The 58208-nt window shown below is 37.2% G+C and overlaps 2 protein-coding genes across 2 annotated transcripts in view; both read right to left on the bottom strand.

The window, feature by feature from the left end:
* Positions 1–1364: 1364 nt before the first annotated feature.
* LOC139718062 (glycogen phosphorylase, brain form-like) lies at positions 1365–35630 on the bottom strand. The gene is made up of 20 exons (XM_071629557.1): positions 35262–35630; positions 26646–26747; positions 22049–22127; positions 19426–19529; positions 16622–16753; positions 15479–15590; positions 14590–14672; positions 13885–14028; positions 13161–13253; positions 12404–12550; positions 11324–11487; positions 10684–10798; positions 10088–10189; positions 8441–8588; positions 7766–7966; positions 6698–6777; positions 5043–5167; positions 4118–4252; positions 3689–3755; positions 1365–3271 (listed from the first exon to the last, which is right to left on the bottom strand). The coding sequence occupies exons 1-20, from the start codon at positions 35496–35498 to the stop codon at positions 3110–3112; spliced, it is 2532 nt and encodes an 843-aa protein (XP_071485658.1). The 5' UTR covers positions 35499–35630; the 3' UTR covers positions 1365–3109.
* Positions 35631–55508: 19878 nt separating this feature from the next.
* The window catches only part of LOC139718047 (cytosolic beta-glucosidase-like), a 4778-nt gene continuing 2078 nt past the window's right edge, over positions 55509–58208 (bottom strand). Inside the window, exons 2-4 of the mRNA XM_071629535.1 lie at positions 57233–57707; positions 56381–56945; positions 55509–55963 (exon numbers count right to left, since the gene is read on the bottom strand). Of these exons, the coding sequence (XP_071485636.1) occupies positions 55509–55963; positions 56381–56945; positions 57233–57707 (1495 nt within the window). The remainder of the gene's footprint in view (positions 55964–56380; positions 56946–57232; positions 57708–58208) is intronic.

Below are 58208 nucleotides of genomic sequence, written 5' to 3'. Positions count from 1 at the left end.
AAACTCCTGCCTAAAGTCACTTTGCAATGATTTGTTCACCAACTCCATGTTGGTTTCTTAGTTCTGTATTTCCTGCATGATCTATTGATGTTGGGTATCAGAGTGCATAAAGTAAGAGGAAAAAAGTGTTGTTGGTTTTTTTTTTAACCTAGTCAGATGAAGGATTATAGAAATTCACACTCTGTCTATAAAACCTCACAGAAAACGACAAAACAAACAAAAATGAGAAAATGCTAGCACTAGGGAACTTTTTCTGTTTGAAAACCAGTGTCACCTTTGAATCCCCTCCAAGAAATGACTCGAAACTCTTTTCTGTCTAGTTACCATGTGCTTTAATTATTCTCTCTTCGTACACACTTCACAACTAGCCAACAGGGCAAATTTACTCTGAATTCCTTTAATATAATTGTTCTGCATGTTGGGACACAGTCAAGTACTGGATAATGAAATAGACATGATTTTCCATGCATATCAATAAAATAAAATTCAACATCAAATGCATGATTTTGACATTTGAAGCTTCTGTCAGAAAAACATGCGCTGTCAACAATGCATCTAAATAAAATTGTTCATCATAATTTCTATTCTGAAAGCAAATATCCACCAAAACTCCATGTAATTTAAAAAAAAATCATGAAAATACAAACATCAAATGCAGTCTCTACTGAAATAAATTGTAACATTCCTTTGCAGACATTGCTTTCATTAACCCATCTACCCCCACAGCACCACTGATCACATATCGTTGGTGATGAAACCCTCATTCAAAAGGAGGGGGAATACATTTAATTACATCAGCCTTCATTAGTATACACGTGAGCGAGTTCAAAACAGATATCAACTACACAAAAGTTTTCTAGCTACATTTACCCCATTGTATACTTTGAGTGTTGATTGGCACAAAACACTCCACAGCATTATACACACTGCCCAAAGTTCCTAGCATAGAAAGGGGTATTGTATATTAACTTCAACAAATGGTGATCATGAGAAAATTTTCTACTGGAGTGACGTAAGATGCTGCAAAGTAGCCTGCCTCACGTCAACTCAACACAGCTAGACTGGCGAGTGTTGGAGATGATGCTACCTTTGCAAAGCTCTTTGGCATTAGTGGCATTCTGACTGGCTGGCTTTCTATCTCTCTACATAGAAGAAATTTATGAGCTCCATTGCCAGCTATCTAAAACTAATGAATCCCCTCCTCCCCCCCCCCCAAAAAAAAAACAAAACAAAACAAAACACAACAACAACAACCAGCAGTTCAATGCTGGCATACCTAAAAACTGTGCTATCATTGACTTACATCTGCAGTAGAAAATGTCTTGGAAGCACATGCAGGTTAGTTTAGATTCATAGAGACCATATACTGGAGCATTGTTGGCTTACTATTCATTTAGACAAAATAGTAGTATTTTTCTCTTTTTTTTTCATTGCCATGGTAATAAAAATCAAATACATGCTGTCTGATATGCTGTGTTACACACAATCAGAATCATCCTCACCAACTTGCAGCAGCTTTGGCAACACCACATAAGATCTATGCATTTAACACATATAAAGCACACAGTCATCTTACTATCATTCTCTTACAAATGTATATCAACTAGCATTGAAAATATTGACTACTCTCACAAAATATTTCATTTCTCCTAAAGCTGTTTACTGAGAGGCAGATTCACTCAGACTAAACCACAAACAACATCAGAAAGACTCACTAAGTTGTGAAGAAATTCTGAATGAACAGACACAGCATAAAAACATTGCTTGGCACACAGAGGTCTTATAGAAGGAAGAAAAAGAAATCAATAATACCTATCATGTTTAAGAACTTCAGACGTTAGCAACATTTAATTCTTGTAAATATCTATTTCAATAGAAATTACACAAAACCATTCATCTATTTAAAGCAGGATACTGCATGTGCTAACTATTTCAGGCACAACCAGTATCAAGGAAAATTATTTTTAACAGAAAGGTGCTCAAAAGCAAAGTGTGGATAATCACAACAAGAGATCAGTGAAAGTCTCCATAAAGGTACAGCAGTCTAGATGTGTTCTAAACATGTTTTAACATTATCTATGCATCTCAAAACTGGCTCTACTGAGCATCGTGTCAAATGACATGTTGATATTCAAGTGGTCCTCACTCGTCCAATGACACTATATTTTCTCTCATCCATCTCTTTGTCTTGCAGGTTCCTACAAAATAATTTCCCTTCAAGTTTGCTCTTCTTTGTACAAAAACATGCTCTCTTCTATCAATCAGGTCAAAGGTCAACTTGTATCATCTACACACATTATTTTCTAATGATACATGTCAGTGTGTCAGCCTTTTCTGCTTTTATGAGTCAAAATGTGCAGAGTTTGACAGTGGCAGTGTATTGGCTTCACATTAAGGAGTACCTGCTTTAGTCACATGGGGTTACAAAGCTTCAACATGTCCACTGATTGAACTCATATTCTAAAGATGCCCCACAACGCTTCATAATATCAAGAAAAACCTACTACAATGTTCCCCACTGATATCATACCTGTGAGAAGACACACACCTGCATGCAAGCATATTCAATATCAAATGACTACTGAGCTCCACTGCGTGTAGTAAGCCGTACACATATGTGCCTTTACATCATGGTTGATTATACAGCTCTGCCTGAGCATTACCTTTTTTAGAGATATTGGTTATATGAGTACAAGGGGTCACAGTTACAAGCCACAGTGCCATCAATTTTGTACTCACACAGTTTTTCTAATAGTTGGCAGAACCTACTGATTTGTACCTACTCTTGTATACCAAGGTATATATCTTATTCTTCTATTAGTTAGTAATACCAAGGTTTATATCTTATTCTTCTATTAGTTAGTAATGCTTTAAGATGTACACAGACAATGTGAGGTGTTATGGATTCTCTGAAATAAATACCATTTATATCACTAACATGATTACTGAATCACACTGAATATAAGATATCACTTCCAGGAAGGCATGGATAAAATAAAAGAAAACAGATTCAAGTCTATGTGATGTTGAGTCTGATGACCCTTGTGGATGTTAATCAAGTGAGTTGTGGAGATTGCCGTGAGTGTAAGCCGTCTCTGGGTTCACCAAGCTACTCGCGTCCCACAGGGGGCTCGTGTGGGTCTGGGAGCTTGATGGAGTTGGGCTCCACGCCCCAGATTTCCCGAGCGTACTCACTGATGGTACGGTCGCTGGAAAACTTGCCCGAGGCGGCGATGTTCCGCACACACTTGATTGCCCACTCCTTGGGTTTCTGGTGACAAAACAAAAGAAAGAAAGGTCAGAATTAAGGACACAAAATAATTCAAACAAAAAGGACTGTTGTAGAACAGCTCAAGTTTCAAAATGTACCTTTCCAGTACATTTAGTAGAGCAATGTCATGAAGGGACAATCAGTTTGTTGGGGGAAGAAACAACTAGAATCCACTGCTTTTACTCTCTGGTTGCATCATCTAAGACTTGTTTGTGTAACAACATTCAGGCTTTCTTTTTATTAGACATCACTTTCACTGCCATCAATACAGAGACTACTTTAACTGTTTATCTTAAAGATTGAGAGAAAACTAAAGATGGCAGGGGGTGAAGTGATTCTTGTGGTGAGAAGAAAGATCTGCTCTACTAAAACAATGTTTGCATTATAAAGACTGACATGAAGGCATTGTACACTCACCAAGAACAGTTCACTGACCCTCTCCTGGGCAGCGATATAAGACTCGTAGTCGGCCAGGAGCATGTACCTGGAAAACAGACAATTCATACAGAAATCAGATAGGAAGGCTACATCGCTAGTAGCTATTGCTGTAGTGCCATGTGTGTGTGTGTGTGGGGGGGGGGGGGGAGACGGATTGTCCATAATTAAATGCAACATGTTACTCTCATCATCATCTTACAAATTTTCAACAGAAAAAGAACATGGTCTAATGCTTGGAAAAGGACTATTCACTTTTAAATCAAGCACCAAAGTGAGTGAGTCCATTACTCTCATAATATCAATATTCAAAGACAAATTTCCCTGACAGAAATCAGTTTTCTGAGCAGTAGCATCATCACAGTTCTTGTAATTTTCCACAATGACAGCAAGATGGTTCATCTGACTTACGTGTCGTGGTGAAGCAGGGAGTTGACAATGTCTTGGAAGGTGCCTGGGTTGTTGGGCGAGAAGAAGTTGCCCTGGATCTGGTCAATGGCCTGCTTCAGCTCAGCATTCTTCTCATAGTACTCACGTGGGTTGTACCTACAACCAGAGAGAGTTTTAGTCTACTACATGCAGTACGGCACATACACAGGTATGCTAAAATGTCATATATTGGCAAAATGCCAATCAACTGATTAATGATTACAGAGAAGGCATAAAAAAAATTAACATTTACATTCTTGAATGATGCTAAGTTTAGTATTCAGTTGACTTGGGCTTTTCATTTTTTGCCCTTACCCAACACATTCACTTAATGTTATGTGAAATACATTATACCTACCAAACACACTCTGCTTTTGGTCTTTTGTCTTCAACTTTTGAGGTCACTCTAATCTCACGACTTTACTTCTGCTGAATTAAAGCTACAAGTCAGGGACAGTTTTGGACAAGATTTACACTCCTCCCATCCTAATGACAAAGATTTCAGTTTCATTTACATTACAAATACCAAGGGGTAAAATGGGGCTTTGTTTGAAAAGCTTTGTGCAACTGCAAACCTGGGCCCCATTTCATAAAAAAAGTTGATATGATAACAACTCTTGCTGGAACGACGATTGTCATGGTAATGACAAGAATCCAGCTTCCTGATTGGCTGTTGCTATGGGAAGTTGCCATTCCAGCAAGAGAGTTGCTATCCTAGTATATTTTATGAAATGGGGCCTTGGACTTCTACAGCCCATTAAATGCTGTAAATACATTTCAAGAAAAAGTGGAAGAGGCAAACATCCCTCAGGACCATTAGATGTTGCATACCACACATGAGTGACTTATCTCATCTTGCTCCCATGTTCTTCACTGACTAATGTTAAAAGCTTGAGACTATTCTCACCCTGGTCTTCTCTGAGTCACCTCATCCACCGTCATCCCAAAGATGAAGATGTTATCATCCCCCATCTCCTCCCTCATCTCCACATTAGCTCCATCCAGGGTACCGATCGTCAGAGCTCCATTCAACTGCATAATTAAGGTTTCAAAGAGACAGTTACATCCTTAATACTGTATACGCCAAATATTTCGCGAGGTTTTTATTTTTGCGAATTTCGCGAGTCAGGTGCTAAACGCGAAATTAAAGACATGGGAAAAGATTGACTCTGATCCTAATATGAGTGTGAGGTGCACATGTACATTTCTCCGTACAGTACTGTACTCCAATTGCGAAATCATCAGGAAGTCCCCATTCGTGAAAAGTTAGACTTGCTACATATGGCGTATACAGTAGTCATCAACAATATCATGCAATGCTTTATGTTCTTTCTAAGTGTTTTATGCTCTTACAAAGCGAGTTTTCATTATCGAAACTGTACCATATTCATGTTAGCTCTGTTTCGTTTCTGATTGTGCGCACATTGTACAGTATATTGACACAGGGCTCCCTTGTAAAGCAGGCTTTTGTGGCTCTGAATGGCATTACCCAGCTTTAAAAGAAGACTGAATAAATAGAAAAATAACTAAATGAATAACAACTTTTCTGACAGATGATGAAAACAAGTAGTAATATTTTTCCTATGTTGCTTTAAAATATAATGCACATTTCTGTGATTTTGATGTATTCTTAAAGGACAAGTTCACCTTCATAAACATAAGAATTGAGAAAATGCAACAATATTAGTAGAACACATCAGTGAAAGTTTGAGGAAAATTGGACAATCGATGCAAAAGTTATGAATTTTTTAAATTTTTGTGTTGGAACCGCTGGATGAGGAGACTACGACAGCTTGTGAGTCATATGCGTACAACAGTATAAAGAAAATGTAAAAGAAAATTCAACATATTTTCACTTTTTTCGCATAATAAAAGAGCACTTGACTTGCCTCTTTCTAAAGGCAGGGGGAATAATATTACCCATAACATGTGTCGGTAAGGAGTCAGGGGAATGTGTACTTTTTTCAAAAGATGGAATTTTGTGAAATTCTCTTTATATTTTCCTTATATTGTTGTACGCATGTGACATCTAAGTTATTCATACACAGCAGTAGTCTTCTCATCCAGCGGGTACTGCACAAAAACTTCAAAAATTCATAACTTTTGAACGGATTGTCTGATTTTCCTCAAACTTTCAATGATGTGTTCTACTAATATTGCTACATTCTCTCAATCCTTATGTTTATGAAGGTGAACTTGTCCTTTAACCTCTCAATAGGAAAGCAGAAATAGCAGCTTCATATGCTCAGCTAGAGTTGATACAAAATCAAATTTCTACACCTATACTACCACAAGGATGTTGCTTGTACTTGCATGTCAATAATTCAGATGCTTCTTCCACAGGAAAACATCACAACACAGTAATCTTGTGTAGAAATGCAGACAATCATTGGTACAATATCACACTTGCCTATAAATATCACACTCTTCCATACCATACACAGTGAAGGCAGAGAACAAAAGTCATATGCACTTTCTAACATGTGCAAATTTGAAGTCATCTTCTTTTGCTGTCTGTTCTGATCATTATGAAGCAGAAACGTGAAACTCTGTGAATCTTACCATGAACTTCATATTGCCAGTACCCGAAGCCTCAGTGCCTGCCAGAGAGATCTGCTCAGACAGGTCACAGGCAGGAATCACTGCAGGGAGAACAGGGGGAGACAGAGGAGGGAGGAGGGGGGGGGGGGGGGGAGGGAGGAGGTGTCGGGGGGAGGAGGGAGGGAGGGGAGAAGGAAGAGACGACATGTGGGAGAAAGGGGACAGAGGGAAGGATGGATCACAGAAAACAATGGATGGAGAAGATAAGATGGAGGGAAGCGGGAGAAAGGAGGAGGAGGGAGAGGTAGGAGCAGGAAGAGAAGGGTACATGAAAGATGGATTGATTGATAGAAGGGAAGACAGGACAGATGAGGAGGAAGAGGGTGGAGGAAGAAACGGGTACATGATGAATGGAATGAATGATAGAAGCGAAGAAAGGACAAACAAGAAGGGAGAGGAAAGAGAAGTGTATATGAAGGATGGATTGATGGATGGAAGGGAAGGGAGGATAGATGAGAGAAGGACGGTGAAGGATGCAGAAAATGGGGAAGGAGGGAAGGAAAGTGGTATGATTTGATAAGTGGATGAAAGAATGAATAGTAACAGGAATACCCCTATCTTTCAATCTAAGTATATTTTTCAGCACATTTACTTGGGCCTTGTAAAACTCATGCATCATGTCTGCTTACTGCACAAGTCAATATCATTAGAGAAACATATAAACAAATACCACAAAAGAATGTCCTCCTTCCAATGATATATTGCTTTGAGTTGCTGCCTGTCTGTATGTCAGTTATTTCACTGGCAAAACCTAACTGGGCAGTCACAGATAAAGGTATGTTCATTCTGATATCTCATTATCTCAATCTCCTCTAACATTTCTGATCCAAATGAAACATCAGTAGCCATCAATTAGAGCCCATTTCCCTTAACCTGTTGAGGACAGTCTTGAGTATACTTGGGCAACTGTCTATGGCAAATGCGTGTTGTAGCAAAATAAGCCCTTCCTCAACGGGTTGAAACTATCATTGACAATAACTTTTGATTCTCCCCTACAAATCTTCCTCATCCTTCATCCATCTCACTCACCCTTCTCTGCCAGTGACACGCGGTAGTTCTCCAAGAAGACCACCTTGAGTTTGTCTCCCACGATGGGATCGCTGTTGATGACGCGGCCAATGCTGGTGATGAGGTGGATGATGAGTTTGGCTATGTAGTATCCCGGGGCTGCCTTGCCTCCAATCATGATGGTGCGAGGGACAAAATTGGCACTTGGGTCCCTCTTGATCCCTGGAGTGTACAATGAAAGATAGTCCTAAATATCATCACCAGTCATCATAAAATTTCAATTTTTATATTCTACATTTAGTGAGTAAAACAGAGCAACTTCACAAACACTGCACTGCTTTAATACCAGGCTGGTTCTCTGACAAATTAGCACTGTGTAAGAACTTTCAGTTGCAAAGCACTTATAAGATTGATTTCACACTAATCACTCTGCAACTTGCATCCATGCAGAGCTTAATAAAACCAGAGATTATGTAATAAGCAGCGAAGGTTAATCATTTAGAAATTAAAAACTTGTCTGGAAAGTATTATCCTTAATAGCAAAAGTCTAAATATAGCATAAACCAACTTCATTTAATTGTCACAGAATTATTTACATAGGTACGATATGAAAGATTGCTGTAACCAGCAATCTGTATGGATACAACAGGCATGGAAGAGCTATATGTTTGAGAGAAGAAGGTCCTGCTGACTTACTGTTGTACAGTGTAATCATGTGCAGAGCATTGAGCAGTTGGCGTTTGTACTCATGGATACGCTTCACCTGCACATCAAACATGGAGTTGACGTTGATCCGGATTCCATTCTGCTTCTCCAAGTATTGGGCAAGTTTCATCTTGTTCTCCTGTTAAAAGGACAAGAAAATTGAGCCATGAAACTCTGTTTCCCCCTTTGTATCATTTTAAAAAGACCAAAAAAACAAAAAAAACAAATATATAAACACAACAAGAAGTCCACAACATCACTTCACTGTGCTTCATGAAAATATAGTACTGAGAAACATTTGCACTGCACTCTTTCTTAATCTACTAAACATACGAACTTTGTCAAGGTCTCTTGATATCAAATTTCAGTCCTTTGTCTGTGACGTCTTCTGCCGCTGTGAACAGGTCTTCATATCACAAATTCAGGAATTGTTTTGCTGAAATACATATAAAATGTTCTAAATCATTTAAGGTTTCATTTTTGTCTGCACCCACTAAAGGCCCATCCCTCAATTATCTGTCTTTTGTGATGTCATCAATAACGAGACAGTTAGCTGAAAGAAGCATAACAACACCTCATGGTATGCACCTTGCTATCAACACGTATATCTACTCATAATAGCGAGACAGGTTTATAAAATACGATTCCAATCTTTTCTTACCATACCCTCTATCCTGGAAGATTTTCCTCAAAGCAATAACCATCATACTGTCTGAGTTGTAGTACAACAAGACCTGTCTAGCTGTTGTGGGTTTGTGCACTAGTCAAGTTAAGGTGTGTAACATTAGGTACTGTGATGTTTGAGGGATTCCAGTTGACTTTACTGTTGAAGACATCATGAAAGACAAAAGACTTTTGGGGGGTTTTTTAGGGGTGGAGCTTAATGGTTGCAAAACAACAAAAAATGAAAAATAAAATGATTACATATTTGTGATATATATTTCAATTTGTGATGCATTTGTAGACCTATTCACATCAGTCAGAGATCACATGTAATAGATATCACGGGACCTTTAAGGTGTGCTTCCTTTCTTGTTGGTAATGACAAAGCAGATAACAGTAATGATGGCAGTGCTTTAAAAAAAAATGTAACAAAAACTAATTTTTTTTTTTTGAACATGCAAGGATCTTGTGTGGCATTGCAAAGACAATTCTATATCTAAACTGATTACATGTTCTACACAACATTTAAATATCAAACCATATTGGCATTTATGGGAAAAAAAAAACAATAAGCAACATATCATTGCATAAGCTCACTGAGTAAACTGACTAAAATGCTTTCAAAGACTTCAGATCTAGACTGTAGCTCCTTGGGGATGTTTCACAAAGAATTTAAGTCGAACTTAAATGTTAAGATCAACTTAAAATTATGGTAGGCCATTGGTTTCTCGTTTCAATCTACCTAATGTTTTCAGAATCCACTTCAAATTGTTATCAAAATTTACAGAAAAATAGATTGTCCCTTACTTTCTTTTGTTAATTAATACCTGTATGAAAAAGTCTCCAAAATTTTCATTTGTATATCAAAGTCAGAATATTAATTCACATCACACACAGCCTACCATAAGTTTAAGTTGATCTTCAAATTTAGGATTGATTTAAATTTTTTGTGAAACACTGAATGATGAAACTCACCTGCTTGACTTGCTGCACAGACATGAGGAAAGCTCTGTCTGCTACGTACTGCTCCAGTTTCCTCAGCTGGAACAAGTCCGTCGTCCACTTCTCACCAATTTTCTGCGGTTGAGACAGGAAGCCGAGTATCATCGTCTCATCATCAATGACTTCAAACACCAGCTCCATAATGATAGCATGCTTACTTAGTTGTGTCTTATCATAATTTGTATTAAACAATTACAATAATTTATGACCAAGTCAGGCCTGTTTTTTAACACAGAGTAATCATTATGATCCAACTTAAATCAGACGAGACTGTTTACCCAAATCTTTAAAGATGAAATGATGCTCTTGATAACTTGTCGGTTACAAACTCAATAAATATGCAACCATTATGAGCATCAACAAGATCAGATCTGCACCTTACTGCTAATTAAATAACTGAAGTATGAAATAAAATCTTGGAAGAAAAGGGGATTTTTCTCTGCCACTACCAACAGCAAATATCCTATATAAAATATCAAAAGTACTTCTAGTAGTGATCCTCGCATAGCAGATAACAGTAATGTGACATGTGATGGTAGTTAGTGAAAAGAGATGTTTTGTTGACTCACGTCAGCGATGGCATCAGACAGGCCAGGATTGCACAGCAGCAGCCAGCGACGTGGGGTGATGCCATTTGTCTTGTTCTGAAACTTATCGGGCATCATCTCATAGAAGTCCTTGAAGCTTCATACCAAACAAATCAAATTGACTGTCATCATCATCATCATCCTCATCATTTATCACCATCACCACCATCATCACCAAAATCACATCCATCATCTTCATCATCATCATCATAATCATTCCAAGAGAATGTAAAATTGCCATCAATGGAGGAAATTGGCACATCATAAAAAGCCATGTTTGTCATCAGCATAGTGGCCCAGCACATGACCACTCACTGTAAGTGGTATCAAATTCACATACTTCCCTCACTACTTAATTGAAACTTACATTAAAATAGCAGACTATCCAAGAACATTACAAACATTTCAATCTGCCTGCAATGAGTAACACATCTACAAAAAAGTTTCATTGCATCTACAGACAAGAAATTTGGATTGAAAACTTTCACAAACTGAAAGTTTATCTGGAAGTGCAGTTTTACTGCTACATATAAGAAGTACAATATCAAAACTTCCCAGTCTTACACTACTTGATCTTAGAAGGTGTACTTTCTAGGTGAAAGCAAAAGGAAGCTCATCTTACACGCTGGTTGTGAGAAGGTTGGAGTGAATGGCAGCCACACCATTGACAGCATGAGAACCCACAATAGAAAGGTGGGCCATGTTGATACGCTTGTGGTCACCCTCCTCAACGATAGACATGCGGCGCAAACGATCCGGGTCACCCGGGTAAAGCCGTTTAACTTCCTGCAAGAGACATATTTATCAATTATCAATGTGGACACTTTCAAACATTATCATCCAAGGTGTTCATTACCTCTGCCAAGGGAGGTTATGTTTGGTTTGTTTGGTTTGTTTGTCCGTGTGCAAAATAACTCAAAAAGTTGGGAACGGATTAAGGTGAAACTTGCAGGAAAGGTTGAAAATGACACAAGGAACAAATGATTAAATTTTGGGTGTGATCCGGATACTTTTATGGATTTTATGAAGGATTTTTGATATTTTGGCAGGTAGGGTCAATGAACTTGGGAGTTCAAGCTGCGCATTTTTAAGGTTTTTTATACGCGCACTAAAGTGCATGCTCTCGTTTCTGGTCCAGGGCAAGGCGCGCCGCACAGCTGGTATTGATGACGTAACAAAAGGTTTCTATGATTTGGAAATCGGACGATTTTCAGCATGCGTATGTATGGGTAGAAATCACTTATCTCTACAGAAGAACAAGATCAGCGGTGGAAATGAGCTGCTTGGCGGAGGTCTGTGCTCTCAGAGTGCTTCTTTAGTTGAGCTTAATATCTTAATGATGAAAAACAACTAATTCTAAGAATTCTTACCTTGCTTGGTAAGTAACATAACTGTCAATATGTGCATTTTCATATTCATCATCAATAATTTGCGTATTTAAGAGCTAAATATTCTGACGATTGCGACAACTTCTACCCAAAAAATGCAAAGTTACTACTTTACATGTCTTTTTAGTATAAAAAAAGTTTTGTTACATATGCCTGAATACTAAAAGCAACTGAGTTTACAGTCTACAGACTGAATTTCTGTTCAGTTTTCCTGTAATTTCAGGATAGAATCTCTTTATACAGCAAATGAAAAGTCAGTTGACCATTAAGATCCCAAAGAAAGCCACACATCACTATCTTTGTATGGGACTGACCTCCAGATGGTGCATGTTGATCTCATAGATGATCTGTAGATGGCGAGGAAGGACATACTCCAGCAGACCCACTGGCCATCTCTCTAGGGCTTCTGGCAGGATGGTGTGGTTGGTGTAGGCAAATGTCTTCACCACAATGGGCCAGGCCTGGGGGTGAGAAGGTGATATACTAGTACAGAATGAGTAGGCCCCTTCTACCATCAACATTCATCACAAAAGGAGTCTGGTACACAGTGCCCCACATATCATTCAAAGACTTATTGTTGATGGAGATTCTATACCAAGAATCATATCTGAATATACCTGGCCAGGTGTCAACAAAACTGTGAAATTTTTGTGGATCAGTCACTGACTGATTCTATTCTTAAGGGAATTCAATATTAAACTGATAACTACAACAGTAAATCTAACACTGTAGTAGATGAAAAGTGGAAAAAATATTGCTGGAAACAATCAATATTGATATCTATCAACTGCTGCAATTATCCCACAGTGCAGTTTCTCATACGAAATCATCTGCTTAGAAGATCAAAGGCAAAATAGTGCTGATCAAGTCCAACAGTTTCTCTTACATTCTTAAAACTTTCTTTTGATGGCAAAGATTTTATTTCAATTCACGATGCATACATTTTACAACCTCATGAATATCATCCACGGAATTTCATCTATAACAGACTTGTGTTCCCTATGATGGATCTACTTCTGTTCTCTGACCTGTAATTGAGTGTACTCCAAGATTCAACCTGTCATTTCTTACCTTCTCCCATGGAAGTCCCTCAATGTCGAGCAAAATCCTCATCAGCTCTGGGATGGCCAGGCCAGGGTGGGTATCATTCAGCTGGATGGCCACCTAGCAAGGACACAGTGGGCATACATCAGATGCTGGATATAATACTGACCATTAACCAGACTTCAACAGGGTGTGTTATATGTTACGTGACTCTAGGCAGCATAACTAGGCACATTACAGTAATCGCAATACTATATTTTATATCAATATAGCTGAGAGCTATTAAGAGCATCACACGCCACTGAAAAAAGCCGAACTTCCTTAGAAGCTGCCGCCCACATGTGACGATGGCAATGTACATTGTACCAATGATCGACAAGGCCAATGATTTTGGTTTGTGCTAACAGATATCAGACTCAACACATGAGGAACCAAGCTAACATTATCTCTTAGCATGCAGCAGAATATAGCTTCTTGTTGAAATAATTCACAGACATACACATACAAATAAATACACACATACACACATACATACGTACATTGTACATACACACATACATTAGTGCAAACACACATATCATATGCAGTATAGAACTATAGAACAAGCTTACACTATTTGCTATGGGAAGCTGAGATGACAGATTAGTATACACCAACAGAGAGACATTAGAATCTTCAATATAAATGCTGACCACTTCATCAAAGAAGCATATCTATGGTCATTTGATGGGGATAAATTGTCTGAACACACCTTCTCTGGGAAGCTGTCAAAGGAAGTTCGGACTGGGTCTCTGCAGCCAAACTTGGAGGATTTGAAGCGTCGGATGATGTCTTGGAGAGACGCAGTCACCATGAAGTACTCCTGCTTCAGACGAAGCTCCTTACCCTCAACAACCTTAGGCACAGACAGAGAGCAAATTATGTCAACCACTATCTTTTACTCTTGCTTCGCAAGAATCCATCTGTTTTGATGATGTAACTTTGACGGAGAAGTGTCTGTAGAGCCATAATTATGTTCATACATCACATCAACTTATCAAAATACCAACTACAAATGAAACAATAAATCATTTACAATGTAAAACGTTACTTTTTCTGGTGGTAAGAATGTAAAGTGTTTATAGAAAAAGTCTAGTATTTCTTTTTCCAATACCAGCATCTATGTTCAAACTGATAGAATGTACAGTTAGGGGTGAACTTATTTCATTTATCTCAAGGCGATGCAGAGATGATAATACATTATTAATTTCAAGGAAGTTTATGCAGTTAGAAATACATTTATAATTATAAGACTCACAATTATGAAAAGAGTATTGATAACAAGCCTGGGTGGACTTTTAACTTTCTCTTTTTTAATTCATTTATTTATTTTTTTTTAACTGCAAGAAAAATCACTCTGTAAACTCTTGTCTACTGGTTCTAGTGTAGATAAAAGAGAGAATTCATGAATACTTACATTGTCGTTGGGGTACAGCACCCTTGTGATGTTCTCTGCAGTGTTCCTATCCAACACAGCTTGTACATAGTCTCCATCATTGACTGTAAAATTAGAATCATGTAAATGTCTGGGCATGAAATTTGGGGAAATAATACAATTCTGATGCTTCAGTCCATACAATTCAATATCATGTCACTATCTTAATATTTACTTAAATTCTCTCTTAAAGGTACTGTTTACCATTGGGAGCAGTGATTTAAAAATGTTCAAGATACCATATCTGATGCATATGTGTAGGTCAGTTGTATCACAAAACACCCGACAGTGCAAAAATTTTGCAATAGAGCCTAAGATATAAGGAGATATCACTATTTTTCTCAATAAACCATACAAATGTAACTGTAGACGGTTTAGTCTAGGACCATTTTTATTATTACTTGGTATATGTGAACTATTGTTCACATTTTGTATATGTATCAATACTTAACATTAATTATACTGATTCAAATTTCTAAATTGGTTGTTTCTATCCCTAACTCACATTTTAGAACTAGTTTGAAGTATGGGAGCTGGGTTTTTGTTTCAACTGCAAATGGTAAATTATGCCTTTAAGGAATGATACGTACGCTATTTACACAATTCTTGCTACTTCAAAGTAACACAAACCTCATTTACTTTGGGCACAATCGGCAGGTATTGTAAGTCTAGTAGTTGTGGTTTTCACGCAGGATATAACATTTCACAAATTTGTCTGTGTCAATAGTGATAACAAGAAGGCCTTTTGCTCCACAACAAGTTTGGCATTGTTTATATATAAATCACCAAATTGGTAGGGAGTTTATTGGGGTCAATAGTTATGAAAGCACTACATGAAAGAACTGACTGGTTAAAGGATGAATCAACTCACAGAAAGTGAGGTCAAAGCTATTCTTGGACTTGGCCGACCACAGTCTCATGGTGTTCACTGTGTTGTTCTTGTAGCCTGGGATGGGGCTGTCATACGGCATGGCAAAGACAACCTAAACAAACATTGTACACAGGCAAACAATATTCATCAAACATAATATACTTTTCACATTTCTACATACATAAGCTTTTCGCAAATACTCCTGCGAATAACAATGGTTTGCTTACTTGAAATTCTATACCTAAATAAAGGTACACATGTTTCTTTCACATGATGTCTAAGCTTCACTACTGTAAAACGAGGAATTTTCGCGTACATTTTAATTTCGCGAATTTCGCGAGCGCCAAAATTCGCGAAATTAAAATGCACACGAACGCTTTTGGCTACACTACATGCATTGAATGCTAGTAGCAATTTGTGAAAATTTCATGCCACGAAAAAGGCTGTCGGCTCCAATTCACGAAAATTTCATGCCGCGAATATATCATGTTTTACAGTATGTTACAGAAAGCTGAACTGGAAAGATTAAATGGTGAGAATGCTTCCCTGTATCTATTTTCCTCTTCATATTCTAAAAACAGCACAAAGCTTCTCTCCCTACATGCCAAGTGGTAGGGAAACAGACTTGCAAATACTGTAACTACATGTATACTTGCAAAGACTTGAAAATACTCCAAAACACTCCAAATTTCCAACACATTTCACTTCAGAGTGGCTCTTGGAAGGCCAACTAGCATACACATGAAGTAAAATTCACCTGATAACATGACAATGAGTCTATTCTGAACTTCATTTTTACTTTCTTTCAATTACAGCTGTAGCCCTTTCGGACTAATAATAATAACAATAATGATGATGATGATGATCATGATGATCATGATCATGATCATCATCATCATCATTATTATTATCATTATTATTATCATTATTATTATCATTATTATTCATTCGGCAATTCAACATACAATACAAGCGGACATGGAATACAAACAGAAAATCGTATTACATGATATAAAGATTGCGGTGATTCCAGGTGCATGCCACTGGTTGCCAGGGGAGGAAAGTTCTTTGGACAATTCCTGAGTAAGGGGTGGGGTGGGGGGGGGGGGGGCACTGCTTGTGGTCAATCTATATGCTACTGACCTTTGTATCAACCCAATTGACCTTTCCATCCTTGTTTTCAGTGTGTCCGTAGAAGTTGACTGGGATGGTGTACTCAGGCCGAGCTTTATCCCACGGGTTTCCAAACCTTAGCCAGTCATCTGGCTCCTCAACCTACACAAAGATGCGAGAAATGAGGCAAGATTTGAGAGATTGACATCTAGAATGATGTATGCATGGGGCAAGCATTAAATACCTTCTGCAAACAGACACACTTAGGTCTATCATGTATCAAAGAAAACTAAATATGCAATATCACATAAAGTTTCATACAGTGATAGTGATGAGAACACAATAAAACACTGATGATAACACCACACAAATAATAATTGCAATGATGATGCTATATTATAACATTAATACTCAAATGCAATGTTCATGAAAATATCACAAAAACACATCAGAACATAATTAAGAGGCTTTCAGTTGTTATTTCTCATTTTCTAGATTACCACTGTTAGATCTATGGAAGTTAGAGCCCATACATCAAGCGTATCTCTCTTCCACTTTTTGAAAAGCTTTGTTGATTGATTTACAGATTAAATATATCATCAATGTTTAAACCTAACTAGAAATATCACTGAAGGTGATTAATACCCCCGCCCTGTGACGACAGTCTTACCCAAGGAATGATCTTTCCTTGATCTTCTGCCATCTAAATGCCGTTACCATGGCAACGCAGCTTCCGACACGTCCGAAAAATATGTCTTGCACATCTTCCCACAAAGACTATTGTGTGTGCCACATTTCATAAGCTTTTGTCAAAAACTGAGGAAGTAGTTCAATCCACAAGATCTTTCCTTGATCTTCCGCCATTAATATGAAAACCTCAAGCTAGATCTCAACCAAAACTCTACAGTCCCTTTAAGGAGAGTATTCACAGTAAACAAGTGGATGCTTCTTGAGATTATTTGTGGCTTGTGCAGATTACTGATATGATTCATTAGTTATACTTGAAAACTGAGGAAGTAGTTCGCGACGCAAGATTTGCAACGGACCAACCGCCCGACCGCCCGACCGACCGCCCGACCGACCGCCCGACCGACCGCCCGACCGTCCGCTGATTCCTATATACCCCCTTCAAACTTCGTTTGGCGGGGGTATAACTAATGAATCATATCAGTAATCTGCACAAGCCACAAATAATCTCAAGAAGCATCCACTTGTTTACTGTGAATACTCTCCTTAAAGGGACTGTAGAGTTTTGGTTGAGATCTAGCTTGAGGTTTCTAACATTTTTGGTGAGATAATGAGAAATCTTTTATGAAATTATGAAAGAACATGTAATTCCAAGAGGAATTCAACATTTATTTGATGAAAACTGGTTTTGAAATGGCTGAGATATCCAAAACAGAGCAATCCTAATAAAAGGTGGGACCCACTTTTTATTACAATCGCTTTGTTTTATTCTTTGTTTTGAATGTCTCAGTCATTCCATAACCGATTTTCATCAAATAAACCTTGAATTCCTCTAAGAATGGTATGGTCTGTACTATTCCATAAGTGGTTTCTTGGTTACTATCTCACAAAAAGTTAAAAGCCAAATTCTCATCTCCATCGATACTATACCATCCCTTTAACCATAAATTTCATTCAGAAAACCAAACAGCCCAAAAAAAAAAAAAATGTGTACACGGACTTTTAACTCTGTGTGCTGACTTATGGACACTGTGTCTCAGCCTAGATGTTCTTTTTGAACACCATTATCTGTTGACATAGGTTTACTGATGTTACAGACAAATATCATTTCACGTTCATTCAATATGGCTCTCTGTTGATTCTGTCTTTATCATCATAAATGATGATGAAAATCATTTTCTTTTCTCTTGTACATTACATACGTGTATGAATACACTCCACGCCAGTACATGCTTCACATACATGACAAGGATCAACAAGGACCATTTTCACTTGGGATAATCCAATTTACCATTTGCAAATGAAACAAAAACCCAGCATTAGTGCTTTAAAATAGTTATAAAATGTGAATGACGGATAGAAACAGTCACTGTAAACATTTGAATCCGTACAGTCAATGTTAGATGTTGTTAAATGTGAACAACAGTTTTAATAGAAATGTTTCCAGACTAAACCGTCTACAGTTATGGTTTATTGAGAAAAATACCGATTATATCCTTATATTTTAGGCTTTATCGTGAAAATTGTATATGGTAGGATGTTTTGTGACACAACAGACCTACATATATGCATCAAATGTGATATGTTGAACATTTTTTAAATCACTGCTCCCAAAAGGTAAACAGGACCTTTAACTGCAGAGTCATTGGTCTAAACCTTGTATTTCAATGGAACATTATTCAATACCTTGAAAAGAAACAGTGATTTTGCATTTTCACGACTTTGTTTAGAATCCACTCAACACAGCTTTGCTGAGTCACCATATACATTCACATCATACATACTATGTAACTTCAAGAAATCACTTTGATATCATCACTTTGCTATGCAGGTTAATGACTCTGCAAATAATCACTTCCAAATATTTTACTATACTTTATGCACGTCTTAGAATTCTGGCTGATATTTTTTTTTTATTGTGTCCACCTAAATTGATGACAAACAGGAACTGACTGTGTAACAAGATAATTTTCAATCACTTTGCTTACTAGGATTGATAAATCATAAACAGAGCAAAAACACTGAAGTGGATTTATTTATCATCTATTAAAAATAAGAATTTGCTGTTATGATATTTCACCACAGGTTGCAGAGGAAGCAAAGATTCTCCCTATTCCCACATGGCAATCATGAAACAGTCAGCCTACCTGTTTTCCATCTTGGATTTTCTGGGTAAAGATACCATAGTCGTAACGTATACCATATCCATATGCTGCCAGGCCAAGCGTCGCCATGGAGTCCAGGAAACAAGCTGCAGAGAAAAAAATCAGCCCATAAACATCACAAGATCTGTACATTATCTTAAATTATAATCAATGATATTTCTCAAAACAAAATAAAGCCAGGCACAAACACTGGGATTCACCCTACATGAGCTGCATGTAGATATTTACACAACACATCAGGAGAAAATACCAGAGAGCAACTATGCAGACTTCCACTCAGCTGCAAAAGTTTAAGTATGACTGAGTGTGAGACAACTAGCCTGCAAATTTCAAGAAATTATTTCAAGGTATTGACACCATGTTGTCATATATATATCTGCTCTCTCATTAACAAAAATGTACCATGACATGGCCACAGAAAGCAATTAAACAGAAGAGCCAAGATGAGGCAGAAAATTATGTTCTAGCCATGGAAGTTGTTTTTTTTTTTCTTTTCAGCCAAAGACATCAACATCAGGTGCACTCACACTAAAAGTACCGTGATATCAAATACCATGGTAATTTTTTGGTACCAATTTCACTGGCGAAATATGACCATAATAGATACCGCAATAATTCAAGTGGTACCATTTTCAATCATGTAATACTATGGTACTTCTGGTAAGCACAGTAACTGTGTTTATCAACTATAGGTAAAGGAAATACATTTTAATATGTACAGTTACTGGTATATCATGACACAATTCACACTCAAATCTCACATATATGAAGTTTGAATTGCCACCCAAAATACTGTTATAATTTTTGTGGTATATTTGCATTGACATTACAAATATGTGAAATACCAGGGGTGGTATTCTGAACACCGTTTTATCTCTGTTGTAACTTGTGTTGTAACTTGTGTTGTAAGTCTGTGAGTTACAACACCGCGAAAACAGTTGTAAATCGGTATTCTGAAAACTGTTTTAACGGTGTTGTAAGTCATGATAACCACGCCCATCGCAATAATCATATCCAATAGGAAATATTGTTAGAAGTAGAATCTAAGACATTTCAACCAATAAGATTGCTCCCTTGGTCAAATGCGCCATGCTTAACTCTACGCGTTTTAACAAGCGCTCATTCTCTGGCGTGCGCACAAATAGGACAATGACATGCGCAGGTAAAGAGAGCCAGAGATGAAATAAAGTTACAACAGAAGCTTGATCATTATGCCTTCTTTATACCGGTTTTGACGTATAGTTGGTGCGGTAGGGGATTCGCAAAGCTATCTCAGATTGAGTCTTTTTATTTGAAATTTTGTTTAAAAAATAAGAAGATATCTGGCATTCATAAGAGGAACCCAAATTTCATGGTTTGTGGGGAACTTGACGCTTCTAAATTAAGTTAAGTCCTTGCAATGCCATGTTATTATTATTGTTATTATTATTATTATTATCATTGTTGTTGTTGTCACTATCTTCACAAGATATCTCTTGGAGATCAATATCACGTCAAGTTCCATCATGGAACCTTAGACTTCTAATACTTTTCTCAGGATTCGCGCCATCCCCAGCAATAAATATTTTTGAAACACCCAAGGTACTGATAATGATTTCTTATTCGTGAAGATAGTGAAATCATATAAAAAACGGTTTGATATTTTGAAAGATATTTTTGAAATGAATATTGCTTAAAACAAACTGCCGACGGTGCCGGTAACCTTTCTGTTCATGTGTTTGTGTTTTCATCTATGTGCATAATTATGCTACGCGTATGTACCTGCAATGTTACTGTTTCCAAATTTTGTATTGTGGAATGAGTTTACATTTTGTCAGACTGCTATCTTTTGCCTTTCTGTACATAAATTGTTTTTATTTTTTGTAGGCCTATATCTTTTTTATTTTGAACTCGCATACCACAATATTGAGTTAAGGAATTATCTCACTATCTAACATAAGTTAGAGCGAAAGTTACAACGGAGTTAAAACACCTTCCGCCCTGTTTTATCTCAGAAGCATAAATTTGCACGGGGCATGACTTACAACAGAAGATAAAACAGTTTTCAGAATACCGTGTAATCTAATGGGTGTTCAGGTTTGCGCCCACTGTTACGCGCGTGCGCATACCCTAAGACAATGGTATGCGCAGGCAAAGAGTGCGCAAGATAAAACACAAGTTACAACAGAAGTTACAACAGAGATAAAACGGTGTTCAGAATACCGATTTGTTACAACAGACTTACAACAGAGATAAAACAGTCTCAGAATACCACCCCAGGGCATTTCATTGTCAATGCGAATGCACCAACCAATACTGAAAACACTACAGAATTCCACAACCACATTTTATAGAGCATATTTAGCATAGCCTTCAGAAGAAAAAAAAACACACATCAAGACAAGACTCAGCAAATGAATCAACCAGCTACATTGGAATGAAATATCTATGTGACAGACAGAAAAGCTATGAACCACAGCTCACTGTCATTTCACCCCTTCCTACTCATGTGCCTCACTAGAGCATGATGAGCCAAATGTGCAGTCTCAGAAAGGGTTTCGTGATACACAGATTTGATTTGATCTGTTCTCAGGATGCTGTTAGGAGCCAAGGACTGCCTGGTTACCTGCCAATCTGCCCAGACCACCGTTTCCCAGGCCAGCATCCTCCTCTATCTCTTCCAGCTCCTCAATGTTCAGACCAACCTACAGATAAACATATTCAAATATGAGCATTGCCACAAAACAGGAAAATGTTTATATTCACACCAACCTACAGGTTGTGCATGCACACATAAAGAAAAATCAATGCCATATCACAACAAAAATCACTTTAGACCAATTGACAAACACACACACACACACACAAAATAAAATAAAATAAAACAGACTATAGGCTTGATCATCACAAAAATCGTATATACACGTACTTACCTACAAACATACAAGAATTTGAGCATCATTGCCACAGAAAATAGATTACCTACATTGTAGTATATTCACACTAACCTACAAAAGTAAAAGAATGCAAGCCTCATCTCACAGAAATTTCACATTTGAAACCTATACCTATGCAGCAAGAACACATCACCAGTAAAAGCCTAATGATTCCAGAATCCAAACATTCACTCTAACCTACAACATTGAGCGAGTGTACATGAATGTGAATCTCAAAATAATTTAAAGTATATTTCTATATCATTTAATGGAAAAAAAACAATGGTTAATGTTTGTTTGCAGTCACTCTGTTAGTAATGAAAATGTATGATTGTATAGGAGTCAGCCTACTAAAAATTTTAACAAGTTTCTTGATTTAATAATACACTTCAGGATATAAATGGCTACATTAAACGGCTGCAGGAGTGAAAATAAAAACATGTGTGCAATGTTACAGGCTGTAGGTTACTTTCAAATCATTTGTGTGACTTTACATATATCACTTCCTTGGTCATAACTTGTTTCCTACTGTATATCAGCCATCATCTGCATGCATCTTAGATAGCATTTGCCAAAGAATATACAATGTAAAATGATAACCCACCCTGAAGATACATTGTACATGCCGTAGAACTGCTGTATATTTTTGGCTGTATTAGTATTTCATGGCTACATTAGGAGATGCCCTGTGAAGAGATTTGATTCAACTGGCATTTTTTGTCATTTCTAATCTCCATACTAGAATACTGTATGTTTGTTTGTTTGTTCATTTTCCATCTGAGAAGATGGCTGGATAGCCCATATCCAGCTATCCTACATCTGTAAGCTGGTCTTCCATGGAGTCCATTTGGATGTGAGGCAAGATCACTTCACTGGGTTAAACACCCTACTCTTTACAATGAATATACACGCCATGTATTTAGCGAGTCTAATTTTTCGGGAATCGGGACTTCCGACAACATTGTGAGTGGTTAAATTTGTAATCATGGAGTACAGTACTGAGTAAAAAATACATGTGTGCAAGTCATATTCACATCAGGATCAGAGTGAATATTTTCGTGTGTCTTTAAATTTGCAAAAAGCACCTGACTCGCAAAATTTGCAACAATAAAACCCTTGTGAAATATTCTGCGTGTACAATACACAATGTCATGAATTCTCCTGGTAAAAAGCAGATCTCTACTGACTAAAATATATTCTAACACAGCCGTACAATGAAGAAGTGTTACAACTTAACAGTATGACGGCTGTAGAACGTTGAATTTATGTTCATGTACGATGTATAAGACATTATGATGACAGTTGGATGTTAATTGGGAGGAATGCCTTCGTTCAGCAGCAAAGCAAAGGACAGACGTTGACCTGCTTCTATGTACATGGATCCCAAACCTCAATCTGAAAGTGATATGCACTACATCCTCTTGCATACACACAAAAACTAGATCAACGCCTCCTTGTACTATCTGTGTGTATGTGTGTGTGCCCACAAGGAAATAACTTGAGAGAAGGCCTGCCCCATACATACTGGCAGAGCATACAGCAACACCCGCCCCCAAATTCCCTATCCAGGGAAGCCGGGCTGGCTTCAGTGTACCGTATCAAAAGCCACATACAAAATTATGTACTAGTATGTGTCACAGCACACCTCCACACATTTCTCAGCTGCTGAAGACAGATAAAACTGTACATTTCCTTGATACCATGATCAACATAATTCTAAGCAGTTTGATGTACAATTGTACCTTTTTGTCAAAAACAGCTGAAACTCTTTTTTACTTTCTTTTAGGGATTACATTCACAATGTACTTTCACACAGTAGGTAACCATCTGTTTACATCTAAATGTTTACATCTAAGTGTTTACATCTAAACCACTATTGGCCTAGATTTCAATCAGTTTTGATGATTTGAAGTCAGTGCATGAGGTAATGGCAACACACAGTATTTATTTCCTTGAAACTTCTAGAATTTCATTGCCAAACAATTTCAATATTTTCAACATAAAGTTAACACTGAAGCCAGCACAAAGCTATTTACTGCACGCAGTGTATTTCAATAGGCTACCAGCAAGAGTACCGTACAATGTATTTGCGCATCATCTCAACAAGCTACAAATTATGTACATATTTTCAGAACTTAATGAACCATCTCAAATTGCATGTACAGTAAGTTGCAATAAATCATCATTTAAAATCACTTTTGTATATTTTGCTACAGCAAGATGGCTAGATTTACAGGGCAAATTCTATACTGTGTATATCATGTTTTAATTAGCTATAAAGTCTAGAGTAAAATCAAACACCAAGAATACAGTCAAGGTCTCATCATAATCAGACCTAAATACAAAAGATATGGAATTACATGGAAGGAAGTTTTGCAAGTTTTTACAAAATATGTACCAGGCATTCACTTAACACTGATATTAGTAGCAACCACCCAGAAACAATGCAAAATGTGATGATTGTTCACAAATCTCTCATTATGTATCTTTTATAGATTTTCACTAAATTGTATATCTTTAATGATCCCCTGAAAAAAAAAAAAAAAAAATCAGTTGTGTCCCTCATACACTGTATCACATCTAATCTCGATGCAGTCTTGTCATAACCTGGCAACAATACATGGCTATAGATCCTAGAGGAGAGAGGTCACAATTGCCAAATTATTGACCAAAAGCAAGATTTTTCTCATATGGGGAAGGTTTACGAAGCAATGGGAGCATTGTGAGTTGATATGACTATTCCCTGTTCTGTTGTGCTTGTATCATGGCTGTATAAAGCAATATCACTATTATATTAGCACGTTAAGATTCCATAACTTCCTTATTTCACACATTGTATGTGACTTTAAATGAAACTGCCGTTATCCTGTTTTTCTGACTTCACTCTATATTCACAAAAACGGTTTTCACTGCTGAAATACTGCTAATTTTCAAACTTTGTCTATAAGTTGGTGGAACAAAGCATTGCATTCATAAAATTCAGATAATGGCACATTATGCCATTTTGTATGAAACAGTGTGCAAGTCATTAATGTTGTCATCAAAACTTGTCCATCATATGGCTGTTGACTGTGATTCATCTTGATACTTGGAAAACTTTGAAGACACATGTTGATTTGACATACACGGTGCACCATATTCCAAAATGACATACATAATGTACATCGTGTACCAAGAAGGTGCATTTTAGTCTTTGGCAAATTTTGTTGGGCAGTCAGACCAACAAATGTTGCATTTATGCATTGCCTATTTTCAAAAACCATTATTTCACGAAACCAACCTCAAAGATCAAAGATCTTTTAAAGATAATAATGTAAAATGAAAAATGGATGCTTGCTTACATGTACATGTAAGACAGCTTCTCTAACAATGATACAGCTCTTGTTTGAGAATGTCAGAATGAGACACAGAGTTCATGAAGTGAGGTACATTGTATGTGGTGGATGACAAGCTCTCGTTAACATGCATCATTATTAATGTAGCTGACATCTGGAGAAAGGTCAAAGGAGACAGGATCATCTAGGACAGTTGGTGGAGTGAAGATGGTACTTTTCAACATCTCTCATTAAAGCCCATGCACTGTAGTTCAGACAATCATTTTAATGCTTCTTGAACAATGTAACATACATTGTAGATCCTCTGAATGACAAAGAGAATATGATACTGTTCACATTTTGAGAAGAAAGTTTCTGTAACGACTCGGTATTGATGCTAAAATCATATTATTTTGGTGCATGAACAGAAATCTTCTAGTCTCCAACACAAATCCCGAATGGCATCTTCTACTGAACACAGTCCTTGAGCTCTTATTTTCTTTTTTTCTTTTTTGATGGTCTACACAATAAAGACCAGGTTGAGCTTTCCAAAAAAAAAAAAAAAAATTAAATTCTGTTGTTTGTCTCAAAATTTCAATGCAAAATCTGCTGGAGAGGCTTTAAAATCACAGCTATATAATTTATCATCAAATGCCTTGTAGCAAGTCTAAACTCCGCTCTCAAAGCGAATACATTTAAATCTGGCATACACATTAATCTGATGCATGCAGTACACACACATAAGGCACTATACTTGTTAATTTGCACAGATCTAGAAAATCAAATGCCAGTCGAACCTAGTGTGTATTGAATTTTTGGTTTCGCCCTGCAGGCAATTAGGGGTTTGGCACTACGACCGTCATCAATAATACATGTATGTACCATGAAAAATAAACAAAACATACACAAACACACAAAGACTATTCTCATTCAAATGAAAAATGTGCACTGACTGTGACCACAGACTACACACCTGATAGAGGGCTTCGTCACACTGACTTTGAATGTCCAGGTTGACCATGGTGTTGGTCAAGGTACGTCCAATATAGTACTCCAGCGAGAGGTAGTAAACACGCTGAAACAAAGACAAACAAATATGAATGTTATTCTGCTGGTATATTTGTCACTGAACTCCCTGCTTCATTTACACATCTCATTAATCCTCAGGTTTGTAACATGGCACCTATGGATAACACCTGGCAACTAGTACTTGTATCATCATGTTGTAATATTCTGCAATTCATTTCCTGTTGTGCTGCCTAGATTCATTCAATGTTCTGTCTCATGTTGTGCGCACAATTTTTTCCAAGTACAGACTGTAATTTGATGTTTCTCGAGTTTTGCACATGTTTTTCACACGTTTGATTACATTTTATTTTGAGCATGTCATCAATTCTTGACAACGTTGCACAGCATGTTGCTGGCTTTTGAGGATGTTGCACAAGAATTCAATGTTGCAGCAACATGCTCAAACCCCTTGTGGACCACCCTGGGATAGTCATACGTATTTGCCCAGAGTATTTCTGGTTTTGTAGAAGTTTCTTTTTTCCTTTTTTTTCCTTTTGTGTTTTTTCAGATTCTCTAAAGTTGGGGGTTGGGTCCCTGATGCCCATTTGTGTAAAGACTCTCGTTACCAAAGTGAAAATGCTTGCCAAGTCTGACAAGGAGCAATTCACAAAAATATCTGTTCACAGAAAATCTAAGCTCGTACAGTCATACAAATTGCAATATTACATGCACACACACAAAAAAGGCACTTATCGCACATGAAAGATACATGTATACATTTATTTCTAGGCAAATGATATATCAATATCTTCAGAAAAGTTCACTAGAGAGATGGCATATTTTCTAACATTATCAACACAAGATTTGACAAATCAATGAAAAGCTTAGATCACATACATCATGGTTTTAAATGGACTGAAAAGGCTTAATGTTGTATGTTACATGTACTGTATCAGCATTGTGTACCGTACTCTTCCTCAACATTATACATGTACATCTGTAATTCTGGCATTTCTTGCACAACACAAAATTCTCAGCAATGAGATATAAAGGCATACTAATGACATTTCATAGAAGACATTTGAAGTTGATCCCCCACCCCCCAATGAGAAAGACACAGAGTAGTGAGTCATTGATCAACACTTGATCACATTGATGACTGCATGCTGCTTATGCTCAGATACACTGTAGCCAGGAGCACTTCTACAAGTACTGTATGTTACTCCTGTACATGTCATTTGGATCAGATAGCATTCTGACTTATACTATGTCTTTTCTTCATAATTCTGTTGTTTGACTTCATTGTAAAAGTTAAAATGGGTTAAGAAATATGTCATGTTAAACCTGTGCCCTGCTTAGAATTTGAAACAGATCTATTCCAAAGAAATATAATGGCTGCTTTGGTGACACCTTTTGAAATTATTCTTGCACAAAGCATATTAATGCATGGTACAAAATTTAGAATATCCTGGAAAATAGAAGCAGCAATTTGTATTTAAACTAATATGCAAAAAAAAATGGTGAACTGACAATACATATAAAGTACCACCATAGGGTACATCCTTGTTCCTCTTGGGCATCAATTTCATCTGACAACTTCAATCAACCCATAAATATCACACTTCAGTCAATCTCGTGCACACTGTTGCATGTGTGTTGGGATCATACACTGTGATGGCTCCCATACATCCCCTGAATGGGGTATTGATGAAAGCAGCGATGAGACATCAGATGGCGGCTGCCATTTGGTGCTCTACCGTCCACACGTAACCCGAGCACCGTGTAATTGTAATGAGTTTGGCACGAAGGGTCATAACACAGACTATGTAGGGTTTGCTACTTCATCATGATTGGATTGCCACTACACATTGTACATCACTGTACAGAACATCTTGTAGGAATAAGTCCACTTGATTAACTCTTCAGAAAACTTAAGAATGTCTTACTATAGCCTAGCATGACATGAAGTGATCACTCTAATTTTGCAGACCAATGTGAAAATTATAGAGTCAATTGATTCAAATGTGATCACATACTCTGGTTTCCAGAGGGCATTTCATACTGCATTACATTGAATTTTACTGTCTTCTACAGCAACATGATGAGCAATGAAACCATGATTAACAGCATAAATTGTGTTTCTTGTCATGGTCATTGCTGAAAATGAATTTGCTTGCTATGGAAAAAGGAAACTGAAATTGACTGACAGGTGTAAGTGAAGTGAATGGGTAATAGGCCAGTGAAGGGGCTCTTGCCCAATACTCCATCAGGCAAGCATGAGAACAATCTTTTTTAATGTCCAGTGAGACTCCCCTACATACTAACGTACAGCTGTATGCACCCTGCAGCTGCTGCAAAAAAGAAATCAAGCATGATAATAGATGAATACTGTACAAGCTGTTATTTTCGCAAGGGTTTAATTTTCATGAATTTTGCGAATCACTGTTGAGCTGCCAATTTAACAACAATTTATGTGAAAATATCACAAACAGACAGGCCATTACAATTTGTAGGTCAATGTCAAAAAAGAAGATGTGAACATGTCTGTGGCCTCCTTATTCATGAAAATACAATGTATCTGTGCACATACGTATTCTGCTGACATACTGTTTCAAAATCCTTCACAATGCTTTATAGTCAATGACAAATACTGTAAAACACAATATTTTCGCCGTATGAAATTTTTGCGAATGGGAGTCAACAGCCTTAGAAATATTCACAGCATGATATTTTTGCGAGTTGTCTCTAACATTCAATCCATGTAGTGTAGACAAGATCTTTAGCATGCATTTTAATTTCGCGAAACTTGGCTCTCACAAAATTTGCAAAATTAAAATGACACAAGCATTCCTCGTTCTACAGTATACATTATGTTTCTAAATATTTTAAATATAAAATAATATATTTCTAAAGGTGATTTATTGTACAAAGCTGATACAGACAGCCTGACTTTTCTACATTTAACATCAAAGCAACATTTCTGTTAAGATCAAAAATAAAAATAAAACGTAATGATCTAATTCTTATATCATTACAAGAAAAAACAAATATCCTTAACATTGACAAGGAGATGTCACTGCATGATCACTTTGGTACAATGTATGCCTGTCTTCCCTATTAATTTCCTTTAGAAGTGTCAAAATGGTGCCAGAATAAGAAATCTTTTAACATACTTGTAGTCTTATTATTTGATTCAAAAATTAATCCAAGACTATGCTTCTCATCATTCTCAGCTTTTTTTTTAGTCATGAGGGGGATGAAGTATACATTATCCATGTGCATGTTTGAATACAAACTACATGTATTACAATTTTCAATACTTATGTTTATTGGACCCCATGGAAGAACAGAATTATTCTAATAATGAATCTGAAATGGGCAATCCATCCACTTGGTAATCTTAGATTATTCATGTACATTGTATGATTTAAAGATAATAAAAAGTTTTGGTACCTCAAAAGTTTCCCTGAATTTCCTTGTCTTGGTTTGTGTTTCACGTTAAAGTACGTTGTCCGTGAGAATTACTCGCCCAAAAGTGCTCTCATGTCTTAGTAATCATGCAATAATGGTTTTGTACCAGAGCCGTCGCCGTACGGCGTCGATAAATATTGTACGAAACCACTGACTGCGACAAGCAGCGTGCAGCCCATTGTACGCATAGCTAACTGCGACCAGCAGCCCCATACACATAGCGTAATGGGGCTTCGCATTGTAGCGTTCAGGATCATGACAGAATTAGTATCGCGGGTAAATGGCAACTTAAAATCCAAAAATTTCTTCGATTTGAAGACTTACCAATTAAGCTGAAGTATTGAAAACAGGCTTCGAACAACGCTTGGTTCTGCCAATAGTCCCTTTCTTTTCGAATTGATGACTGAATGTGACTCGGTCGAGAGGACCTTGGGAGAGCTACTACACTGACTACTACGGCCAGCGCATGCGCACACAAACATCTTATCCGTTGATGGATTTGAAATTTGTGCGCATGTGGTGTGTTCGCATGCACTGGCTGTAGTATTCAGTGTATGGTAGCTCTCCCAAGGTCCTCTAGACTGAGTCACATTCAGTCATCAATTCGAACAGAAAGGGACTATAGGCAGAACCAAACGTTGCCCGAAGCCTGTTTTCAGTACGTCACCTTAGTTGGTAAGTCTTCGAATTGAAGAATTTTTGGGATTTTAAGTTGACATTTATCCTGCGATACTAAATCTGTCATGATCCTGAATGCTACAATGCGAAGCCCGATTACGCTATGCGTATGGGACTGCTGGTCGCTATGCGTATGGGGCTGCTGGTCGCAGTTAATTGCATGATTACTAAGACATGAGAGCACTTTGGGGCGAGTAAGTCTCAGTGTTAGTTATATGAAAGGTACTTTAACCTGAAACACAAACTAAGACAAGGAAATTCAAGGAAACTTTTGAGGTATCAAAACTTTTTATTATCTTAAAGTTTTCTGTGTGGTTTTATTTTTAATGTGAAATGGAAAATAAATAAACAAACAAACAAATAGGTTTAGTTTCTTAACAGACTACAGCATCTGAATGTCTCCAGCACCTTTAATGCAGGAGAACAAAAACATCACATTTAGCCTAGTTTGAAAGATAAGGATGTAAATTTATGCAAGTAACTTGAGTATGTAGTATGAAAAGACTCTTGCCAGCCAAGCTACATTGTACTTCACAGGACTGATGTTGCAATTCTGTGTTTGTTTTTATTTCAAATTCAAAACCAGTAAAGACTTTGCCTTAAAACTGTTTTATTATGGTACTCAGGCAAAAATACATCCTTCCACGAAGTAATTGTTAGTACCATACAAATAAAAAGCCTGTATATAGTTACATAAGTAAAAAGTATTGTTCACAGTGGTCTCAAGTACACTTCGTCTGTTGAGAATGAGAAGGGCGTTAAGTGGTCGTGAACACTATGGGTTTAGTGGCAACTTAACGCCCTTATCATTCTCAGCCGACAACTTGTACATTTAGAAGTAATTTACAGTTTGGAGGTCCACTTAATTTATTCATCATTCCACTAAAGTTTTCAACATTTCACAAGTTCTGTCATACCTTAACAATCTGTGAATTGTCCAAAAGATTATTTTTTTCTATTTACATAATACAGACATGAAAAATAATCACAGAAGCTTTGAGAGGATGCATTTTCAATTATTAAATGAAGTGCAATGTACTTTCAGAACTACTTATATTCCCAAAGACCAAATTACTATGATGCAGTGCATGTTTATTATTTAATCTTGCAATATACTGTACATACATGTACATGGTCCAATTATGGGTAGTCAGTCTCAGCAGCATAATGCAGATTGCACAAATTCATCCTCTCTCTGTAGACAGCCTTTAAAGGGGATGGCTAGTAACTGATCAGTGGGAATCAGTGGGACTGCTAGGGGCTGATTGTTCCAATCCTTGTGGGATTCATTGAAGAGTACATTATAATAACATACATACTTTTTATCTATTGCTGTGTGAAAATTATTTGCTTCGGAATGGTCTCATAATCAAGTAATGTGCAGTTTAATGTTTCCAGGTTAGCATGCTTGTACAGTGACGGGGCGATCGTTAACGGCCCGTTAACAATTTAAACTGCACATTACTTGAATATGAGACCATTCTGAAGCAAATAATTTTCACACACCAATATATATAATATGTACTCTTAAACGAATCCCACAAGGATTGGAACAATCACCCTCCAGCATTCCCACTGATTCCCACTGATCAGTTACTAGCCATCCCCTTTAAGTTAACAAGGGACACATCAACACACAAAGACCCAGAGTGTCCCATGAATTAATATCTCTTTGCATAGGGACACAGTGCAAATCTGTTGATATTCATGAGAAATGACTAAATATTTTGAAGCCAGTTGATTGATCTCCAAACCTTTGACTGCATGACTACTGACATCACCTTTGCAATCCACAGATTTGCAAGTGCATCACTGAAGCTGAATTTCCATCTCTTACATGTTGGTCATCCAACAATATCCCTTCCAACTTTCTCATCATTCTCCTGTTCCGTGTTTTCCTGTCTACTTTGGATTTAAATTTCAGGCCACAATGAAGGGAGATGTGCATACTTACACTGTATGTTCAAGAAAGGCAAAACATGAGCACTAATGACTCATAACTTTAATGACTAACTAATGACTTTAGCTATGTTGGTGTAGAGAGTGTTCTTGATTCAAATGTTGAGAATTCTACATTACTGTTGTGTAGCACATGAATGCTTCATTGTAAATAACAGAAAGTGTCATCTTGCATAAAAAAGGAAGGGGGGGGGGGGTAGATAACCAAGACCTTTGAGGGTGTGACCTTGACTTACTGTAATTTTGTATGACATGAAATAAAGATCTCTTTACCACATACAACGTATAGTATATCAGTCTAACTTTCAGCAGATATATATTCAAAGCCTCAGAATCTCAAAGAGCTTAATGTACAGCCACTGTACGCTTTACATGAGAAATATGCATCTATGACCTAGGTAACCACAAATGGTTATTTCCGATGGCAATGGATGCTGCATGATATGTATGTCACATTTCCAGATCATTGGACTAGTTTGACCTTAGAAATATTCTCTGCTAGTGCTTTTACTACAAGCATTTATCTACATGTATGTTCTAAAGACACTTACACAACACATGACCTGGGCAAAGTAGAAAAAGTGGCAAAGGTAATCAGACAGCTCATAACATGCTATACATAGTGCTGAGGCATAGTAAGAATTTGCTAACAAGTTTTGTCATGTTAGTGACCTCAACTTGAACACATCAGTGCTAGTTTGTGTCTTTCTGAAGTTTGTAAGTCCCTTGTGTTAAATTCTTCCAAAGCTCGTTTCCTCACAAGCTAAGATATGTATGTATCAGGGACATGTATTTCAGACCCAATTATTTTCTCTGGCATATCCTTTACAGTTCATTCATACAATGTAAGGAGCACAGATAAAGCTCAACACTACCAAAAAGAAGAAAAAAAATAGTGCACATGAAACTGCAACAAAGGAAGCAGTGCTCAATGAATTCAATTTCAATTAGCTTTTATCCAAACAACACACATTGATTCAAACCATTAGGAACCTATTACATTGCTTGGACTCAATGGCAACTAACACATCTCATGAGGTTTAAAGTACTGTAAAAGCTGTCATTGTCGAGAGGGTTTAATTTTCACTAATTTTGCAAATCTCTGTTGAGCCATGAATATATCAGCACACAAATTCATTGCCACCCATCTGATCTTGATCACATTTAATTTACAGACGGGCATTAGCGCACTTACCATAGCCTTGGTGTCGATCAAATCAAGAAAGTATCTTTCCACAAAAGTAACAGCTTTTACAGTAAATTACATTGTACAATCCTCTATGTGACCAGTGACCATAAACTGCATGGCTGCATCACCAGCTAACTCACAAGCTCATGCAGAGGAAACATGTCACAATCTTGAATCACTAGTGCAATGCCCTGTCAATTATCAAGTAGCAATCATGCACTTTAGGGGTCTATATATTATTATTGCCATTAATCGGTATGCAATATTACCCTTGTCGAGCAGTGCATGTGAATTTCAGTATCTAACAGGCAGCGTGGCTTTGATAGCACAATCAATCTAATCTGGTAGGGCCGGGTTAGGGTTAGGGTTTCAACCTTCATCCCAACTGCCACATATAAAAACTCCTACAACTTACAAGTATTCATTCCCTGTTACCAAGAATCATCAAAGAGTGGAACACATTACCATCAGCAGTCACAGACATCACAAACAAGGACACTTTCAAAACAGCAGTCATAGCAGTCATCCATCACATTCTTAACAAGAGCAAAACAATCAACTTCTCTCTCTGCTTCACCAACATCAGCGCACCCCCTGTCCTGTTGGCCCCTGTAAAAACAAGGGCTATGCCTATGGACTAGTAATAGTTAGTGTAGGGTTAAAGGCTTTAATAGCATCAATACAACTACAAGCTGGCCAGCTATATGTACATGTACTCTCACTGTGTGGTGGTTCATGGGATACTACTTTGGCATGTAGACTATACACGAATTTAGGTACCGATAACATACTGCCCCTGCACATAATTGCATGATTACCCATCAAACATGCCCATCACATTGACCTTGGCCTCAGAGTCACAGGCAGTGACTAGTGTGATTGTGAATGTGTTTCTTGATCAAGTGCAAGTTAAACAATACTAACCAATAGTAGTACACAGTCATGTGACCTACATGTAATCATGTGTTTGCAGAACTAGATCTTCATTTCACATGTTTGAAGAAATTTAATGTGACTAGCCATCGACAAAACATTGTTGGTTCCCTTCCTGATCCACATAGTATTGCTATGCTATGGCATGGGTGGGTGTTTATGGCACTGGCACTACCACTGGCACTATCACTGACCCTACATTGTTTTGTAGCTAATGTATGCCAATTCCACTCGAGTCTAGTCTTCCGGCCTGCCAGCATCCTTTCGTAAAACATGCACTATTCTACCAACAAAAAGTTTCATTTTTTTATGATTCTCATGACATAAAACATCTGTAAGCAAGTAAAATACCTTGGGATCCGTTTCATAGTAATACTGCTGAGTGCGAATCCAGCGACCGACCAAGTGATCACGCACGGAGTGGGCCAGGGCAATGTAGTAGTCGCGTTGCGTTGCCACATTTCGGTCCTTCACAAGGGTGTAATGAAGGTGGCGATTAAAGCTCTTCTTGAAGTTGGAAACGTCTTCGATTCCAGCAATACCGCGAACGCTGATCTGCTTTCGCTTTTCCTGGTCAGTCTGAGCCATATTGGAACACTGCAGCTGTACAACTAGCGAAGAAATCAATACATTTGATTACCGGTACGTCAACCTCCTGACTTTCTCAAACTCTTCGCATGCAGAGAACAAAATCATAACCGCCGGCCACGCCGCACGTACTAGGGAAGGAAAGGCAAACGGATCATGATCATGGGCAATGCGTGGTACATTGTACAGGCCGTATTCACACACCCACCGCCATAGTTTCGCACTAACGTTAGGCTGTGGCGCTGCTATTTTCACACACATGCATTGAGCACGTCGGAGGTCCCTGGAAATCACGCTGCTCGGAGTCGAACCGATCATTTGCATTACATAAAAAATAACTAGAGGGCCACTCCAAAGATTCAAACACGCTCGCAAAAAAACACATTTACTTGCTATTGAAGATTATTCAGTCACCATGTCCGAGGTTTTTCATTTCATGGAGTCGACTATTTGATATCTATTGACTTTATGGAGTTTCCCCCCTTATTTTAACGAAGGAAATTACATATTTGCGTAGATGAATAAGGGCAATTTGTCAAACAGGGCAGGAAGGACAGTTTGTTTTAGGCCTATAATGTTTAATATAGCAAGGGAACACAGTAGTTTTTAAAGTTATATACACGGAGGATCAGAGAGACCAGCTGATGGTACATTTTCCCCACAGTGAATGGGAACATTTTGACATGTCAACGTAACAACTAACAAGAACTATGTCCAAAGTGTTTCATGAAGTGAGATGTGGGCCTACCCTACTTTTTTATACAGTGTACTACGTATATTAGTATTTTTTAATATTTGAATTCTTATAAAAATATTTCAGTAAAATACAAAATACTAGATTCATTTATCTCTTATTCTACAAGGTATAAATATATGATATCGGTCAATATACTGAATCTCACTTCACATCCACTTTCTATTCTCAAACCCTACTTGCTTCTCCCCCTCCCCCCCCCCCCCCCCCCCCCAAAAAAAAGAAATATATGATAATGTATATTGTGCCTACGATATACATGAGAAACGAAAAGTAAATTCTATGAGTAGAATGGTATATGTAGAATTTTAACGTTTCTTTCGACCCCTCTCGAGTATGAGAATACAAACATGGAATATAAATTACAGTAGGCTTATAAATAGACTCATATACAGTTCTTGTAGCTCATACATTATGACACAAAGATATAAAAGATGAGAGTAAAGGCACTAAATGAAAAGAGAAAAACAATCAAACAAAATGTTTTAAAAATTGACGCCTATACAATAACAAAACTCCAAGTTGTAAACAACTAGAACCTATGACCTATATAGAAAATCTACATGAACATGTAGTCTTTTACAAGCTAAACAAAGAGGGCTGTTTCACCATCCTATACCGCTACGAGTATAGGCCTTAGAATTTTGAGAAAATTGCAACATAGATAAGGCGAGTAATCTTGTTCAGTTCTTCAACTGAGAAATGCTTCTAGTATCAAAAAGTTCTATCATGTGCAAAGCACTTTGAAACTTTATTCTACACGCTACCCTTTATGAAAATTTACGTCTCTTCCTTTGAAAATAAAGGCAAACAAAAATATAATCACCTATTATCTGTGAGAAGACAAGCAGCGTGTGCATATCTCAATGTGATGTATTCGCGTTTAATCGACATTTACAGGTAATTTATGTTATTTACGCCGAAGCTTGCTTAAAGTAATGCATCAGATTAATTTAGGATGATTGAGTATAGTTTTCAAATTTATGGTTGCCTTCAGATATTCTATCAGATTTGCACAAACCCGATTCGACCATATCTCTCTAAAAAAAATCGAGTGAAAATTTTCACTCTTAAACGAGTGAATACAAAAAAGAGTGAATTTAGAGTGAAATTGGAGTGAATTTTGAGTGAAAATGTTCATTTTCACTCGTTTTAGAGTGACGTCAGGGATCACTCCAAAATCTTCGAGTGATCCTTGAGGTCACTCCAAAATGAGTGAATATGAACATTTTCACTCGAAATTCACTCCCATTTCACTCTAAATTCACTCTTTTTTTGTATTCACTCGTTTAAGAGTGAATATTTTCACTCGATTTTTTTTAGAGAGTACTGCAACTCGTCATCCCTGACAAGAAATAAGATTCAGTCCTAATTTAAGCAGAGATTAAGCCTAATCCAGTGTTTTCATTTTGTCCTAGCCAAACAGTGGATATAAAGATCAGCTTGATAATAATGTGTCTTCGGATGTTCATCTTTATGAATTTAAACCATGCGGAGGTAAAGTCCACATCTTCATCTTTATGAATGGCAGAGATGAATTTCAAAAGAATGTATAAATACTTATACGTTTTTTGTTCTTCTTCTTAACCAAGAATTAATCATTTTGCACTTCACAGGAATTTAAACACAATCCTCGTCCATTCTCTCCATAAACCATACAGTCTGTGGTATACATGGACCTAAATATTGTAGAGCCTATATGAATTTTTAAGGGAATTTCTTATACAATGGAACACTTCAATATCAAATTTGCTTTATATCTTTGTAAATCCCCAGATTTCACTGCCATAATGATGGGCAAAATCAAACGGCCAATGAATATCAACCGACAACTGCATTTGATTCGCTTGAGTCATAACATACTGCATGTAGCTTTTCTGGCCTGCACTACATACTTTGTCTCGAAATTTCCTATTTGAAAGCACCATTTTTGTACGCCAAGTCATAAACCGCATCTACTCCTTCATGTAATATGGAATGTTCCTGATTTTGCCTCTGGAAAAAAAAAAATCCTCTTAGTTTTACTTGCATTGACTGTTAGGTGTCATTTATTACAATATCGTTGTACTGCATTCACGAGCTATACGACGTCAACGGCATAACAAGCAAACCCAACTTTCACATTTGTGATTGTAATAATTACTCGGTTTTTTTCCAGACTCGCTTTTATCTGGCCTGGAATTCCCCTTAATGTTTTATCTCTTTTTCCACCATATAACCCTTTTTTTTTCAATTTTATTTTTAAGCTTTCTTTAAAGTACATGTTCGTTTTATAACTTCAGCTATTGAAAATGAAAATCAATCATGTCTCTAAACAGATTAAACTATAAACATGGCCAAACAAAAAGTAAAGTCATGCCAACATTGGCATGATCCTATATTAACATGATACAATGTATTTTCTCTTTTATTCAACCCTTAAACCAGAATTATTTTTAAACTCCCCAAATGAACTCTGTACATTCAAAGAACAAGAATAGTCATGCCGTCCTCATGTAATAACATGTTTATAACAGACTGTATGATTTTTTGTTACAAAATGATATACTGAACCAAGACCAATATGGTTTCAGGAGATTTCATTCTACAGATATTGTATCACTAGCCCACTGTACGACAGTGTCGACTGCCTTAGCTGAACAAAAATATGTCATTGGTGTGTTCATGGACCTAAGCAAGGCATTCGACACTCTTGACCTCACTATCCTTTTACGCAAATTACATTGTTATGGAGTTCGTGGCATTCCACTGGAATGGTTTGAAGATTACTTATTAGATAGACAGCAGTACGTATTTATTATGATTCGGTAAACTCTGAAGCTTTACCTGTGGCGTCTCATCAAGGATCCATATTGGGACCGCTACTATTTCTAGTGTATATACAAGTTCATCTATTAAGTTACTGCAATTTATTCTGTTCGCCGATGACACCAATGTATTTTGTTCCAATTCTGATTTTCAGTCGCTTTTAAGAACTCTTAATACTGAATTGCCGAAATTATCTACATGGTTTAAGAGCTATAGATTATTACTCAACTTTAAAAAGACAAATTTCATTTACTTTCATAATAAGAAGCATAAAATGAAATGCACCATATAAATATTATGGTGGATGGTATATTATTGGAACAAAAAGAAAGTGCCAAATTTCTTGGAACATATCGAAATGAAAATATGAAATGGAATGCTCATGTGCAATACATCTCAGATAAAGTGTCTCGTAACGTTGGTATACTCTGTAAGCTTAAGTATTATGTCTCAAAGAATATTTTATTTATGCTTTATAGTTCGCTGATATTATCGAACACCTCATATATTGTAACATTGTTTGGGCAACTGCAAAAAGTCACATTGACAGCACATTTTTTATACTGCTTCTGTATACAAAAAAAAAAAACTATATACGTATGCACCAATTCAGGTTATCGGGACCATTCAGATCCTTTGTTCGTAGAATTAAAAGCACTAAATGCAAATTATATTAATTTTTTGCAAAATTCGCTCTTTATGCTTCGTTTGTATAACGGACAGTTGCCATCTTCTTTTTTGTCATTATTTCAGTTTAACAAGGACATACATTCTTATCCCACGAGGAAATCTGATAAATTTCATTTACAAAATCCTAAAACGGTGATGGCTCTGAAATATATCAGACACACATGGACCCGATCATATGTTTTGGAACTCTCTTCCTTCTGAAATTCGAACTCTAAAGTCTATGTACTCTTTTAAGAAAGCTGTAAAGACAATGCTGCTCTCTGGATATCAGTGATCTTATACAATGTCATTGTAATTGTATTGTATATGAAATTCCCTCGTGGTAATATCGCCGTTCCGAAATTTATTGCGTAATGTTATGTAACCGACCATGACCTGTAACTATTCACATGTACCTCGATGAGAAAATACTTTGCCATGCTTTACTATTCGGTGATCCAGGTGACCTAACTTTGTCTAAACATTTAGCGAAAGCAGACAGACCTCTCCCTTACTTTCCCCTTTCTTCTTATCACTATGCAAGTCATCCCTCCCTCGATCCTATTTTCCTATATAATAATAATATAATGTATTATGTACGAGGGCTGCATGCAAATCAAGCAATGCTTAATGTAGCCCTTCTACATTATTCACTGCATCGCTGATATGTTTTGTTGTACATTGTAAAGGCAATGAAGAAACTTACTTTGTTAACAATTAATGTTTATGTATATTATATATATGTATGGCACCAACAATGTATAATACATGTGTATGTTTCTGCACGAGCAATGATATAATGCAGGAACCAATAAATCAAATCAAATCAAATCAAATAATACTTCTTTTACCCCTTTGTAGTCGAAACAAATTCCTTTTATAAAGTTATCGTTGCGAATGTACAATGATAATACAGGAACCAATAAATCAAATCAAATAAAATCAATCATGACGTGCTTCTATATTCACAATGGAGAAAGTGGGTCTCCTTGTCGAGTTCCCTTTTCTACATTAAGATATAACCACTTCAATTCTGGTCGTTTCGACACGACTTACAATGATTGAATTGATATGATTGATAATATAGGACCAAATCCAAAAGAACGAATTTCCTAAAGAAAATGGTGTGAAACTGCGAGTCAGATGCTTTAATGCCCAAACAAAGCTAAGAAAGTAATGGCAATCAGTATGAAAGCTCATGTCATCTCTGACTCCAATTGCCTCCCTTTTTCCTCCTTTTACTTTCTTCAGACCAACTTTAAAATTGGTTAAAGTCACCTCAAAATACCTCATACAATACTTCTGCCCTTTTTGAAAGAATTAATGAACCTCTGACATAAAAGTATGGTGAAGTTTTATTGTTTTCACTGAGGTGTTCCAGCGGTCGCATCCAAGCGTGTTCAGACCCTATTTTGTGAGATGTTAAAACCCGGTAACTCTGCACACCAGGAAATTGTACGCACACACAAAATCATAGAAAACTATGCAGTGGCGGATCCAGGCGGGGGCGCACAAAACACTTGTTAAAAATCTTGTAAAGCCCCCCCCCCCCCCCCCTTTTTTTTTATTTTTTTTTTTTTTTACGGGAATCCTGGATCCGCCCCTTTCATGTTTCGGGTTAATAATTTCCAAACTTAAAATTCTTCCCCTTCCCCCAGCTCCCCCCTCCCCCTCCCCCAAGTTACTGTGACAGAATGTTACAACGTATAAGCGATTTTGTACCAAGAATACAAATTGCTTTTATTCTTGATTTCGCTTTTAGAAAGGAAACATTGAAGACTTATTTACATATGATATCAGTGCGAGTTTTATGACTTTATGACATCATTACCTCTATTGCTGGTATCAACACTAAATGTTTACGACTGATGCCAATGTGAAACTTGAAATTCTGTGTGATTTTCACGTTAATAGACATTTCGATAGAGCTTCTATCTGTTTCACTCTAATAAACTTGGACATATGTTTATGAAATTGCATCTCTTCTAACATAATATATAGGATATTTTTAAGGCAGAAAGGTAAATTTAGAATCCATACAAGCGAACAGAGGTCAATGCCTTTGAATGATAGCTCAAGACGTGATCAGAGCTCTTCCATTAAGTTTCTAGCGGAATCCGTTAATTCTTCTACGGGTACACTGTGTAACAGCGCCATCTATGAAGAGCTTGATTTTTTCCCCCCTTTTGCCGTTTCTGTCCCCCTTCATCATTAAACTTTGCTCTTTCCTTTCGGCTAGTACTTTACTATTAGTAAACATCGCTAGCTCTCATATGGTTTTACTGATAAAAACTAGAAATGTCCCTAAGGCGAGTGATATGCCTCCGCTTTATTGTATTATTCTCTAAATAGGTCTACAGCATACGACAGTTTCACATGATTTGCAAAATATTTAATGCCATGTTTGGATGTTTGATGGCACAGGTCAAAATATGTTGGACGGTTACAAATATATAATTGTACCACGTTTTGTTTGACATTTAGGCTCAATGATGAAGATGATAATAATGATGATAATCATGATGATAATAATAAGAAGAAGAATAAGAATAAGAATAAGAATAATGAATAATAATAATAATAATAATAATAATGATAATAATGATAATAATAATAACAAAAATGATGATGATGATAATAATAATAATAATAATAATAATAATAATAATAATAATAATAATAATAATAATAATAATAACAATAATAATAATAATAATAATAATAGCAAGGTTTTCTTCATCCAGAGTAGCCTATTCAGTGTTGCCACTGCTCTATAGCAGAGGGCCCTGCCATTATTATTACCCTTAGCGTTGCCAGGTGCCCATACACCTGGGTCGAGAGGGACATTGTGGGTGAAAACATCATGTCCAAAAACAAGCACTGGGCGGGAATCGAACTCGGGTCCTCCGACTGGGAGTCAGGAGTCTTCATCCACCTTATATGCCACAGTGTGCCCTTGACCTTTGATCCTATGTCCCATTATAATTTCCCAAAACGTCCCAAAGAGAATCACTGTCAGGGCAAAGTATCATGTGTATAGGATATGTGCATGCCAAGTTTCCTGACCCTTGAGCCATTTCAGAGAATTCATAATAAACTAGATTATGCACTTAAGTCATTATTGACTTATTCGGTCGCGGATGGATTCATGGTTGGTCACAATATTCTTTAATTCATTATTCCGAATTTCTGTTTATGAAATGTTCTGCTCGTGTAATTCTGATAGCGCTTTTAAGAGTGTTTTGAACATTTTGTATTGTATTTGTATCTTATTGCATTGCATTGCATTGTATTTGTTATTGTATTGTATTGTATTGTATTGTATTGAGTATTGCATTGGTATTGTGTATTGCATTGTTTACTGTACTGTACTGCATTGTTATTTCTACACACACGAATTCCCTATTGTGTTATAATATAGTAAAGATTTTCCTGCATTTGAGAGTGAAACAGGGTTCGTCTTTTAATTCGAACTTTGGGTGCCTTTATGGTAGAAGGTTCCGTTATTCCGATAACAGAGCGATTGTCCGAAAACGAACTAATATTCGTTATTCCGAAGTTTCGTAAATCCGAAATTTGAATACTATACACCTGCGCATTGCGAAGCCAGGAAGGACGGGGGTGGGGTTGGGGTGGGGTTGGGGGCGGGGGGGGGGGGGGGGTCACCGCTTATGTCGAGCAGTTAGAAGGATGGGAAGTGAATATAGCGAATCTTGATGCTGGGGCGTACACAGAATATCTTTTCAAAGGTGATGATCAGCACAATGTCATCATTAATTTTGTGATTTTTCTTTCCTACCTGTGAGTGGCCTTCTTAGCCCCTCTGAGTAATTCGACTCATCCATGCGTGACTCGTCCTAATGAGGAGTTGAACAAGGGCGCCGGAAGTGGGGGGGGGGGGGGGGGGCAGGGGGGGCAGGGGGGGGGGGAAGCACTTGCATTTTATATTTGGGGGGTGGGCAAAACGAGTTTTTGCCCCACCCCCCCCCCCCAAGTGCTCCCTGTAACAAATAATTCATTAATTATTTAAAGACCAAAATGAACAACAAAGACATTTTTCTTGTCTAAAGATGTCAATTTCATAACTGAAAATGCAAAAATTACATATTGCATGATACACTAACAATATACATTATTATATCTGTATACAGTACAGTCGAGTATGCCATCTGAAACATACCTTTAGTAAACCTTACATTTTTCCTTTTCTTCACTGCTTTTTAGTAGTATAAGAATATTTCTTATTGCTCGAACAATGCGATCCAAGCTTTTAATGAATACATTTCAGACGAATGGCAAAGCCCCCGTATGTTATGATCATAGTCCTTCCAGCTGAATTTTATTTGTTAATTCCCCAGAAATTTGCTTTTAAATGCTCTATAAACGCGGCTTTTGTACTCTGCTTTTACAAAAATCCATACCGTGGGAGGGGTGATCCCCCCTCCCACGCCCTCCCCCGCTCGGTCGCTTCGTTCCCTCGCCGAAGATCTCACACCGTCACAAAATGTACCCCCCCCCCCCGTATGTTATGATCATAGTCCTTCAAACTGATTTTTATATGTTAATTCCCTAGAAATTTGGTTTAAATGCTCTATACACGCGACTTTTGTACTCTGCTTTTACAAAAAGTCCGCTCGGTCGCTTCGCTCCCTCGCCGAGGATCTTACACCGTCACATTAATGTATCCCCCGTATGTTATAATCCTAGTCCTTTGCATATATATCATAATTATTTCATTCATTTCATTATTTCATATATTTCATTCCTTAGAAGTTTGCTTTTAAATGCTCTATAGACGCGACTTTTCTACTCTATAGCTGTTTTACAAAAGGTCCCTACGGGGGGGGGGGGGGGGGGGTTCTCCCTTCCACACCCTCGCCGAGGATCTCACATCGTCACATAAAATGTGCCCCCATCGAGATTTTGCCCCCCCCCAAAAAAAATAAATAAATAAATAAAAAAAACACCAAAAAAAAAACACACACACACAAACAAACAAACAAACAAAAACAAAAACAAAGCAAAAACAAAAACAAAAACAAAAACAAAAACAAAAACCAGAAGTGTTCCGGCGCGCTTTTTCATCAATTATACCAGTAAAAATTGTTATTGTACAATATTGTGAGTGTTTGTGTGTGCGTATATCCATGACGTACCTACTGCATACATGTCTATGCGAGTGTGTGTGCGGAATAACGATTTTATCTATTTTTTTTTCATTTTCGGCTTAAGGAACCTTCGGAATAACGAACCTGTATGGGGAATTAGGCACTAAAAACCGCTGTTATGCAGCCTTTCAGCATTCAAGGCTACAAAAAGGAAGTATAATGCGCGTCACATGCACAGCTATTGCCTCATTGTATACTCAGTACATGTATTGTATCAGTGATGTCCTCACCATTCTCCCTTCTCCATTCTCCCTTCTCTCTCTCTCTCTCTCTCTCTCTCCCTCTCTCTCTCACCAATGTTGCCTGCTTCTAATACCTGTATAGTTTAATTTGATTATGTTAAGATGAATTACTATTTGATATGATTTCATTATACATGTATATATATATATATATATATTTGGGGGGGGGGGGGAGGGGGGAGTTCTTTTAAGTAAACATGCATGCAGTGTATATACATGTACATGTACAATACTCAAACGAAATACATTGTAATGGCGGTTAGAGTAATCTTCCCATGGCAGAAACGGCTGGCATAAACGCGTCAAACGTAATCTTTGAACATATACGTAAGAGAAGGAAGATCAAAGTTGTTTATTGTTTACGGTTACGTGCACATCATGCATGGCGATTCTTGCCCTTAATGTTAAGAGGAAGTATCTTGTGTTATTCATTAACATGGACCAAGCCTGGTCGATGACAGTGAGATGAGATAACGGTATCAACTAATATAGTTTAAAGGTCAAAGTCTTGAGAACATAATTACCACTCCTTTCTTTTTACCGTGTTGGTCACACTTTTGTCAAAAACGAAACGAAATATGCGGTGATGGACTTAAGTGATAAACGCAGAAATCATTGTTTCAGTGTAATCAGTTGATATGGGTGAGATTTTGAAAGTATTACAATCTTAAGTTACAGTGAAATGTTTTTAAAAATTTTGATTGTCCCAATGAGCATTAGTAGCTATACACGTGTAGCAAATATATTCCTATAGTTATATTATAATGTATTCCCGAGATGATTAACACAGAATAAATCATGAAAGAACATCTTATATCATTTCTTGAAAACAGTTACGTCTGTGATTATCGCACATAAAACCAAAATGATAGAAAGACCTTCCAGACTTCGTTCACAGTTCGTATTGACGACACCGATTCCATTCATTCAGTTCGTTTGAACGGCTGCGAGTCGGGACTGGTATCGACAGGACGCGCGCAGCAGAGGAAATAGGCGCTTTCACCGGTTTGTTTGGTCGATGGAATGTGACCGTATTGGTGCTTCGTTGTTGTTGTTGTTATTGTTATTGTCATTTTTTGTTTTTGCAAATAAAACACCCGATTTTCCCGGCATTGAGACCAAAAGTTAGAGTTCAGTAGGCTATGTACAACATAATGTGAAAACCAAATTTTGATAATTTTGTCCCTATATCACGTGTTTCACCGGTTCGTTTGGTCGACGATATGGAAACTTCTGGTTTTGTGTGAGTTCATGGTTAGGCCCCTATGGTGAAGGAGACTAATGCATCAACATGTATAAGAGGTCTCTTCAATCGGCGATATACGGGAAAACACACGTAATTTAGGACATTAAACAATTTCGAGGATCTTATCACAGCTATAGTCATGCGAAAATATTCGAACTATACCTTGTTGATATGAGACTCCGATCTTGTTCCTGCAATACCAGTAATTGCTCTTGTATAACATCGCATGGTAACATTATGGAAATAAAGTGCGCTATCATTCCCTCTCTCTGTCTATCTATCTCTGTATCGTAATTTGTAATTATTTTATGAGATATTGATGTGCCATGACATGCTACTTCTGTTTGGTAGTAAGATATTGTTTATTTACAATTTATACATGACAGCAAATGTTGGTTGAATCTAAAAGTGAGTTTAGGATGATAGGATAACACAAGCAAAATATAGAACGCGTGATCCCCTGTTTGTCGATGGCCATCAGAATGATGACAGACATACAGACACACGTACCACCAATAACACAAACACACTCACGCACACACACACACACACACACACACACACACACACATAAAGATAATAAACAACCATCTAGTGATAAAATCATATTTTGTTTTCTTATACATTATTTGGCAAATTTGCAATACTTTCTACAATGAACGTAGGGTTCTATCAGGTTTTAATAGTTTAATGTGAGGATAAATAGGATTAAAGCTAGGGTTATGTTGTTGGTCAGAATTTATGTTTGTAAGCGTTTATGCCTTCCCTTTCTTTTGTAGGCTTCGTATATTGCTACAATATGTTTGTCGCCGGCGTGTGAACATATCCACTCCCACCACGGCCTCAACACTAAATGTTTGTCTAAGCGTAATGATATTTCATAGGAGCAATGACATTTTGCAGGAGCTAAATGTCATGGAACCCTCAAAGAGATCTATTCACACGATTTCACATTTTTCTAACAGCCTTATAACATGCCCGGTTTATATCCGACATCATTGGCACCATATAAAGTGATATGTGTTACCCCTCCATCCTCTCACCCCCCCCCCCCCCCCCAAAAAAAAAAAAAAAACACTCACTTTTGCCTATTGCATTCATCCTCACAAAACTGAATCGCACTGAGCTGTTCACACACACACACACACACACACACACACGCACACATACACACACATACAAGACATTGTACGCGTAATGCTTTCATATCATACAGTTTGCAGATCTAATAACAAACCAAAGCCAAAATATATGTGAACTGAGTAAATGCAAGTTTTCAAGTTTATTCGGTGGCGTCATCGCTTTTCACCTTATATTTTCTTTAATGTTGTTCTAAATGACGTCATAAAATGAACAGTATAGTACTACTTATCTATTCAATTATGGCACCGAAACTTCAATAATTCCCAAACTTTCGTCCAATTGTCCTAAAATTTTAATTGATGTGTTCTAATATATTGATTCTTTTACTCAATCCACATTTTTATATTTGGCCTTTGGTTTCTTTTATTAACAGACGTGAGAATTATGTAGGGTCCGTCATTACCATACAATAAGCGCTTGCAATAAATTATCTTCAACGAAAAGAGAAAAGGAAATTACGCAAAATATGGTTCGCAGTTGTCATCCGCGCACCTCTGCGATGTCTGGTACATCTATTTCTTCTATACTCTTATCATATTAATCTGCTGCCACTCTCAGGAAGAAATTACTGTAGATATAGGAAATTGACTTGCGTGAAATCGATAAAAAGAATCTGTTGTTGATGTGACATTTTCAATAACAAGTGTGCAAAAGCAATTATTGATCCAAATTTAGTTACATCTGAAAGTATCCATGTTATTCAAAGTTCAAAGTTCAAAGTTCAAAGTTTATTTCATTTTTCAACAAAAAACATATGTTTCACTTCATTTTGTAACAGAAAATAAGGTAAGTAGAACATAGTGAAATAAAAAGAGTATAACAATTGAGGACCTAAAGTAATCATACATTGTATTGCAAGAAAGAAACATAAGTGATCAAAGCGAAATACATGTATACCGTTGTTTTAAATGCGAAAAATGGAGGGACCCACTAAAAAGACAGAGCTTGTAGTATGTGGGTCCCTCTGGAGAAGAACATCAACGAAAAGATCCTAAATTGAACCGTCGTATATACAAGCAGATAACAAAGTGGAAGAAGTCTGGAAGCCCACTAGAAATTAGATTAACAAATAAATACATTTACATAGACGCGAACTAACATAAAACAGGACTAGACAGCAAGACAACTACTAAAGAAAAGGTTGTAAAGGACAAAACGGGATGGACAAGACTGACGAACTGAAGACAAAATAGCAGACAAGAACGCAAACAAGAGACAGAAACAGTAACAGAACAACAGAAACAACATAAACATAAACAGCGATCTTCGGCAGAAGCATGCCGAGAGAAACAGAAGATAGTTGCTGGGGAAAGCGAAATTTTGACGCCTTGAAGAAAGACAAGAAAATAGAAAATAGAGGGATATATGAACCGAGGTAGCACACGGAGAGTCATCTACTAGACTCTATGGGTAAAAAATGGCATAGATGACAACATTGCAAACCTCTTCGAGTAGGGGACAAAGTAAACAGGTTAGTATAAAAAAAAAAGCCAAAAGGTTAATTCAGTATTGTAGAGTCATACGATTGCAATAAAAAAAGACTTCAGTCTCCTCTTGAAAGAGTATATGGATGGAGCATCTTTTAAGTCATGATTCAAGGAATTCCAATAATTTGGGCCTACATAAATAAGTGAGTTTTTAGCAAAAATCGTTCTTAAAAGAGGTAAATGAAATTCACCAGATCGCCTAGTGGGATATTTGTGAAATGATTGATTTTTGAGGAACATAGAATCAAAAATAGATGGAAGCAAGTTATTACAATACTTGTACATAAATTGCCCTAAATTAAACAAAAACAAATCTGTCATTTTTAAGAGCTTGTTGGAGGCAAACAACATATTTGTATGAGAACATACAGAGGAATTACAGATAACACGAAGAGCTTTCTTTTGTAAAAGAAACACTTTGTCTAATAAATTCTGATGAGTGTTGCCCCAAACTAATACTCCATAATTAAGATGAGGCAATATTAACGACGAATATAACATAAGTAATGATTTTTGCGAAATATAAAATTTCAATCTATTTATTATATCTATATTACGTGATACTATATTACAAACATTATCAACATGTGATTTCCAGGAAAGTTTGTCATCCACAATGACACCCAAAAATTTGGTATGTGAGACTCTTTGTAGATGAGAGTCATCTAATACTATATTCATACTTAAACTGTCAACAGTGTTACTAAAAAGCATATATTTCGTTTTTTGAGCATTGAGTGATAGCCTATTGGCCCTGACCCAATTTGTCACTTTCTTCAACTCAATGTTGATTTTATGAACAAGAAAATCAATATCATTATGGGCAAAAAATACATTTGTGTCATCTGCAAAATGAATAAAAGAGAGGCTGTCGGATACGCGACAAAAATCATTGATATAAATAATGAACAATAACGGCCCTAAAAGACTTCCCTGTGGGACGCCGCATTTGACTTCTCTGACATCTGAATCATAGTTTTTAATTGTTACAAATTGTTTTCTATCAACTAAATAACTCCTGAACCACTCCAAGGCCTTCCCACGTATTCCATAATGCGATAACTTATAAAGTAAAATATCATGATTGATAGTGTCGAAGGCCTTGGAGAAGTCCAAGAAAATACTAACTAAATGAGAATGGTTATCAATTGCATGAACAACTCTATCAACAAAATGCAAAAGAGCATGCGTAGTACTATGTTTCTCGCGAAAACCAAACTGATAATTCGTAATAACCTCATGTGCCTTCAAAAAATTAATCATTCTCTTATAAATGAGTTTTTCTAAGACCTTGGAAAATGACGATAATAATGAAATTGGGCGATAATTGCTGATTTCAAACTTATCACCTGCCTTAAATATTGGGATTACTTTAGCTAATTTCATTTTATCGGGAAACACACCGTTAAGAATTGACAAATTGAATATATGAGCAAGTGGATCAGCAACCTAGGAAATAACACCCTTAAGTACAAAATTATCTATCTCATCATAACCAGAACTACGTTTATTTTCAAAAGAGGAAACTATATCAATAATTTCAAATCTGTTAGTTGGTGTGAAAAATATGGAATCAGAGTTACGATGACCTAAAAATTCAGTAAAATGAGTCTCTGTTGCAGGAATATTATGAGCATAATTTCCGCCTATTTTTGAAAAATAAGTATTAAAAATATTTGCAATATAAAGGGGATCATTAATCAATTCATCATTCACTTTAACTCTATCAATGTCAGAGTTTTTACTCGGAACATTCATGGCCTGTTTTAAAACTTTCCAGGTATTTTTCATATCAAACTTATATCTCGATAATTGCTTAGAATAATATATTTTCTTTTCAGAACGTAAAATCATTGTCAAAGTATTTTTGTATGATGTATATCTATTCTTCGATCGCTCAGTTTTTTCAATTTTGTACTTATAATACAAACGATTTTTCCTATTAATTGAACGAAGAATTGATCTTGAAATCCAAGGTAACCTGGGTGTTTTTTTATACTCGGTTCTATTTCTTTGTTTTGGAATTACATCATCTAAATGATGATTGAAAATTTCCATAAAATTATGAAAAGATATATTAACGTCATCGCTGCCAAATACTCCTGACCAGTCAGCATTCTCGAGAGCCGCATCAAAACTTGCTAACTTTTCAGGTGAAACTCTACGTCTGAACAAAAAAGATGAAACAGGTTTAGTATTAGCTGGTGTTTTAGGTGTAAAACAAGTCATTATTGGAAAATGATCGGTCATATCTGAAAGAATTATAAAAGAATCGGGGAGGGGTAAAATATTACAAAACAAGTTGTCAATGAGGGTGGCAGAGCGATCTGTAACACGTGTGGGTTTAGAAATAAGCGGAAGAAAAGACGAGGACAGAAGTGTATGGAGAAACTCACTAGAGATATTATCATGCTCAGACTTCAGCAAATCAATATTAAAATCGCCGAGTAAAAAGCAATCCTTATTTTTAAAAACGTGTGAATTAGCCAGATCTGAAAAATAATCTATATAAAAAATCATTAGAATTTGAATTAGGGGGTCTGTATATAACGCCTACCATAAGATTTCTACATCCTGGGATGAAAATTTCTATAAACAAAGATTCAACAATATTGTCCATTCTAGAGATATCTTCATGAATAATAGTATCATAGGAACGTGCTACATACAATGCAACCCCCCCTCCATTCTTATCAGACCTATTGTTAACAAATAAATTATAACCCTCGATTGCGAAATAATTTTCTGCATTGGAAGCTAACCATGTCTCACTTAATCCGATAACGGATAGCGACTGACTTGCATCAGATTCTAATAAAAATTTTAAATCATCAAAATGTTTATTCAAACTCCTTATATTTAGATGCAAAAAAGAAAATGTATCCTCAGAAAAGTTCTGAATTATATTTTTGTATTGATTCACTGTAATATAATTGCACAACTTATTTTGGGTGATATGATCATTACTAAAATCAAAAGGCAATTCATTTGCAGCAGTGTTCAGGCTATCGGTAACAAAATTATCGTAAGGGGTGGTTCGTATACTGGTTGACCCACTCACTGGGTCAGAGTCTAAGCCTGTGTCCCTAAACAATTCAAAAAAATCATCGTTCGATAAGGAATAAAATGGAGCATTCAAAAAATTAGCCATAATTACGAATACAAGACGAATCTTTTAAAGTCTGCGTCATCAACGAGACTAGGATGTAATGAACGAGTGGACAATACAAAAAAAAATACCCAGTCGCCGTAATGTGGCAAGACACTGGAGTAAGTTACGAACATGGGTGACGTCAAAATCATGATAAGCAGAAGATCGCTGAGGAGACGTAGAACGTGAAACGAGAAGGGGAAGAATGAGGTAAGTAAGAGCATTGAGAAGAATCGACAGAAAAGGACCTAGAACACACACAACACAATAACAAGAATAAATCCAGTGTCTCAGTGGGCTTCCGAGAAGACATACATGCATTGGAAAGGATAAAGAGGATTGTGAGAGGCAAGCCGATATGCCGATATGCTAGAGCGAAGACGGTGGGATAACAAAGCCATGTTGTAGTGTGTTTGGGGGAGGGCTCCCGCCAGATACGGAAAATACGATGGGGAAACATTAGATGAAATAAAATTGTAATGAATAATAATCCTTCAATGATAACACGACAATTTAACTGCATAAGAGAATATGTAAGGAGGTTTAAATACATCTTTCTTGAGTTTCGGATATAACATTTCGGAACGATTAATGAAAGAAAAAAAAAGAAAAAAATAATTACATTCATATTTAACATCCAAAAAACAAATGAGTTCAAGATTTAGGATTAAAGTATTGTACATGGTAATCAAGAATTGTACAATATAACAATGTAATCAATGAGGCGAAAACGTTTTATAATAATGGCCATCAGACAGAAAGGTAACAGAGATATGTACTGGACGGTATGCTGAGGATGCAAAGAGTACACTTTTATGCAGTATACCATGTGTGCAGGAAATCAGAGGGAACGCCAGTGTAAGCGAGAGAGGGCGGCATAGAGCCGGAAGCTAGCGTCCCTATCGTGTGACATCAACATTGTTGAGACTAAGTGTAAGCCAACATATAAGTGAAAGGGGAGAAGAACTATACAGTGCACATAAAATGCATTTTGAAATAGACAACATGTATACTATGAACATGGGAAGTAATATCCGCACAAGAAAGGGGAAAAAATACAGGTATCAAACAGGATAGTGCAAAATTGTACCTCATGACTTCAGGTTATAGGAACAAAATGAGAATAAGGCTGTAGACAAAGGAAATGATAATTCCCGAGGGACCCCCGGAAACCTCACACTGTCCCAGCGAGACACCCGAAATCTGCCACCTGGTGGCTATGAGTATAATGAACAGTATGAATAAAGGCTTTTGAATTTACAAGTGGGACAATTTATTGTGCACTTGTCTGCAAGACGGATCTGTGGTAGCAGGAAGAGAGAGAAGAAGAAAAGAAGAGGAGGAGAAGGATAAAAAAGGAAAAGAAAACTAACAAAGTACCACGGTTAGACGATACACAATAGACATTCGCGTGATATTTAGTACAAGGCACGTCACCTGTGTGTTGAATACATAAAACATCTGGAGTAGTTTTAAGGTCCAGAGCGTATTATAATGTTTCAAAAACATTTCAAAACTTCCATTACTACAAAATAATGTACATTTATAGTGCTCAATATTTACGGAACACATTAAAACCTTGTGCATTGCACTGTATGACAAACAGTATGCAACTTCTAAGGTATAGCCAAAGAATCGCGGTGGCAGGATAGAACGGGAAGGACAGATTGGGTATTGGTAATAAAACCTCTCTGTATGTTTACAGACTCTTTTGGTACTCTACAAACCGGAGCAAACCAGTGTGGGATAATTATGTACTTTACATAAATTACTTTAGTTCAAGGGATCCAGGGAATGTTTTCACGATAAATGAACAGAAGGGATTGACACATAATAACAAATACAGGCGTCATGGCAAAGGGTGATGGCATAAGATGAAAGTGTGTTTTTTCACTTCACTTGTAAATACAAAAAAGAAGGGTAATGACATAAGATAAAAGCGTACTTTCAACTCATTTGTAAATGCAAGGAGGAGAGGGTATATGACACGAGATAAAAGCGCATTAGCACTTCACTTATAAGTGCGAGAATTTGCTATACATTGTTAGAAAATTCCTTAGAGACCAAATATCACAGGGTGCATGCGGAACAATGCTGCAGTTTTACAAAGAATGTCACATTTGGCCTCATTATCGGATAGGGGCTAATGAATCCCAAATCACACGGGAGGGGGGGGGGGCTGGATATTCATGATGGGCGTGTCTCAACTCCAATGTTAAGACACACGATAGCCATGAATTAAGTTGGATGTACCATAGAGTGCATCCACTGCAAGGAGTGCATTTTTTAGAACAAAAGAATGGGGTTATGTAAACTGCAAACCTCTAACATCTGGGCTCATCCTCTGAAGGGGTATGGAGTTACTTTAGTTGAAAACACAATTCTAAGAAATTCCAAATCTCTCATCTAGAGATAAGAGGAAGTTAGGATGTGTGCGTCTCAACAATACCATGAGCCATCAAATTTACAACAGCCTTTCAATCCATTCATTTGACTGGGAAAGCCATCATTATTTTTGTCTCAATTTTGGCGGGAAAAGCAATGCAAGCTGTTAAATTGCATCAAGAGGACACCCGTGGTCGAAAGGGAGACGGTATGCCACACACACACATATACACAAACAATTCCTTCGCTCCAATTCTCTTCTTTATTTCATTATTAGCTATTATGTAGGTTTTGCCTTTATCTTGCAATAACTCCTAATTTGCATGGTCTTAAATGGAAAAGCACAAAATGAATACAGTTCTGTATGATACAGAAATAAAAACAAGGAATTCTGCTTAAATTCGTCTGCCTGATATCATTCAAAGTTTATTGTCTATAAGTTCAAAAAAATGTAAACATAGTATCATGCATTATATAGGCCTATTGGTATACATGTTTACAGTCATGTATACACATGGTGTATGTCTGCTGTTTATTTCATGCATAAAAATATATACCCATGTATTTACGACTGATGTATACGTGTATATTACTAATTATGTATTTTCAGCCATTATTCATTTATTGATTATCTTTTATTTGCTATTGCGTAACACACAGTAAATCTAGTCATTATCTATTTCGTACCAGACGAGCCTAAACAACTTACAGAATACACAGGAAACACGTGTTCATGTACATACAAATTTAAGCCATGATTTGTCACGATCACTGGTCAGATTTGAATTGCCGATTTTTAATGACTGTAACCATTGCCAAAGCCTGTACACCTATCACTATGACCGTGGATGTGCTACATCCAGCATGCTTTGACAAAATCTTTTACGTTTCTATGTCGTTTATCTCTACAGTGCAGTCACTTTCGATTAACAGCCCTTTTTATAGATTAAATGTGACTCAAAAGAGCGCAAGAAGTAGTAAAAGTACACTACTGAAAAGTGACGCCCTGACAGTCACGCCCCCTGATGTAGTCATGACATCAGTGGTTTCCATGGGTGGAGTCACGTCCCCTGATGTAGTCATGTCGACAGGAGGATCCGTGGGCGGAGTCACGTCCCCAGATGACGTAGTCGTGACAGGAGGCTCCGTGGGCGGAGTACCGCCCCCTGATGAAGTCATGATAACAGTCTCCATGGACGGAGTCGAGCCCTGGTTTTCGGGCACGAATCCGTTCTGAGCGACGATCTCGCTGTACATGATTGCCGACTGTTTGGCTTGCCTGGTGAGGTCCGGATCGGAGAAGTTGATGTAGTGCATTCCAAAACGTTCGCTGTAACCCGCTGCCCACTCAAAGTTATCCAGGAGCGACCAGGCAGTGTACCCCCTGACGTCAGCTCCATCAATATTGATGGCTAAATGGTATGATATCAAGGGAGGATATAGAAAATAACTTTGTTTCACAATACATTTTATCATATGCCTTTTTCCTACAAATTCAATGGCCTTGATGTGGCTACGTCTGTCTTTGTTGGTTGGTGGTTTTTTTTTTCGCTTTGTTTTGATTTGTTGTTTTTCTGTGACTGTGACAGCGAAAGCCATTCTAGTTTTGATGCCCGGTCAAGCAAGTTATGTCCGTAGTAATAATGTTAAAGTCAGTTTGGAGGAAAACTAGTAGATCACTTCGCTCCTTCGAATTATTGGCCCGGCCACTTATCATGACTGTGCAAGACTACAGATCTTATCATTAAATGCATCATAAAACATTCGAATTCAGAAATACATAATGTAATTGCAGTTAATAACATTGACTTTGCAATCACTGAACAAACCTTTCAAGACCTCGTTGATGTAGGCACGGAAGAACTTCTGTCTGCTCACGTCGTCCAGCTCGTAGACGTCGGCGGTCGACACGCCGTTCTCGGTGACGTAGATGGGCATATGGTATTCGTCGTGGATCCATTTCAGCAGGTTGCGAATTCCCCAGGGACACACCGCGAGCCATGATGAACCCGACGAGGGCCAGGCAGCATCCTGCCACGTTCCGACGTCTGAATCCTCCCAATAGCTCGGATTGCTATTGAGGTTTTCTCCGTTGTCCACGGCATAATTAGATGTGTAGTGATTGAGGCCAAAGAAGTCGCTAGTCCCCTTGATTTGGGCTTTCTCATCCTCGGTGAATTCAGGCAAGCGAGACTGGCTGTAGCCCTGGGCGGTACTCTTTCTACTGATCTTGTCTTTCATCACCTCGGGGTAATCTCCGTTGATGAAGATCGGGTGAGCATACCAGCCGAGGTTGAACTGGAGGTTGCGATCAGCGGCCTCAACGTCGGACGGGTTACTTTTATTCCACGGCTCAGCATGGTTTGAATTAAGGGTAATGCCAATTGAACCATTCTGTAAAGAGAAAATAGATCATGAGTTCTAAGATGCCGATACGTGGTTGTTACATGCACAAAGTGGATATCAAGGTTTTTTGGGGGGAATGTCACATGTTTGATATGGCTGGTAATCATTGCAGTTGGTATTGTGGCCTGATTAAAAAAAAACAAAAGCAAACAAACAAACAAACAAACAAGACGTTATTTGTCAAGTTGTTATTCTGCCACTGGTTGTTATATGACTTGCTTTTTTTTTCCTGATGTAGGATGGATGGGTGACTGAAGTCAGAATACAAATCTAACCTGCAAGCTCCTGTATGTGTCATTGTAGGTGTGATAGGCTTTAGCATGAGACTTGATGAGATTATGAGACACCCTGTAGACCGTGGAAGCCATATCTTTGATTCCAGGGGCGTTCGTACCCTCGCCGTAACCCAGCAGCGAGACGATCCAAGGCTCGTTGAAGGTGATCCAGAATTTCACACGGTCACCGAACCTCTCGAAGCACAGGTTGGCGTAATCGTTGAAGTGGTCAATGATAGTCTCGTTGTCCCATCCTCCGTGGTCTTGCAGGGCCTGAGGGAGATCCCAGTGGTAGAGCGTCACCATTGGTGTGATCCCGTGTAGGACGAGTTCGTTGATGACGTTGTTGTAATACAAGATGCCTAATTCGTTGACGTTGTCGATGGTTCCATCGGGCAAGATTCTCGCCCAGGAGATCGAGAATCGATAGTATTTGAGTCCCATCGCTGTCATTGCAGCCACGTCCTCTGCATACCTGTAATGCAATGTGTGTGACAAAGTGAAAGTGGTTACTCCAACCATGACTGGCTGACATGAATCTTTCATTTCCAGCATCAACTTTCTTCGTCTTATATGTATGACTCATAGATGGTGCGTTTTAACCGTCAGTTGAATATAAATTTGATTCATTTCATAAGATTCACTCATTTTCCATATCTGAATGATACAAATTATTACAAAGTAACAATGATTATTTGTGCAAGCAGGTAAAAGACTTATTGAGATAGTACAATAAATATAGATATGCACATGAATTGAATATCAAACATTTGCACACTAAAACAATACATACACAGTCATGATACAACTACTTTGAACTTCGAGAAATCAACGCACGAGTTAAGATATTACTAAATTTTAAGGAATGGAGAAAACTGGCAAAAAGAAAAGAAAAGAAAAGGAAAACTTCTAGAATTAGAAAGTTCCCTTGGCAAAAAGAGAAATATATACATAATTTATATATATCATATATATA

Source organism: Diadema antillarum, unplaced genomic scaffold (genome assembly GCF_040938485.1).
Source record: "Diadema antillarum isolate AM-2024a unplaced genomic scaffold, OU_Dant_1.0 scf00000087, whole genome shotgun sequence".
NCBI lineage: Eukaryota > Metazoa > Echinodermata > Echinoidea > Diadematoida > Diadematidae > Diadema > Diadema antillarum.
This window is presented reverse-complemented; position numbering and strand designations above follow the sequence as displayed.

Excerpts from the sequence above, each read along its gene's own strand:
- LOC139718062 (XM_071629557.1), bottom strand. The coding sequence starts at position 35,498 with ATGGCTCAGACTGACCAGGAAAAGCGAAAGCAGATCAGCGTTCGCGGT. Across the intron at positions 13,254-13,884 it reads TTGACAGCTTCCCAGAGAAG|GTGGCCATCCAGCTGAATGA; the intron begins GTGTGTTCAGAC and ends TGTCCTTGCTAG. Across the intron at positions 3,272-3,688 it reads GGGTCAGTGAACTGTTCTTG|AAACCCAAGGAGTGGGCAAT; the intron begins GTGAGTGTACAA and ends TTTTGTCACCAG.